Here is a 72,089-nt window from a genome sequence, read left to right on the forward strand (position 1 = left end):
TGAAGGACTTTTAGAATTTTTAAGTCTTTGGCCTCGGAATCGGAGTAAGAACCCAGCCGCTGTAGACTTCGGGTCTGGTCCCTGCCCTCTCCCCATTGTCTTACTCCGATGGATGCAGACACAAAAAAATAGACAACCCAATCACAGAGAAAATAAAGTGCAGGTGATGCTTATGTGCGTGGCTCCGGTTATGTGGGTGGCAAAATTGGGCTTCATTTAAGGAACCTGTCTAACATCTAGCTATCTAGTCTGTTCTAACCCTTCCCTAGGAACCTCAGAGATCCCAGTGCGTGGTAGGCACTCAGTAACTGAGATTCAGACACCCTCATGATGGAATGGCTTTAGATTCTTCCAACAGTTCTGAAATAAAAGTCGACCTAGCTGTGGGTATCTCCAGAAGAATTCTGGGGCACCCCTGCTCTAAATGTGACTCCTGGGCCCAGGGTTATTTTACCTCTGCCGCAGGTAATCCATAACTCCAGCCATCATGGTTCCCTGACAAGAGTTTGCAGACCACCCCCACCTTGAGTTCTGGTCCTTCCCTGGAGCTTTAGACAGACCTCCTGGGTAACGATTTGTAGAAACTACCAGTTTTAGAGTGGCTTTAATTTAACAACAACAAAAAAGAGAACTATAAATATTAAAATGTCTTATCAGGTTCGCCAATGAGGAAACTCCCTCCCTGCATTCCTTGGGCCCTTTTGCAACAAGCTAAATGTTTTTAATTCTCAGGTAGACACGGACATTGGAAGATCAAAAATTACAGCAGGGCCACGGGAGCTTGAGCTCACTGGGCTTGCAAGCCTACATTTTTATTCATGAGCTCAGTTTTTATGCTTGTTCTCTTATTTTGCTTCATTTTGAATTTAGGAAAAGATGGCTAATGTATTAGATCACTTTCACTGCTGGGTCTTGTTAGGCCTCAGAAGTCTTTAAGGACAGACTGCTGAAGGAGTAAAAGGGAAGAAAGCATATGGAGTTCCTATCATTTCACTCACAAATTTTGCCTTTTAAATGTAGTCCTTCTACCGACGGTTCAGTGAAAGATGGTTTCCTTATTGTCACTTATTAACCGTGACAGGCAGCAACATTTGCTCAGATACAGTCTCCCGTCACCACAATTATCCAGTGATGCCTGCAAGGCAAAAGGCTGCACAAAACTCCTTCCTTCTGGAAAGCTTCCCCCGAAGGCACCAGTTCAAAGCAAACCTCTATTAACTGGAACGTGAACATCTGCGGAATTCTCTGGATAGGACAATTCTACTATTCTTATAGCGATCCTAGAAACTAAGACATAATAACTTACACTCCAGTCACCAGGATCTGTTCATGGGCGACAGCATCTGCCCCTAAATAAACACCCACCGCCCGACCTCAATATCCGAACTTCTCTTTCATAGCAAGGACACTTCCTGTCAACCTGCCCTCGTAGAGATAAAAAGAAAAAAGTCAACTTTTTTTTTTACAAAAACTGAATGTAACAACCAGACAAAATATAAGATATATAAATTAGATACACTACTGGCTTATTAGCCCCTAGACACATTTATCAATGTGATGTGATGAAAATTACACACCCCATGTTAACAAGACTTACAATTCTTGTGACATGGGGCAATACAGAAATCTCTTACTTTCTACCTTTAAGTCTACTGATTCTTTCTTCCACACACCTTTATATATATAGACACACAGAGGGCAAGGGGTTTGGAGAAGAGAAGAGAGACTTAGAAAGAGGATAAGGTGAGAGGTCAGCAGAGGGCAGAACTTGGGATTGAGCTTTCTGGGAGGGCGGAGGCCTGGGCCCTACGAGATGGCCACACCTGGGACCAGAGGCAGGGTCCACAAGAGAGGGTAGGACCAGCGCCTGCCTTCGCATCTTACATAAATCTGGTCCATAAAGAAGCCCCAGCCATCAACCCTGGAGAACACACACAGCTTGGACATCTCAAATTGTTCTTTGAGCATTAAAACAGATGTAATGTGCTTCACAGATGATACAGAAAGGACAGGAGTGGAGAGTTAGGCATATAATTATAGTAACATAAAAATAAACATGCTTTGGAGGGTAGATTTTAATAAGATTTTAATAATATTGGTAAGGAGCCAAATTACAGAATACCCTAGAATGTGGAATACAAAACCTCAGAGACAAAATAAAAAATCGTGAAAATATAAGAGCACTTTAAAAAGGTAATAATCTTTAGGATAAAGAAAGCCTTTTCTTAACAAAGGTACTGAGCATGTTTAATAAAAATTAAATGAGATTAAAGAGAAGGAGCAGAGCCACAGGCTCCCTGCCCTGCCCCTCAGTGATTAGGAAGGTGATGTTTGTGTAGATGAAGGCATGGAGCCAGGGCACAGATGAGCTCTGAACACCAAGGGGGCTGTAAGAAACCATCTCCACATATGTGAAATTTCTCACAATCCACTTATGGGATAGGAATTAATTTTCTCTCCAGTTGCAGAGGGGCCTTGTAAATGAATCATGTTGGCATTCGGAGGAGGGGCAACACATCCATGTTGGGGACCCCTCCCATCCACAGCCCCAGCTGCCACCATGGCAGGGCATGGGCTTCAAGGAGACCCAGGCTGTCTCTTCCAGGAGCAACTCATTATGCAGCTAAACGAAATGGAAGAGCTCCATGTGACCAACACACCAAAACTGAGCCAAAACAACAGGGGTCCCCGCCCCCAGAGGGATAATGTGCCACCACCCTGTGTGCGGCGAGAGCAGGGACGGCGGAACTACTCCTGGTTCGGTTCCACTCCTCGTCTGTCAGGACAGATGTGCCACCCAAATCGGGTTCCGGGAGGGTGGGTGGCTGGGGGTTTCCCTCAACCCTGCAGCAAATACGTCAATGCTACTGACATTTGTGGCCTAATTTTTTTCCAAGGGTAGTATATGCCATGCTTCACTTGGCCAGATGTTCAGATCAGTGTGCTGCTCGTCCCCGATAAGAGCACAATTATTTATTTGGCCTTCCAGCACAGAGGCAGCACATGTGGCACTGAAGAGGGGCTGCCGGATCGTAGCAGATGACAAACAGCTGACTCTCCTCTGAAGAGCCACCAGCATCCCAGCCAGCCAGGATCCGGGAGCGGGAGCCACCCTCCCTCTAGCCCTGTGTACCAGGCCACCGCAGGCTCCCCTATTTTAAACCCTAAATCAATAGTTCAAACAGATGTAGATGCCATGTCACAGGAGAGACAGTAAGAAAGATTTGAGGCTTTATATTCTGTAGATGTCTACTTTTGCTGGACCGGCTGGTAAACAGTTATGTGAAACTTCAAGATGAAAGGCATTAACAGCTTCTTAGAAGAGGATAATCCTAATCTTCTGGAGATTTAATGAGATGTAATTCACTGAAGCTTTTGACTCGGTCTACTGTTAATTGAATCAAAGTCAATGACAATCTTGCTGCACTTTGGTGTGAATTTACTAAAAAAAAAAAAAAAAAAAAAATACATATATATATACATATATATATAGTTATTATCTAGTGAGTAGTTAAAGCAGTTTGTTTACTTTGGCTTAACTCATATTTTCTGTGCAGAGAAAAAAATGTCCTGGGATTCACTTGGTATTTTGTCTCTACAGGAGCCAATTATAGTGCACCATACCGAGAGAAAACGGACCAGAAAAGACTAAGACAAAAAAAGATGTATGGGTGGTGTGGTTTGTATATTCTTCAGCTATCTGAGTTCATGAATTACTGGAAAGTCAAAGGATTTCTAAGAAGTTAGCTGCACAACGTGATATCCGATTACTAGTTTTCCCATCAGATTCATCTTATTTTCTAGGAAATTTCTGCAGCCAACTTGGAGTTGCTCTAATGCAGAAAATAGCAAATTTTCTTTTGCTGTTTATACATGGCAAAAAATGACTACCTTTAGTGAGAAGTAATTTTTCAAATTACATTCTAAAAATACAAACATAAGCCAACTTTTTTTTTTCTCATTAACTTTTCACTCATTCCTCATTACAACTATTAAAAAGAAAATATTTGAGAACAAAACGTATTCTTTTAAGAATCACTGAGCAAGAGAGTAGATGAATCATTTGAATTTAAAGTCTCAGAAGGCCCACCACAGTTGTATTCGTGAGATATGCTGAGCCATACCACTAATGGCCAGCCCAAGGGGCCAGGCATGTCACCTACGACAACCATCCCACTGCTGCTGAACGCCAATACCACAAAGTGCTGGAAAGCTTTACAGTCCCAAAGGAATTTTCTACCATGAACTAAAGGTGGTTGAACTTACTTGCAAGTAAAACATACCTCATAACCAAAGATAATAATAAAAATTCGTAAGACTTCAAATCTCAATGCAAAACGTTGCTGTAAAAAGAATTCCCAGGTGGTGCACACCTGTAATCCCAGCACTTAGGGAGGCCGAGGCAGGCAAATCACAAGGTCAAGAGATAAAGATCATCCTTGCCAACATGGTGAAACCCTGTCTCTATTAACAATACAAAAAATTAGCCGGGCGTGGTGGTGTGCACCTGTAGTCCCAGCTACTCAGGAGGCTGAGGCAGGAGAATCGCTTGAACCTGGGGGGCGGAGGTTGCAGTGAGCCGGGATTGCACCACTGCACTCCAGTCTGGCAACATTGCAAGGCCCCGTTTCAAAAAGAAAAAAAAAAAAGAATCCCCAGTGTTTCAACCAGGCAGGCTACTTTCATCCAAAATTTTCAAGGGCAGAGTTGTTACATTTGCAAAATTTACCAAGGTTTGGTGTTCCTATTATAAAACTTGTGAATTTTTAAACTTCTCACTATTTGAATAATTAGTCTAACCCCTGGAAAGTTACTGAAATTAAAGTACAATCATTAACCAAATTGTCAGGCCGGCACGGTGGCTCATGCCTATAATCCCAGCACTTTGGGACACCGAGGCAGGCAGAACACAAGGTCAGGAAATCAAGATCACCCTGGCTAACATGGTGAAACTTCATCTCTACTAAAAACACAAAAAATTAGCAAGGTGTGGTAGCACGCGCCTACAGTCCCAGCTACTCAGGAGGCTGAGGCAGAACTGCTTGAACCTGCAAGGTGGAGGTTGCAGTGAGCTGAGATCTCACCAATGCACTCAAGCCTGGGAGAGAGTCAGGCTCTATTTTAAAAAAAAAAAAAAAAAAAAAAAAGTTGTCTTCAGATTTTCCTGCCACTGCTCTGAAATATCTACCCCTATGATATTTCAGTCTTTAAATTCTTATAATCTTGCATTTCTCCAGACACCTCCAAGTGTGGAAGTCAGGGATCACAAGGAAGAGACAAGGTCAAACACGTCTCTTCATCAGCCTTCACCCCACCCGTTCCCCCCGAGCACTCCCTGCTTACCGGAACGCCACCCCAGCCATATCGAACATGAGCCTCGCAGCAGTGGCCTCGTCACTATCGTGGTATTTATCAGACATGAAAATAACTTCTTTTATACCTGTAAGGTAACAATAGGAGCCCCCTTAGTATATGCACACACAGATGCTGCAAGAGACAGCTGGAGCGCTTTTAGCGTCTATGATTAATGACCTTTTCCAAGTGTGCCTGCAGACTGTGTCCAGTCACTGAAATACATATCTGCCACTTCCTAATACAGCAGAGGGTGGATTATATCTAATCTTCCCTCCAGTCTTTATGGATTTTTTTTTAAAACAAATGCAAAGGGAAAACATGTCAAGTAGTCAAGTCTTGATCTGACTGACAAATTTTTCTTACCACAGGTAATCAAATCATCTTTATTCACAAGGCAGCTTCTCTTAACTAATGGGAGGACCGATGGAAGGAGTGGGGACTGCTGGGAAATTCAGCGGTGTGCTTCCCAGCATGGCTTTGCAGGCCACTTCAAACCAGCTCTACGGAGCGCAGGTCTGTTTTCTTGTCCTGATCTCAGCAGGCAGCACTAACTCCGCGAGTCAGGAATCCCAACGGCCCTGCATTGAAGGCTGCTCCTCCACCGGCCTCTGAAGGGAGAGGAGGCTGCCATGTGGGGCCCACACTGCTCAGTCTACAGGCCTGCCACCGCCTCCACACCTCCAGCACGGAGGGGAGAGCTTCCCAGGAATGGCGACAGCAACAGCGAGGGGGCCCGAGCGACTCCTCAGCACCAGCAGACCGCTTCTGTTCTGAGATCCACAGGGCTGGTGACAAACAGCCCCTTTAAACCACACATCTGGCTAAACATGATAAGTCTTTAAATCTCCAGCCGAGAGTTTTATGGAGACAAAGTGTAGCTGAATCTTAGATGTGACAGTTTGAAAAAGGTGAAATATTCAGAATACAATGATGTAGATTTATGGTAACTGTAACATAAGAAAACCTGAAGGCAGAGTACCATTTGGGTCTTATGACATTTATATGCCAAGATATGTTTAGATCCTCAAATATCTACCATGTATTAGATACAAATTAAAATTTCATATACAGACTCCCAGCTGACCTTGTTTCTGACAGAAGTTCATTTCTCTCCCTCCCCTCTAATCTATGCACAATATGTCAGAGAATAGGAAATTGACAGTAATTATATGCAATGCCTGTGTTGTTTTTTGGCAGCTTGCAGTTTAAGAAGTTGCAAACTAAATTAAAAACACTCTAAGAATCACAGAGGATGCAATTAGTCTTAGAATACCTGGCACCATTCAGAAACAAAACACAGGAAATACCTTGCAAAGTTGATAGTGCAATTAATTTAGATCTAAACAATAGCAATTTAAGATCAAACACATCAGCAAGAGCTACTGACGAGCAGGCAGCAATGCAAATGTGACAAATGAGAAGACCCCGTTCCTACCTGCCTGGATGATGAGCTTTGCACATTCATTACAAGGGAACAAGGCGACATACATGCTACAGCCTTTCACATCGGTCGAATTTTTGTTCATGATGGCGTTCAGCTCGGCATGGCACACTGTGGGTTTGAAAGGGAAAGAAAGGAAAAGTTTGGTTGCAGCTCGTAAAGAATTTGCTAAGTGTTAACACATTCCATTCCCCCCTCTGAAATAACATATAACAGACTCAATTTAAAAAACTGATTAGAAATAGCAAGTACCAAGAATACCAAATGAGGCCCACGTGGCCTGGCTGGTTGTTTATGAGCAGTGAGGCCTGAAGGCACCAGAGTGGCCAGGACGGCTGAGGTCAGGTGCCTGCACCCATCCTCAGCGCAGCTCCACAAGACGCAGGGCATGAAAGTGCCCACCTAAGCTGGCTATTGGTGTGCTGACATGCATACACAGGGAGGTTCACTGTGGCCGTTAAGAGGGCAAGGCAATTTTAGAGCAAGAGAATCACGAAGTGAAGATGCTGAGCGTGTCCATCGTGAGGTATTTGCTTCACCGCATCATGCTCAGCCCACATATGCACAAGAAAACACACCAGCAGCCAGACAGGGTCTTGTTCTGTCACCCAGGCTGGAGTGAAATGGCACAATCTCGGCTCACTGCAACCTCCACCTCCCAGGTTCAAGCAATTCTTCTGCCTCAGCCTCCTGAGTAGCTGGGATTACAGGCGCATGTCACCATGCCTGGCTAGTTTTTGTATTTTTAATAAAGACAAGGTTTCACCATATTGGTCAGGCTGGTCTCAAACTCCTGACCTCATGGTCCGCCCATCTCAGCCTCCCAAAGTGCTGGGAGCACAGGCATGACCCACCGCACCCAGCCCGTTTGTCTTTTATAAGAAATGCATTCATCCACTGAAATGGCAACGACTAGTTGAGTTCTTGATATACTGGTCCATTCCACCTACCATCCCAGGTCATATCTGGACCTGCCTGAGTTCAGGGTCAAGGTGAGCCCCTTCCTCCTTCTCTTGAACCTGGCGAAGCTGACACGCCCCAGGTCCAGTTTGGCTAGATGCTCCCACTCCCTAATCCACAGGAACGTCCTCCTTGAGTGGGAGTGAGTGGTGCTCACAGCACAGACCTGGGTCTGACTCTCTCATCCTGTCCAGGAGGTTTCTGGATGGCTGTTTTGTACCATCACTGAATTTTCCTAGGTGTGTTATCTAAAACCATATTATAAGCTCCTGATGGCAGTGACTTGCAAACTTCTCTGATATCAGAGCACCCTTAGGAGCTTCCAAAATATGGAGATCTGTGTCCCATGCCTGCGCAGTGTGATGGCCTTGGCCATGGCTTGGGCTTGGGAATTTGTAAGCGAGTTCCCGGGGGATTCCAATGGGCAGACAAGTTGAGGAGGCACTGCCTGCTGGCTGCCCTGGTATCCCCAGTACATGCTAGGCAGCAAGTGCTAACATAAATATTTGTCAAACGAGTTAATGACTGACCTGGCCATGGCCCACATCACACAAGCCACTTAGTATAAAAATATGGGGATCTTCCAGATCTCCCCGACCCTCTCCAGCCCGCCTACCTTCTACACACACTTTCTTCCAGGAATTCTGAGGCCTTAAATGAAAAGTGGCCCCAACTTACGGCTCTCATACATGTCAGTCCCGACTCACTTTATGGATGATCATTTACTGAACACCTACTCTGTGTCGGAGAGACGAGGGCCTGGCCACCCTTCTCAGCCGGCTTCCCATGTTCGGGGGCAGCTACAACTACCTGTGCGCCTGGGTCCTCCAGCAGCTCTGCAATGTTGCAGGCATAAGGCTGACCAAAAGCTCGCTCAGGAAAAGTTAGGAAGTATTCGTTTTTATCCACAAATTCCATGTTTTAGGAGGTCTCAGTCCCGTGTCAAAATGAGCGGTCTCTCCTGGCATTGCAGGAAAATCTAAAGAGACAAACAAGCTGAATTTCATTGACCCCAGCCCATCAGAGAATAATCCTCACTGGCCAGAGTGACCAGAGTCATGCCCTGAGACTCACAGGTCTCACAAACCCTGAAGGCATGGGAGGACAAGGAAAGAAGACAGGAGAGTGCAAGGGCCCATGCTTGGGAAGCACAAGGTGTGGCCATGTGAGTGCTGGCCTTGGAGGGGCTCCCGTGGCCCCTCCTCCCCGGTGACCAGGATGCTCCAGAGCTTGGATTCATGCTGCTTGGTGTTAAAAACAATCACATGTAATTGTTTCCTTTATTTCCCCCTTGAGGGCGGAGCCCAGCCTAGGTTCTTTGTAACTCCCCCACAGTCTAATGTGATGCCATGAACGTAATGGGTGTTAAATATTTATCTAATGAATAAAGGAGGAAATGCAGATTCCAATTATTGATGGTGACGCTGGAAGTACTGAAAGTCCTCTTAAATTCAAATATCAAAAACATGCTCTCCCATCTAATAAATACTTTGTGATGGCGCTGGTATTAATATTCAGGACTACAGAGTTTACATCTGTTATGAAACACTATGATAGCGTCCTCTAAGACCTGTCATGCTGACTGCAACTAGCTTCCTCTACCTCATCCCAGGCAGTTTGGGGCAAAATTTAACAGTATAGGTCTGGATTCATTAGTGAAAATTACCATATGAAACAGATTCTCTTGGGCAGCATCTGACATCCCTGTGTATAGAAGGCAATTTATAAAAATAATGCACAGGATTCTAAACAGACATGCTTTCTTTTGACCAAAAAAAAATCACAAGACAAAGAATGTAAAGCTTCTTGTTAAAAAATATACATATGTATGTATGTATACACACACACACACACACACACACACACACACATATATATAAAGCTACTGGGCAATATGAACAATGGTGTGTCTGGCACACATGAGACTCTAAAAGGAACAATCCAAAATCCCACATACACAAAACCCGACACTGACAAACAGGAAACTTGAGTGTTCGGTGAAGGGTCTAAGGATCGACCGACCCTGATCTCTCTTGCTGGTACCTCCACCCATCCCCAGACCTCCCCTAGCCCTGGCTGATGACCACTGGCTTCTCCAGCCCCCACCTGCAGGGCTGAGAGGAGAAACTCCAACCCAAAGGAGCACTGAGGCACAACCCAGCCCCTCCCACCTCCTAACTCCCTGTTGTGGTCCTGAAATCCAGCGTCACCCTTGTGGCTGCCACTCGCCTCTCAGCTCCAGGATCTCCACAGTCCTGTAACTCTATAACCATCGCTGTCCCCTGGGCCGCCCTGCACCTCCTTTTGGGCCTGTTCCACATGGGAAGACAGGACTCAGCCAGGCCTCAGCCCCCAGACTGTCCTCAGAGAGGAGACTGGGAAGACTAACTGGATGACCCTCTCCAATTTGTTTAAAGCAGGTAGGTCAGAGTAGAGTTTGGGGACTCATTTACTTGTGTCCACCGGCCATCCACACTGATCAAATGACAGGCACCTGCCAAATTTGCTTCAGGCCACAAAGAGCACTCAATGACTGTCTGGCCCGTGACAAGCTTGCACCCGCCCTGGCAGGCCAGACCACCACAGGCCAGGCATCCTCCCCGCTGTACTCTCCCCCTCTGCCAGCGAGTATGGACAAAGAGCTTTGCAACAAGGAGCGGCACGAGGGCTCGAGGTCCAATTTGCCGCTTGGAAGCTGGATGACCTTCCACGGGGTGCCTGAGCCCTCTTGTAATTTGCAGGAGTGACGGTGGATCTGCGAAAGTGCATTTCCAGCTAACTAAATAAAAGCAATTTAAAACATACCAAGTTCATCCGATGTTTTTGCATTTTTCCTGAGGTTTCCAGTTTCATTCCTCAATCCTCCAAACAGCTGACTTTCTCCAAAACAAGCTTTCACTACCAAAACGTGGCCGCCTCTCCGGCGAAACGCAAGGCTGTGCTCCCAGCCCCTCCCTCCCTCCATCTCTGAAGGCACGCGCTTCTCTCGTTTTTCTTATGTGTAGGCATGCATACTTAGTCCTCAGTCTGGAGAGGTCTCAGCCTTTTAGGACTCTTTTTTCTTCCTTTCAAGATGAAAACATCTTATCTACAGCTGCTACTACAATTTATTTTTAAAATGATTGTCTTCTGACTTTGTAAAGCATACATAATTTCTAGTTTTCTCTAAAACAGTGTCTTTCAAACTGCAGGTCATGAAATCAGTTCAGTGAGTTACACCAGCTCTTTCTTCTTTTTTAATGAAACAGGTAAGAAGGGAAGGATAGAGATCAGAATGGATCCCACATACAAGGTTAAATACTATTCCTAAAAATTATGTTTCAGGTGGCAACTGTGTTTGCTGGGTTTCACCATGTTGGCCAGGCTGGCCTCAAACTCCTGACCTCAGGCAATCCACTCGCCTCAGCCTCCCAAAGTTCTGGGATTACAGGCCTGAGCTACCACGCTTGGCCAGTCATTAACTTTAAGAATCCATCTGTTCACAGATTCTCAGACATTAGATCCATCTATAAAACCTGAAATCCGATGTCGAGCCATAATTGCCCATCTTACCCCAGGCTTTTTCTTTTGGGTAGTCTGGGGCTTCCGTGTACCTTTCCTCTATGGGTTGAATAGCTGTTATCCAAAATGGAACAGTATTGTTTCAGATTTCAAACTTAAAAAAAAAAATTGCATTATACTTACCAGGTTAGCATCTCAAATCCAAACATTTGAAATCCATAGTGCTCCATGAGCATTTCCTTTGAGTGTCGTGCTGGTGTTCAAAAGGCTTCAGATTTGGGGCCAGGTGCAGTAACTCATGCCTGTAACCCTAACACTTTGGGAGGCCAAGTGGGGGAGATCATTTGAGCTGAAGAGTTCAAGACCAGCTTAGGCAACATAGTAATAGCTCATCTCTACTAAAAATCAAAAAACTTAGCCAGGTATGGTGGTGTGTGCCTGTAGTCCTAGCTACTTGGGAGGCTGAAGGGGGAGGATCACTTGAGCCCAGGAGGTCAAGGCTGCAATGAGCTGCGTTTGTGCCACTGTACTCCAGCCTAGGCAACAGAGCAAGACCCTGTCTCAAAAAAAAAGTTTCAGATTTCGGATTTTTTGATTTGGCACGCTCAATCTGTATAATAAACATTCCACAGATATTTCATAGCAGTAAACGAAGGAATAAATTTACCTTTCTCTAGCGTCAACATTTTTGTTGTGTTGCCTGGATGAACTGCAGCAAGAGCTACAAATACACCTGAGTGCAAAAACTAACCAAGAAGTCGTTGTAAGTTTTTATATTTGTAGTAGGAATAAGGACCAAGTATTTCAAAGATAAAGTGTCTAGAAGTATTCACAAGTTAGTCTAAATCATAAAAAAGATAAAATGTTCAACCTAGAATTACACATCTATAGCTAAGCAATAAGCAAAATAAATCTGCAAACACTACATATTATTTGATAAGCAAGCACAAAGAATGACACAAAACCCTCCAGTTATTCCCTACCTTGTTTAAAAGGAAAAGAATCAAATGCTGAAAATATCAGATTAATGCTTATAGGGTCCTTGTCTGCCGGAAGAGAATCTCTGTTTCAGATAATTATAAGACAATTCCTATGCTTTGGTTTTTTTCTTTTTTCTTTTCTATTACTAACTGTCAGAATTCAGAACCGCATTAACCTTGGGCCACTGAGACGAGACTGTATAATTAGAAAACTGTATTTTTCAAATTCTCTCTTACTAGGGCTTGATTAATCCTTACTGTCTCATGTAGGCGGTTCTCTAGAAGTTTGACAAATTAACAGGATATATTCCATCCTTGGTTAGATTTAAGAGTTCAACGTTTTATAGATTTGGCTTTCACCTCATTTGATATAAGACTAATACAATATCTATTTTAGACTGTAGTATTATGACGGTTACTCGGATAGGTTTGTTTAAAAAGCCTAAATAATGCTAAACAAATTCTAATTGCTACACAAACAATTTAGCAGTGATAGTGTTATTCTACCCTCAACTGAGACGTGACAGGAACTACTGGGGCCTGAGAACATTTGGAGTCAGGAAAATGAAGATTCCGGCCTAGTTAAAGAAACTCTGCAGGTTGCTTAAAAACCCTCATTTCTAGTGACACAGTATTTTCCTTAAAGAAAACGACGTCCTTAGACCTGAGGGCTGTTCTGCTAAGGCTGACCCGAACAGGTGGCAGCCTGGTGTGGCGACTCCTGCCAGGGTCGGGGTCAGAAGGCCAGGCATGGAGCACCTGCTGCCACGGGGAACAGACCTGCAACGCCTTCTGCCGCCACCCCAGGCTGAGGTGTTCAGAGCACCGACAGTTCTGTTCACTGACAAGACAAGGGTCAGGACTCGAGCCAAGACGCGTCTGCTCGTGGCCTTCTGGAATGAAAAGGTGGGAAGCATCACCCTCTATCATTTCTACTGGGTTCCCACCCTGCAATTAACAAGTGACATGAAATGGCATATCCAAGTTCAAGGTTGACCCGTGCATTTAAAAAAGTAACTCAACAGTAATTTACAGGATCTTCTACTTCCATTCTGATGACAAAGCTTTTTGTCATTACTTCCTGAAGTTAGGGCCTAAGTGTTCTTACTTCTGGGGTCCTACAGTTATCAGAGTTGCTAAACCTGTCACATTGTCTCTGGGAGCACAGGCAACCCCACCCCGCCCCCCCGCTGTCCACAGATGCCTGATAGAAACTTCCGCTGAGGGATGGGGTACATGCTGGCTCCTCTAACTGATCCATATATGGAACTGCTTCACAGCTTCTGGAACTAAAATGGAATTTCAACTACTTGTTTCTTAATTATTGAAAGATATCCTGACAGGACCTCATATGTCACTGCCAGCCTCCCGAGTACCTATCCTTCACGTCAATAATTTAACAACAGAATAGCCATGACAATTAAGCCCCCCACCCCACCCCCACCGAGTACATTTTCCCAAAAGCTTATAAAGTGTCCCCAATTATGGCTTCCCCAAAATCCAAAGCAAAGATTTCTATAGTTTGGTCCCAAATAATGTCTCCCCTCTATCTTACCTCTCCTGCATGAGGTTCCTACTAGTAAAGTAGCAACCTGGTTAATTATCAGGGTTTTCAAATGATTGGAAATAAAGATGGAACCGGGGAAGGGAATGCCATGTAGAAATCAACAGATATCACTTCTCTAAGGCAGTCCCACCAGATAGGCCCCTCTGCTCGCTGCCCTCTCCCCCGTCAGGCCCTATCTTCCCCCTGCCAGCCTGCAAGACTGCTCCGAAGCCTACACCCCTCTAAGCCTGCTCAGACAGAGCCCTGTCCCCCACCCAGCCCTTAGTAACAGGGCTGGAGCAAGAAGAGAAAACAGTTTAAAACTGTTGCAGTTTCCTATTCATGCTCTGGTAAGTTCTGGCTGCAGACTGCCCACACAGGGTGCAGAGCTCCACGGGGCTGGGTGTGGGCTGCCAGATGGAGGCAGGTCTGGTCCCTGCAGAGCTCACACCAACTGGGCTGCAGATGCCCAAGCATAGAGACCAGCAGCGGCCTGAGTGCACACTGAAGCAGTGCAGTAGGGCTGATGAAGGAGCGCTGAGAAAAAGCAGGAAATAGGGTTCCAGGCACTGCTCACAGGTACAAGGGGAACTGAATCTTCAGGTAACACTGTTTCTGCAGAAAAATGTACTTGGATTACAAATGTCTTTTCAGAACCATTGGATTTAATTCTAGGATTTGCCTACACAAAGGTAATACCCTGTTCAGGTTCCAGCCTCTCAGTCATGAATAGGAAAAATAATACCCGCCCCTTCCCATCTCATAGGGTCACACGAACAGCAAGTGAGGGACATGGTAGGAGAATGCTGTGTGAACTGCAAAGAACTCTGCAAATGAGGCCCTTGTCACTAGCACTCAGAACCGGACCTGTTTTCTGAGAAAGATGCTGGGTGGCAGGAACCGGATCTTCCTGAGTGGAGGCAGCAGGTGACGGCGCTTCTGGCTCCCTGACCACACCACCCCTAACAGCCTACCTGTCCTTGGAATCCAGACACCCCTGCCCCCAGCCCAGCCCCTCACACAGTGTGACCTTTCTACTCAGAAAGTAAAGTAACTGAACCCCCCACCACGGAGGGACATAATTCCACCACAGAGGCATGACAGTGTAAGTCTGTGTGGGAAATAAAGACAGGAAAAGGGTAATGAGGAAAACCCCCCGCAGGCCTGGAAAATGTCTGGGGTCTGCTCTGTTTCCCCCCGTGCCCAGGGAGGAGGTCTCTGCTAGAAGAAAATGACATCAAAAAGGAATTCTACCAAGGTCTGGGGAGAAAATAATGAGCCACTCACATAAAAGGCAGCCCCATCTTCCGAGTCTGAGGGAAGCCTCCCCCCAGGGCGCCCATCTGCCTGCCCATGGCCCAGGTCCCTGAAGGCTGAGGCATGAACTTCCATCTCCACTCCTGGGGTAATTCACTCCCAGGTCTTGGAGACCCCTGGTTCTGCCTATCTCCTCTGCTTCCTCCCTACCATGTCCTCACACACTGCCCCCAGCCTACAAGCCAGGAATCTTCTTCGGCCTCAGCCTCCAGACCTGAGAAACAGAAAAATCCCTCTCCAAGAACTGTTACAAAGACTAACCTGTTAAGAGCACAGCACAGACGAGCTACTTGCCACATGTGAGTGCTCCCCACCCCCTCCCACATGTGCCCACCTGAGACCAGGCTGTCCTGGCCTGCCCAATGCAGCCTGTCTGCAAGAATACCCATTTCTTGCTCCCTCTCTCCCGCTCTGCTGCCCATCCCTGCCCCCTTCCTCGCTGCCTCTCCCTAAAGCTGCAGGTGACAACTCCCTGCGCCCAGGGGAGCCACTTAGCCCCAATGGTAGTGCTCGGGGCTAAAGAGATTTCTGACTGTAGCAGGGCCATTACTGGTAATAAAGCCCCCGGAACTCTAATTACACTGCCTCCCTATGTGCTAAGGGCACACAATCAGGTCAGGAGGAGGAGGATGTGGAAATAGCTGTACTGCATCCACGGCAGGCCGTGCCAACTCCCTTCTCACTGTTCATGTGAAATGCACGCGTGATGCCTAATATGCACCGCAACAGCACCAGGAGAAACAGAGCATTAATCAGCGCTGATAGCACTGTGATGCAAATATGCTGTAAGGAGCTTAAAAGCCTCCTCTGTGGGTCAGTAGCACTTAAAGGTGAACCGGGCCTCAGCACTGGGCACTGGAGGAGGAGTAGGGGCACATGTGTTCTAATTAATTCCGGCTCTACCGGGCCCGCCTCAGGCAGCGTGCTGATCCTGTTTCGGCAGGTAGAAAATGGGGAGCAACCACCCAACTCACGGTTCTCAGGTAAGATGTGAGCTCCTGACACTGCCCTACATTCCTAGGACATTCCTCTCCCAACCCACACAATCATCTCTCTCCCTGCTCTCCCAGCTCTCCCACAATCCAAATTCCCAGCTCTCTCGGCCGATGGCCATGCTTCCTCCTTCACGGGAATGCCACAACGGATCACCACCCTGCCTTTCCCTTCAGGACCCCGTGTCTGCTGTCCTCCCACCGCCCCGCTCAGTCCTTCCTCCTATTACCAACCACGGTGTCTTGACAGGCCGATCCCCACAGCCTCAAACACTTTGCCTCTGCTCCAGAAATCTCTACCTCACTCTCTCTGTCTTGGACTAGAACCATCAGCAAATAAATATCTGCTGCAGAAAAGCAAAAACCAAAGCCAAAACCAGATTCTTCCATCCTACAAACTACGCAGTCCTTTCCCTTGGCCTCATCTGCATTCCAGCTGCCAGCCCACTACTCTGCTCCCTTCTCGCCACACATCCCACAGCCAGATGTGAGTAACACTATCCCCATTGCCTCACCCTGCTCTCCTGCAAGTGGCTCCAGTGCGGCCTCCAACCCTACTGCTCCGCTGAAACCATACTTGGGGGTATCACCCATGACCTCCATATTGCTGAACCCCGGAAATGTTTTCATCTTAGGACTCTCAGCAGCCAGCAGCCTCTGACACAGCTAAGACGCCCTCCTTCTTTTTTCTTTTTTTTTTTTTTTTTTGAGGCAGAGTCTCGCTCTGTCGCACAGGCTGGAGTGCAGTGGCATGATTCCGGCTCACTGCAACCTCTGCCTCGCAGGTTCAAGCGATTCTCCTGCCTAGCCTCCTGAGTAGCTGGGACTACAGGCATGTGCCACCACACCCAGCTAATTTTTATATTTTTAGTAGAGATGGGGTTCACCGTGTTGGCCAGGATGGTCTTGATCTCTTGACCTTGTGATCCACCCACCTTGTCCTCCCAAAGTGAGGCCCTCCTTAAAACACTGCTCTGTGTGCTCCTTCTCATGGGCCCTTCTTCCCCCAACTACTTTAAGCGCTGGAGCCCTCAGAGCTCAGCCACGGCTACTGCTCCTGCCTCTGCACATACTCCCTCGATCAGCCACCCAGGTTGCTGGCACTGATATACTTGTACTGACACGGCCAGCCTGGACTAATCCCCAACTCATACACCCGACCCTTTGCAGGGAGCTCTCATGGGCATCTCAGCCTTCAGGCGTCCAAATCTTCCTTGATCGTCCCAAAATCTTGCTTCTCTTCCTCAGTATGCCTTTACAGCTGCTGTACCCAGAACTGTTTGGGGGAAGTCAATCTGCCTCTCCCACCCTTTATCATGCTGTCTTCCTGATGTTGCCCCTAAAATATACCCTGTCTCCAGCCAAGCCTCTCCAGCCCCAGCACCCACCCCCTCCAAAGCCCTTGCACCATCCACTGCCTCACCTCCCGGCTGGCGAGTCCCTATTTCCACTCTTGCCCCAGGACAACACAGTTCATACACACAGCCTGTCCTAGTTTGTTTGGGTTGCTCTAACAAGTATCATAGACTTGTAGCTTCTAAACATCAGAAACGTATTTCTCACAGCTCTGGAGGCTGGGAAGTCCAAGATCAAGGGGCTGGCAGATTCAGTGGCTGACTCCTTCTCAGTAAAAAAGAAAAAATGTGACTTCCTCAGAAAGGAATCTTAAATAATATTATATCATTAATGTCTACCTCCTCCACAATTAGTCTGCAAACTCTCCAAAAACAGAGACCCTCCCATGGCATTCTGTTGACTATGCAGAGTACCTGGCATGTAAAACACATAATAAATGCCCTAGAAGTATCTGCTGAACAAATGAATGACTATATGTGACGGTGTTCTCAAAAAAGCCAATGCGTATAAAATACAGTTACAATTTTTAAAAGGAAAGCAAGATGACTCCAGGGAACATCCCCATCACCAGCAGACAACTGAAGCTGGTAAGAGAATGTTAGTACTTATTTAAATCCTAAACAACTACAAGTAGAAGAAAAAGCGACAGAAGAATTCTGCTTCCCTTTATTCACCTAAACTCAAACTTAATGGCATTTTGAACAAAGTCTTTTAATTGCAGAATTAAAAAATCCATGCTCAGTTATCATATTCAATATTTTAAATTTACTCTGGCATCTATCATTTGAAAGAAGCACAGAGATAAAACTTACACCTCCACTAATTGGTTGGCAGCAACCCTTCAGACAGCGTCAGCAGAGGAGTGTCCATTCTGCTGCATTCCAACTCTCTTGTTTTCACCAATATCCTGCATTTATCACAGGAATTTCCTAATGCCACGCAAGTATCTCTGTTTCAATAAATATTGTCATGCTGGCTGGTTCTCAAAAGAATTTCTAAAGTCCTTTTTTTCTAATGGTCTAAGAGGTTACTCTTATCTCCAAAGAGTGTTCAGTGTGTACCATGTATTCATATGTTCTCTCTCACTTAGACATAGGCTCTTTTTCTTAATTTTTTTGAGATGGGGTCTCTCACTCTGTCACTCAGTCTGGAGTTCAGTGGTGGAATCTTGGCTCACTGCTGCCTTGGCCTCATGGGCTCGAGCGATCCTCCTACCTCAGCCTCCCTGGAGTAGCTGGAACTACAGCTGCACACCACAACACCTGGCTAATTTTTGTATTTTCTGTAGAGACAAGATTTAGCCACGTTGACCAGGTTGGTCTTAAACTCTTGAGCTCAAACGATCCACCTGCCTTGGCTTCCCAATGTGCTGGGATTACAGGCGTGCACACCATACTCAGCTAGGATTTTTTTTTCTTTTCTTTTTTTGAGACAGAGTCTTGCTCTGTTGCCCAGGCTGGAGTGCAGTGGTGCAATCTCGGCTCACTGCAACTTCCACCTCCCAGTTCAAGCGATTCTCCTGCCTCAGACTCCCAAGTAGCTGGGACTACAGATGCGTGCCACCATGCCTGGCTTTTTTTTTTTTTTTTTTTTTTGTATCTTTAGTAGAGATGGGTTTCATTGTATTAGCCAGGATGGTCTCGATCTCCTGACCATGTGATCTGCCCGCCTCGGCCTCCCAAAGTGCTGGGGTTACAGGCGTTAGCCACTGAGCCCAGCCAGATTTTTTTCTTTATTGCTGTTATCCAACCTTTTCTCATCCAATGTCTTCTAACCTCCATGTCAGTGGAGTAACCTACAGTCTGACCCTCCCCTCCCTTTCATGCATCCTGTCTCCATCTAGTTTTTATTCATCTTAGAACTGCACCAGACTTTAATTGGTAGAGGGGAGAGAGGAAAAGGAGCTTGTTTCTATTAATTCATCCATATGTACACATGCACATTCTCCCTGTGTCACTGTCTCCAGAAGCTTTTTACAGCTCTGCTTTGGCCAAGAATACTTTCAGAACCCCGTAAGCTGAGAAACAGATACTAATCTACTGCAATCAAAGCTATAATACTTGTATTTTTCCTTGGAATAAGAGAACTGGAGGAGTCTTCAGTGATAATTTACTTCATAGAGATGCTGAGAAATAAATGTCAGGTGCTGCCTCTAACAACACAGTCACTGGGCATAAACATACCAAACCCGGAACCTGTGGCTCCTTATGGCAGCCTCGGGATTATTCTGTGTGAATATGGTAATTGTTGTTTTAAGCACTGTGGGGCTTTACTTAGCTAATGTGTGTACTACAGACATGTATATCCCTATTCAGATAAAATTAAAAAAAAGTCTTCGCAAAGTATAAGTAAAAAGCAATACAAACACTTGCAAAAATCTCTGAGAACTAGGTTTTATTGTGTCTTTCTGGGTGCAAACAATATATTCATATTCTACTTTTATATAGTTAGTATTAACAAAGCTTCTGAAGGGAGATTCTGGATGAAAAAAGCTCAAAATACAATAAAGCTTTAGTCATTCAGGCCAGTTTCAGAGAAGATCAGTCAAAATCAGCACAACTGACATAGAACAGATCACCAGAATCAAGACTATGAGAGTAATCATTGTCGGGTAACCACACTGGACAGCGACCCCGTGTTTCTAAGCAAAGACTTAAGCAAACTTAAAAAACTAAAGAAGTGGCTGGGTGTGGTGGCTCAAGCCTCTACTATTAGCACTTTGGAAGGCTGAGGTGGGTGGATCACCTGCGGTCAGGAGTTCGACACCAGCCTGGCCAACATGTTGAAACCCTGTTTCTACTAAAAATATAAAAATTAGCCGGGCATAGTGGCATGTGCCTGTAATCCCTGCTACTCCGGAGGCTAAGGCAGAAGAATCGCCTGAAACCTGGAGGTGGAGGCTGCAGTGAGCCGAGATCATGCCACTGCACTCCAGCCTGGGCGACAGAGCAAGACTCTGTCTCAAAAAGGAAGAAATAAGGAAGTTACACTTTTCATTAGAAATATCCATTTACATTCAGATCATTATTGTGCTCAAATACTTAACATAGTTGTTTTCTAAAATAGGTTGCATGTGCCCTGACATTTTATCAAGGCTACTAATTTTTCAACAAACCTTTCATCTTGAGAAATTACAGTACAAAAATAAGCTTCAGCCCACTTCCGAAAACCTTGGAACCACTATCTTAAATTAAGTTTTATTTCAAACTTCTATGAGGTACACTGACTCAAAAATCACTTTTTATAGAAAAGAGACATATGTGTGTATTTTCATGGGTAGGTCCAATCCCCATAGATGAGCATTTCAGCTTTTCCTACATGCGTTCATCAGAACGAGGAGTTATTTTGTTACTATATGTCTTTTGTAGATATTCATAATGAAATAATACTCTTTAGCACTTTAAAAATAATTAACTCTGTAACTATAAAAATACATAAACATCAAATAAATTATATCAAAATATCATTATTCTTTTCCGAAAACTGTTTATAAACAATTATATCTTAAAGTAAAACATGCTTATATGGAGCTGGTTGATTTTAGAGGGTAGGAGAAGACTTACATATACACTGGTGTTTTCCTCTGTTCATCTAAAACCCCACACAATCACACCTGAGTTTGCCCCTTGAGTCATAAAAAATCATCTACTTAATGTCTTTCCTATGCAATTGTTTGAAGGTTTTCCATTGATTATATAAGTTGTTTTGTACAAAAGTCCCTAATTAGACCTGCTGTCAGCCAACACTGCTAGATGGCCAGGCAGGGGAAGAGCAGCAGGAAGCTGTAAGTGAAATTAAATACTGCAGGAAAAGCAACAACAGCAAGTTATCAAATTCATGGGTTGACTAACAAAATCAGAGGACATTCAATCTCAGGACTGAAAGAACAAATTTGATCTTAATTACTAAGAAGCTTTTACAAGTTGTGAGGAAGTCACAGCTTAAGAAGTATCAGCCTCCTAACTTCTTGATAAATTAGTTTCTCAAGACTAACCTTTCGGATGCCAAAGAAATATATCACATGCCTGGCAGTCAGGAAAATGTCAGTGTTCAAGGGGGTAAAGTAAATGGCTAAGTAATCACAAAAATGATATCTATGCATGCTTAACAATATGCTAAATCTGAGAAATAAAGATGAAATTTAAATAGAGAATTTAAAGAAGCACTGAGAAGCACTGCCCCACACTGGCAAGAGTGTTTAAGGTGCTCTGCTGAACTCTTTCGGCTTAATGAATTCCAGGTTTTTCAGCATTTTCTTTCCCAGCATTATATCCTTTTTAGGGTATCCCTGTAGACATAAGAACTGACTCTGGTAAGGGCCCCTCATCTCTATTTCTGCCCAGTGCACTCAGAGTGAGGCCACTCCCCACCCTTGGGGACATGGAGACTCTACGGTCCCTTCCCTGGTACAGTGAGATGCAGCAGGCTGTGCAATCCTGGCTCCCCGGTCCATGAGGTGAGGGAGGAGGCCAAGCACAGAGGCACTTGCCAAAACCCAGAGCCCTTCGCCAGCAGAAATCAGCAAGGCTGCACGTGCTGAGCAGCTGGATACAAGTGGCGGGCATTGCTAAAACTTCCCTTAAGTTTAACAACGGGAGCAAGTTAATTCTCCAACTCTCTAATATGTAAACTATATCATCAAAATTGGTTATGAAAACCCAAGGAAACTGTGATATCTGAATCACCAAGAGCATTTTACCTCCATTTGATAAAATTGGTGTTTTGATTAAATGTGCTTCACTGTAATGAATTCCACAAAGAAAAAGGAATGAAAAATGTCAACTGAACACTTCATCATGGGTTTAGCAACCCACCTCCTCATAAAAATAAGAATCTTCCCAAGTTTTTTAATCTGGTAAATTAGATAAATCTGCTGCTTCCTGGTTTTTTAATTGTCAATCATCTGAAAAGATTCTTAGTATAATAACATTGCCTTCTTCCTGCCACTTAATGTTACTGACATCATATTGTCTTTTAGATTTTTCAGGAAAAGGAAGGAATAAAAAGCTTCTTTAGCAGAGGGAATTTTCATTTTCCACATTAATACTACATTATAATAAAATAGTTTTATGAAGTTTTGATCCCAAGGCTGAAAGAACAAAAATACCCCTTAAAAATACCTCTCTAGAGACGCATCCCAGGAAAAGCTCTGTCTTCCTATTATGTTACAAGTAGTGTGTGTTTCCCTTCTCCCTACAAGGTGTCAATCAGGACTAATGACTTCCGACTTACAGAATTAATAAAGCAGTATTAAGTTGTATGTTATTTGGTGAGCTCAAATTTACACAACTCTCAAGTTCCCTGTCGCAGTCCCTTGGGGTTACTATAACAAAGTCTCATGACAGGGTGGCTGAGAAACAGTGGACTTTTATTTCTCACAGTTTGGAGGCTGGAAGTCAGGACACCAGCATGGTCAGTTCTGGCAAGGTCCCCTTTCAGGGTTGCAGACAGCCATCTTCTTCTCCTATCCTCACACATGGAAAGAGTAACAGAGCTCTCTGGGGTCCCTTGTAGAAGGGCACTAATCCCATTCAGGAGAGCTCCACCCTCATGGCCTAATTATGTCCCCCCAAGCCCCACTTCCAAATATCAGCACATTGGAATTCAGGTTTCAGCATGTGAATGTGGGAACAGACACATTCAGTCCACTGCACTCCCCTGTGAAGAAATGTTACAGTGAGCCTTTCTGTATAATGCCAGGCACAGGCTTTCTGCATAATGCCAGGCTTTCTGCATAATGCCAGGCACATGCCACCCCTCCGGAGCTCCTGATCTCTGAGGAGTTATTTTATCAGAGCCTCAGTCTGATAAACTGCAAAAAAAATGAGAAGATGATTGGCATTTCAGTGCAGCTGAATTCCTTCCTGTGTCCCACAGGAGAGACACACGGAGGCAGCAGGAAGAGCACTGACCTTGGAATTAGGAGATGTCACCTGATGTGTGACATTATAGAAGTTACTTACAAGAATGGAGGAGGATTAGATCCTGTGGGCACAGAACCCTGAGACACGACTGAGGTATTGCAAGGGGGCCACGCATATACACAACTGGATAAATACCAGACCCAGTACATACATAAACTTTCCCCAAATATACATAAATGTTATGCGATTAAGAAAGTTCAGATTAACATAAACGGTTATTGATATGAATTGGTTTTTGTCATTGTGGAGTTTCTTACTCAAAAGATACTGAGAATTTAGCATTATGCAGGGGTCCTAGAAGGTTTTTGGCATTTAAAAGAGGGTCCCGTACATTCCAAAGAGTTAAAAATCATTGGTCTATAACTCAAGATCATCTCTAAAGCTCCTTTACAGGGATTAACACATAACCTATGAATCCACCCTTCCTGCTACAGCAGCTTAGTATCCATTAATATAGATGAGGAAAGAATGGGTTAAGCTACCCAACTCCAGGCAGTAACCCCTTATTTTATACTTTCATTTTGAAAATCTTGGCTGGGTGCATTGGCTCATGCCTGTATTCCCAGCACTTTGGGAGGCTAAGGCAGGTGGATCACCTGAGGTGGGGAGTTTGAGACTAGCCTGACCAGCATGGAGCCACCCCATCTCTACTAAAAATACAAAATTAGCAGGGCATGATGGTGCATGCCTGTAATCCCAGCTACTAAGGAGTTTGAGGCAGAAGAATCGCTTGAACCCAGGAGGTGGAGGTTGCAGTAAGCCGAGACTGCACCACTGCACTCCAGCCTGGGCAACAAGAGTAAAACTCTGTCTCAAAAAAAAAAAAGCTAATTTTGAAAAACTCAAAACAAAAGCAGAAAAAAAAAGATTTTGCATTTGAGTCAATTATCAGCAAACATTTCTGTTACGTCCCAGGCAATCCAAACATTTACCTCTGTGTCCTGAAAAGCCTTGGCAAGGCAACAACAAGTGTACATTTTATATAAAGTCATCGTCATTTAGACTTAAAGCCCATCTTTACCATATTATGGTGGTAGTAATACTAAATGCCTTTTAAAAACCATTCAATACCTTCTACAACTTTTATGGTACATCAAATTACAAGCCTGCTCTCGTGAAAGAAAATTGTCGGCATTCTAACATAGCTACGTATAAAATGAATAATTGATAAGTAAGAGCAAAGAGCTTTGAAAACCTAGAGGTATCATATGGATGATAAAAAATAATGCAGACAACCAGTGCCCAGAAACTCAGCAGCTATTCAATAAAAACAATCAGTGAAGTTGGACAAATACCTATGTAGGTTTTTAAACGAATTCCTTCTAGAAAGGGGCTCTGAAAGGTACTGTCCTCAATTTGGACAAAAGGCAGTGTCTCATAACAAACAAAATCACCTCCTCGGGAAGTCAGGGAGTGCTGTGAAGGCTGGGGTGTGGGGGAGGTGCTGGAATCTACTGTGTGGCCCTTGGCTTCTAGGTCACTGCTTACAGATCTGCCTGGGGCTCACAGTGACTGAAGAAGGCACAGGTCCCATTGGAAGGGCCGTTCGGTGCCCACCCAAGACCCCTGTGCAATGTCCAACCACAGGTATCTTTTGCACCAACTTGAGTATGACGGACTGACATCCCAGGATGCCTCCATATCGAAGTTCAGCACAAGAGCCAGTATTTCACTTTCTAGACTGGGTGAAATATTGACTGTGGCTGTCACACATTTCAGTGCAGATCTTTAATATATCGACCCTCCCCTTTCACCGTTTTTACATGGGACATTGAACCGCACCGTGAAAAATTATCTTTGCATGGACTTAGAAACAACTAATCACTTCCCTTCTTTCTTACCACCAAAAGCTTATAGAATCAAAATCAGGATGACAAAAAGTTTCTCTAAGTCAGCACATTTTTCTAATTAGTCACCCACCACCACCAGCTCTGAAGCTGAGGCTGAGAAGACAGTCTTACCCTCCCCCAACTCTGATCCTCTCTTCCCACTCCTCTGAGGGAGAGGTGAAGTTGAATGGAGGATCTGACAGTTCAGTCCCCTTCATCCGCAAAGTACTTTTCCCACCTTGGAAACCCTGAGCCTTTGCAGTCCTCAATTCCTCCTCTCCCTCCAGGTACCTTTCCTTTTTCTTTCAAACATGGAGGAGTTGCCCCTAAGCAATTTAGAAAGAAATGTATGGGGCTTATTTAACATGATTGAGGTCCAGGAACATTAGTAAAAGTATATAAATTAGACTAAATGTAGACTTGGAATTCTTCCTGAGAAAAACCCAGAGGAAAACCTACCAGGAGAGAGTCAACAGAGAAGAAAGGTGTTTATCACGCCTTAGCCTTGGTTTCCTGAAGGCACAATCTTTCCCATTTGGATGGCCTTACTCTACTTTCACTTCCAACAGCGCCAGTCTGTTCATTTTCAGACATAAAATACAGGACCTAGCCTTATAAAAAATCACCAACCTGCAGACGCAGCATGATTTGCCTCTTTTCGGGCATTAGTTGCATATTCTCCAAATAATACAAGGAAAAAGTAAAGCTATGGCTGGACCCTCAAAGGCAATCTCTGAAGCAATTTTCCCTGGGGCTCAGGCAGGCAACAAATTCTAAGAAGCACCCTTCCCTAATCGCAAGGTAAAAATCCAGAGACAGTCAAGCCAAAGGTTTATAGTTCCACACTTCTGGCTTTTTTTTTTTTTTTTTTTTTTTTGAGATACAGTCTCACTCTGCTGCCCAGGCAGGAGTACAGTGGTGCAATCTCAGCTCACTGCAACCCCTGCCTCCCGAGGCCAGGTGATTCTCCTGCTCAGCCTCCCGAGCAGCTGGGATTACAGGCACCCACCACCATGCCTGGCTAATTTTTATATTTTTAGTAGAGATGGGGTTTTACCATATTGACTAGGCTGATCTTGAACTCCCAACCTCAGGTGAACTGCCCGCCTCTACCTCCCAAAGTACTGGGATTACAGGTGTGAGCCATCGTGCCCAACCTTACTTCTTGCTTTTGGTCTGACCACAGCCCACCGTGAAATTGCAGCATCCCCTGGAACTGGAGGAAGTAACTGAATCCTCCATCTCCTGATGTCTAGCTCACAGTTTGATTCCCGCTTCCCAGAGATGAGCTTGAGCCAGATGTTCTCATCAGGCACACCAGCCGAATGGAGCTTGCTTCTCATCAGACCAAAGCCCGAGCCAGCCCCTGGGGAGCTGACCCTGCTTCCAAGTAGTAAAAAAAGAACCTGCAGAGCCATGATGCACATCCCTCAGCCATCTGTCCAAGGGGCTGTGACCCTCTACAGAGAAGCTGGCCAACAATGCTCTGCTGTTATGGAGGCCAGCAGGCTGCTGGTGAGGCCTGCCAGGCTCACTCAGCACAGGCAACAGAGCCCTGGATCTCAGGGATGGGCAGTGTGGCCACTCCATGCTTCCCTCCGTGGCTCTCTTTGGAACTTAAGAGACAAAGTCAGGAAATTGGGGTAGTTGGATAGGATATTTTTCTTTCCAGCTGTTGATGACAAAAGGGAGATGATGCCTTCTGACCAACTTTCTTAATTACCAACTTTCTTAATTAAGCACTCACCAGGCTATGTCACTAAGCAGAATGGGACATAAAACGTGCCCTACCGTACGGGTATTTGGTGTCCAGCTTATTCTCTGCTGTCCTTCTCCAAGGCAACAGGTCATCACTGCACCCATTTGGCATCCCATTGTACCCGATCCCGACAATCTTGTTTTCTGAATTCACGATGCAGGCGCCAACCTAGAAGGAAACATGCCCGAAGGCTTGGTGCCTGCAACTGGCTGGACTGTCACTGAAGAAGCAGGGAATGAAACCAGGGGGACTGCAGGACTCAAAACAGATGCAGAGCTGCTGCAGGTGCTGAGAGCTATTGGTCTCCTTGCCTGTTTTTTGTGGCAGCTCCCGCAAGCCAAGGAAAGTGCACCCCCAGTCCCAGAAGGGGCACAAGAGGCAGTTAACAATGGCATGGGACAATTTTCTGTCTCACAGGAAGAAGTAAGCTTGTAGAAATGGAGCACAAAAGGCAGACTGACACTGCACTTTTTTCTTTTTTGTTTGTTTTTTGAGATGGAGTATTACTCTGTCTCCCAGGCTGGAGTGCAGTGGCACAATCTCGGCTCACTGCAACCTCTGCCTCCTGGGTTCAAGCGATTCTCCTGCCTCAGCCTCCCAAACAACTGAGACTACAGGCACATGCCACCACGCCTGGCAAATTTTTTATATTTTTAGTAGAGACAGTGTTTCGCTGTGTTAGCCAGGAAGGTTTCGATCTCCTGACCTCATGATCTGCCCACCTCAGCCTCCCAAAGCACTGGGATTACAGGCGTGAGCCACCGCACCTGGCCGACACTACACTTCTAAGTTGACAGACGTCCACTGAGTCTCTCCTCTCTGCTCACGTGCAGGAAACTCTTTGCCTGTGGGTATCTAAGCTTTCTTTTATGAAATTCATTTACCTGGGAATTTGGATCTTTGCTTCTCTGTGCTGATAAGAAGGCCACAGCCATAAAGTACTCAGGCCATTCCAAATAGTCAACCCGTTTCTTGCAGGAAACTTCACTCATATTGGATCTACAAAGAAAACGTGACAAAACAGAAGTTGAGAAAAGCATTTTACTGTCTGTTTTCCAGTTCAACCCAACCACACTGAACCTTTAAATCTCTAAACACAGGCAACTTCAGCCACATTTACCAATCAGAAATCACAACACATGGACCCTAAACAGTCACTGGTCTTAAGTAAAAAATTAAGAAATTTCCTATTTCAGAAATCTGAATTTGGCACCTATAGCTTCATGTTCCCAAATATTTCATCTATTTCCTGCTTTCTCATAGGATTTTTTTTTTTTAAGTTACTACACATGCTGGCCTACAAATTGTTCTGTCCTTTACCTCTCTCCCTTAAAAAAACAGAGTCAGCACGAGGGAGGGTGGAAAAAAGAAATATTTATTGATCATCTATAGATTCCAGACATTGTTAAAGCTTATTACACAACATGTCACTCAAGCCTCACTCCTGGCTAAGGTAGACAATGCCATCCCATCTCACAGAGACTCAGAGAACCACAAAGGATTATTATCCATGCCAGACGGATTTAAAGAAAACATCTGAAGCCTTCCCAACTCTGATATTAACCAGATAATTTTCCCTTCCCTTTCCCTCGTTACCCCAGATGGGATAGAAATTGTAACGCTGAGTAATGAATTACATGAGAAGAAACTATGAAAAATGTCAAGTGCTACTCTTAAAGCCAGGTTTTTGGAATGTAGGCTTCACCAGGGCTAAGCACAGGCAGTGTCTACAACAGGGAGAGCCCACGAAGGGTCCTAGAACTTCAGGGGAGTGGTCCCTTTCAAAAGGAATGAAACAAGGGCAAGGAAGGAAGACAACACAAAAACGGGGTGGGTACCACTGAGAAATCTTGAGAAAGACGAGGAATGTGGTCTAAAGGAAGGCAAGCATTTCCCAAAGCTTCTGCTTCAGGCTCCACACTTGAGGCTTATGCTACCGTGCAGGGCGGCAGTGCCTAAGGCCAGGATGCGGTGGAGAGTCGGTGCTGGGAACCACGGTCACTCACTGAAAATGCTGCCTTAAATCTGAGAGGCCTGGCAACCCCCTTAACAAGAAAATACAAATGTTGGATCGGCCTGGTTTCCCACCTGGCTAAAGGGGACCATCCGTCATTGCTGCGGGGTGCTAGAGAAGGACCTACTAAATAGGAGACAGGGGGCAATCGAGGGGCAAGGGAAGGAGTCTGTCAGTCGTCTGGGCGCCTTCCCTGGCGTGGCCGAATGCCCACTGGAACCCTGTGAGGACTGAGGCCCAGCTGTAGAAAGAGAAAGAACCGAAACTCGGATACAACGATTCAGGGAGACACACCTGGTCACCGTCCCAGGCAGACCCCAAGCCGCTGGCCACCCCCTGAGCCCTGATCCAGGGCCTACACTCGCATTCCCACCCACACACGGGCGCAGGAAGGGGTGCGGTGTTCAGGCGCCCGGCACCACCTCCCGGGGCACTCCCGAGGGGGCCGGCCTCGCACAGGCCGCAGCGCCCGCCGAGAAATCGACCCCGGCGTGACTGCGGGGACCCCGAGCGCTCCCACTCCCCAGGACTCTCCGATCTGAAGGTTGGGCGCGGCCGAGACGCCGCAGGGTCCGCCGCCCCCGCCCCAGGCCCCCGTGGGCCCGCCGGCGTCCCGCGCCCCGCACTCGGGATGGCGCCACGCGGCGGTGGCGAGGGGCGCGCGGGCCGCGTACCCGCACTGCCGGCCCCGGCCCACCACACGGTGCGGGCTCCGCTCGAAGGCCGGTGCTCGTCCCCGTCGCCGCCGCGTGAAGGGAAGGAAGTCGGGGGAGGGGGCGGGGCCGGAAGAGGGCCGCGGCCCGGACGCCGGGTGCTCCCAGGACTGCAGGCGCGCGGGGCCCGGAGCGGGGCGGGCCGCACCCAGCAAAGGCGCTGCCGGGCGTCGCCGTAGCCTCCGGGTCCCCGTGAGGCAGCCCGCAGTCCGGCAGGCCGGCGGAGTTCAGGGCCCAAGCACAAACCACTCCCCGGGTGCCAGGCCGCCCCGAGGTCGCCCCGCTGCTCCCACGCGCGGCGCTGGGAGGCCGCGGGCTGGGCGCTCCCGGGCCTGACTAGTCGCACGACCGTCGGGGGCTGCTCGGTTTGGGTGGTGATGATGATGGTGAGGTTTTCCCCGCCAGCCGTGTTCCGTCAGCTCCTCAGGGCCACGGCCGTAGAGATTCTGTGTGATTAAAAGACGCCCCAAGAATCTAGTGGCGTGAAACTGGCGGGTCGGAGGTGGGGAGGGCCGGTTCGGGTCTCCAGTGAGCCCGCTGTGTCGCAGCGTCCCCATGGGTACCCCTGGCCGGTGGCTGGGTGACAGTTTCACACTGGGCCCGGCAGGGGCACTGCGCCTCGAGGCTGTGCCCAGAAGCTGGGTTTGCATCTGGCTGCGCCTGACCGGCTTGCAGCTTCTGCTCAAATTGTGCGGAAGGGCCTGAGGTGCTGGCTGAAGCCTGCCGCCCGCTGCTCGACCCCCATCACCGCACGTCACCCCAACTGCACGTTACCTCCTGATAACGCTTGCCCGCTGAAATCGTGCACATTTTGTTGCAGCTGTTTCAAAGATCAGAAAAACAGGGCACAGGGCGATAAGAAAGACCATCATTGGCATTTCTGGAGTCGTATGCCCCAAGCAACTAAATCTGGTTTTCGTGAACTTCGTTACCCTATGCAGGCGTCTAGCCACTCACAGTGGTTCTAGCACAGAGAATGAATGACAGAAGAACCCCTTTCTATTTCAGTCGGGACTTGAGGGTGCCGTCAGCACTCTGTAAATGATAGCTACTATCATAATCATCAGTTCTGATCTGCACATCCCAGATTTGAACTGCTATTCCAAACAAAAGCTTGTTAACTATATTAATTTAGCCTAACGGAGGAAGAATGATGAGAGTAAACACTTGGTTCTATCTAATTTCTCACTACAGCAGACACATCATTCTTCATCTCATGGTCCAGCTTGTAGATTCAATAATTAAATTATGTACTGCTCTTGGTGGATGCCGGGAAAGCAAAAGGGAGAAATACTTCATCGTTAACTATAGATTTTTTTTTCTTTGCCTTGATAAGACTCGGGCTTGAAAGAGCCACATAGATTAAGATGATGATTTTTAATGTCAAGTTGACTTTACGTGGCTGTCTTGTTGCCACTAAACTATGTTATATCTCCTGAGCCCCTGCTTTCCCTCCCCCTCCCAAATCCACTGCTTGGTCTTTGTCTCACTCCTCCACAGTCTTTGGGTCTTCGTAGATCCATTTCTCTTCTTACCAACCTACAGCCCATACATCACCAATTGCTGCTGGTCCTTCAACCACAACGTCATTAAGCTTTCTTCCTTCCTCTGCTCGGTAAGGACTGTCATACATAATTTAGTTACTTCTCATCATTCTCCATTTTGGTCAACTCACACACTCCCCTCTGCCATAAATTCAAGCTCCTGCTTGCTGAAAACACATTACCCTGAATGTTCCTGCATTTCACTGAAAGTCCCTCATCTTAAAGATGACATCATTCATAAGACAGGAAACCCTCCTAGTTCAGAGTTTCACAACTTGAGGTTTCAAATATTCTGCACCAATAGTGAAGCCACACAGCCAACAGGGGGAAAAATACATTCCTTGGTATGTCTTTCTCATTAACACCTTGTAACTCCAAGTGTAACTGTAGGTGTTAAATCTCTCTTGTTAATACCTTGTATTTTGGTTTAAAATTGAGGATCTTTCTCCACCTTCTACAGATACAGAGGTTAGGTGTGTGTCCAGCCCTCTCTAGATTGCCCTTCCTTGAGAACCTCACAGAGGTTGAATACAATCAGCACATTCCTAAGGACTACTGTCTTGGTCCTTTTGTTTATGGGGCTTCAGATCATCTATGTCTGGTCTAGAGCATAGCCTGGAATATATTAATATTTCAGTGTGCCTTAGGTGGGGGAATCCCACTTAAAAACAGAAGTCAAGGTAAGATTCTTCCTGGGCCACCTCAGAAGAGGGGTTGATGGCATTTGCAAATGTCTGCCCTACCAAGATACTGCCTGCCCCTTCTTTCACCTCTGCCTGCCAAGGTAAGGATGTGACTTGTAACTGGGGAAACAGAGGCAAGGAGTCAGGAAAGTGGCCAATCTGTCCATCAAGCTTATCATGAGAGAAAGACCACAGGCCTTGGAGTCAGAAAAGACTTTGAACCTTATTCCCACTCCTTACAACCCAAGTGACCTTAACAAGCTACTTCCATTCTTGGAGTCTCTGCAAAATCAAAAATATTCGTTTTTTAATTAATGCCCTACTAAGTGCTAAGTGCTGCAAATACCATGATGGATACTGTAAGCCAGTTCTTGCCCTCACATTCCCCTCTCCCCTAATAAATACAGAGAAAAACTGAACTTCATTGCTGGCCCAGTGAACATAGTAAATGTTGTTATAAACTGCCTGTTGTTCTTAATTTGATGGTTGTCAGGACCAAAAACTTGTTTTCATAACTTAACTGCACTTAGAGGCAAAGTGCCACTTTGACTGGTTTTCAAAGGAATAATTGTTTATGTTTCCATTTTAAGTTGCAAACTAGAAAGAACTCTTTAAATATTAAGTAAAAGTAAATCTGATAAACCACAAAAAAGTCAAAATGAATATTCTAGAAAAAAATAAATATGTGGTCTTATCAATACAGTACAGGTTGAGCATCCCTAACCTGAAAATTCAAAATCGAAATCCTCCAAGATCTGAAACTTTTTCAGTGCTGACACTCCCACAAGTGAGAAATCCATACCTGACCTCATGTGATAGGTGCACAAAATTGTTAAAAATATTCTATCAAGCTACTTTCAGGCTATGTATATAAGGTGTATATTAAACATAAAGATTTGGGTCCCATCCCCAATATACCTCATTATATATATGCAGATATTCCCAAATCTGAAAAAATCTGAAACCTGAAACACTTCTGGTCCTAAGCCTTTTGGAGAAGGGATATTCAACCTGTATATACATTTCGTATGTATGTTAGAGGATGAGATCAGTTGTTTTTGTTCAATGAATGGCATACAGACTGCAAATTGACGTGAGGGAGCATTCCTATCAGAAAAAAATCAGGATCTCTAAATAGGATTTTTGTTATGAGTTGAACTCACCAGTTACCTTTGTCATTACACATCTTCAAAATTTCAGTGAAGGGCTGGGTTCACTGTAATGAACTCACTCCTGTAATCCCAGCAAAGTGGGAGCCCAAGGTGAGAGGATGGCTTGAGCCCAGGAATTTGAGACCCTCTTGGGCTATGCGAGACCTAGACTCTACAGGAAAAAAAAAAAAAAAAGTTTTAAATTAGCCAGGCATAATGGTGCATTCCTGTAGTCCCAGCTGCTCAAGAGGCTGAGGAGGGAAGATTGCATGAGTCCAGAAGGTTGAGGCTGCAGTGATCTATGACTGCACCACTGCACTCCAGCTTGTGACAGAAGGAGACCCAATCTCAAAAAAAATACTTTTTTTTCACTGAAGATCAATAAGGAAATGTTAACATGGCATATGCACAGAGCTGGGTGTTTTGCTGTTTTATATCAATAAATATTTATTGATTAAATAAATGAATTAATAGAAAATCGTTGCTGTATGCCCAACTGTTTGGAGCATCTAACTCAAAGAGAGAAGTGTTTGTCTATGAAACTCTGGTTCTACTGTCCTGTCTGCCTCCTTTTTCTCTTTGCGATTCATGGACCTGGAGAGACATTTGATAAGTGAGACATTGGGACTGGTGGGTCAGGGAAGCAGAGTGAACAGAATGATTTTAAGGAGGCATGGATCTCAGTCCTACGATTTGGGGCTTGGCCTGAAAATGACCATCTCTAGTACAGCAGGGCCGAAGGCAGAGGGAAAAGCTGTCCCCTATTTCCTGGTGTGATGCTTCTCCCCATGACTTGCTTTGCCTCTACAGAGCTGAACTTGTAGCCTCTTTCATACGTAACTGGTTGAAGTGGATGGAAATTACATGTCTTATTGCTTCTTAAAAGAAAAAAAAAACATATAAAATGTAAATCTAAAAGAAATGGGCAATTTTCTCGTACCACTTTATATTTCTGTGTAAGTTACCAAGTGCCAATCATCCTTACTTTTTAAAATTCAAATTTGTCAAGCAGCATGTAAGCTTTCAATGTTGTACAAGAAAAGATAATGCTTCATGTGGAACAGTCACTTATGCTAGTTCTGTGAAAGTGCCTACCCAAAGAGAATGTATCAGATTGTTGGCTTTATGGAAATGTTAATGATCTCACTAAATTACACCCTCTACTCTGGGGTCACCAAGGAACCTCCTAAATGGTAATCAACAAGGTATTATGGTTCTGGATATAGAATTCTTTATTGACATCAGAGTCACCACTCATTTTGTGATGTGTATTTTAACTGGTGCAGCAAGGTGAATGCCTAAGAACCATTGTAAATGAAAGCCCCTGCAAAATTGTAGTTGGGGGTTAATGGGTATCATCACCACCTGATGTGTTGTACCTTCCCTCAGCTAACTGGAAAGCTCACTGGGTGTAAACCCCTAAAATGAGAAGGCGAGAATCAAATGAATATTTTAGTATGGCGGTGCACCGTGTGTGTATATTGAGGATAACACCTGTGATTCTACCATGACGACAACAATCTGTTGTTAATTCCGTGAGGGAAAAAGTCATCTTCTACAGTCAGGAGCAAACAAAATAAGGGAGGAAGCCGATCCTATGTGAATGTCTGTTGACACATTTGAAGAAATTCAAAGCTTTGATTCAGGAGCTGACGGAGAGCAACATGGCAGTACCGAGGCCAGAGTTCTCCAAAGGCCCCATTTCTGACAAACCTCTGTCTGTTGCAGTGTTTGATAGACAACTTGAAATGATACAAGGTAGGGAGCTCTCAGCAATGAAGCATATACTTTGATCCTAGTAATGCTATCTTCAAATTAGCCCTGGATTGAGTTAAATGTCAACCAAAGGGAGTGGAACAGCCCTTGTGAAATCATCCCTAAGAGAATGAGAGAGATTTAATAGTTTGGTGGTTACAGTAACCACTAACCTGCAAGAAAAATCGATACCTACATAGTGTTAGAATCACACCAAGGGCTCCTGGAGCTGAGCCATTTCAGTGAAGAATAAACCTGGATTCATTAGAGTAGAAAGTCCGAATGTGGTAGGAGGTCAAACATAAATACGCCCCGGGCCCTTTTGTCTGCAAACCCGAGAAGATGTTCTTCTTTCAGGATCCGAGCATTTTTTAAAAGCGTGGAATTCACAGAGCTGGAAAGTGACCTAAGCAGTCACTGAGTCCAGCCCCTTCTTTTTACAGATGAGGAAATAGTGGCCCAGGAAGATGACTTGGCTCACTCCCATTCACACGGCTGCTCTGATGAGATTTCCTCATGCCACGCTGCTCATGTCCAGTCTTGCAGTCCATGAATCAAAACACAACTGTTTGTTGAGCCTCTCTGTGGAAGGCACTCTGCTAAGCCTTCAAGGGGCATTAAAAAAAGCTGAGTCAGTCTTCACCCTATCTCTCTTTGCTGGAGAGAAGATAAAACTACGTAACAGGTTACCCGACATTCAGTGGTTAAGTGGCAATGTAAGACAACAATAAAATAGAGCTATCCTAAAGCAGAATATGGTGTGGGTGTGTGTGTGTGTGTGCGCGTGTGTGTGTGTGTGTCTGTGTGTGTGTGTGTACGCGCGCGTGTGTGTGTGTGTGTCTGTATGTGTGTGTGTGTTTCTACCTAAAAAAAGCCCTTTCTTCCCACCTAGGAGGTAGATTATAAAGGCAGGGTTATTCCTGTTCCTTTCATTATTACTTCCACTTAGCACAATATTCAGTTTACACCCCAGTTTCTGTTTTGGAAGAAGTACAAGATATACACGCTGCAAGAAATGGGATCCTGCACATGGAGTGAGAGCTCAGGCAGGATTACTAGCAACACAGCCTTGAGTAGGAGAGGCGGCCCTAACTGTAGCCTACACAAGCTAGGGAGAAGACTCCATCCATATTTGTTTCTGGACCAAAACCCAGACAAGGAAAAGTGAGTGCCATTTCTTTGGATCCACTAAATATTAAACATTCATATGTCCTTAACAAAATCGTAGCCCCCAAGAAGCATAGAATTTCAGGCAAAGAAACATGCATACATGCACATGTATATAATCTTGCTGCTTTGTACTATTTAATTCGACCGGTGTTGAAATTCCAGGGATAACATTACCTGTTGGATAAAGTTTGACTATCTTATTACCCACACAAAAAAAACGTCACACAAAATCAAGAAACAAGAGCATGTGGTACCCCCTCCAGGGCTGGAGAAGAAGGTGACTTGATCTGGGTTACAGACGGATAGCTAAAAACTAAGTCTGGCTGCTGAAAACTAATAATATCCACACAATAAAGCACATGCCCCCATGGAAACTCCTTGTCTTGCCTCCCACCCAGTTAAGTTTTCATATTCCTGGCTCCCTGTGAAACTTAGAGAAGTATATTTCTGGAAAGTCTTGGTTTATACTCTGTTCACTTTCTTGCTATCCTCACGGCAAAGTACAAACGACGTGTGTCGGCAAAAGGTGAGATAGTGAGTTCACATGTTAGAGTGTAATTTTCTTATGAAGCCATCCGTTTTGTTTGTAACAGTCTGACACTGTTCTAACCAGCTTCTAGGAGCCGAGCGCCAGAATGAAGGAAAAGAACTTTATTTTACAAAAATGGTGGCAAATTCGATTAGAGATTTCGGTGGCACATTAAGCAGGTTATTATTAGACAGAACTGACATTTCACATGCAGAGATATTCTTTACTTGAAAGTCAAGTGTCATTCAAAAGAGGGATAAATTATTTAGGATTTTTTAAAACATCAAAGAAATCCCCTGAAAACCTATTCTTATAAATGCCTCCATCCGTTGAGGAGTCAGGGCTAGAACTGATGCCTCTGATTTCTCCTTGATGCAAACAATGACACCAGAATGGAAGGGCTTTGGGGAGTGCTCATAAGTAGTGGTCAGGAAAGTGGATTCTCCTTTAAATCCACAGCTAGACCCCAGCGCTGATGGGCCTCGCTGAAGGGCAGTGTGATGCATTCACAGTGCCCACTGCAAAGAGCTCCCTCCTCGCTCCATCCAAACAGAATCACCCTTCTGCTGTATATACAGCTATTGCAGCAGTCACTGAGATGCTTGAAGAGTTTTTCACTGCGTATGCCTTTGGAGGTACATATTTGGCTCAGCAGAAGCTAAACATTTTTAAGAGCACAGTAAGAAATAGTCCAGAAAACATGAAAGCTTTATAGCTTTTTAGAAAACCTGATGGTCTTGCTGGTACAACTCCCTATGATATGGTTCAGTTGTAATAACAATGGAAAGTGTATCGGTGCAAACTGCTGATAAAACATCAGAAAATGTAGCCAAGGGTCTTTTAAACACATTTAAGAACTGTTCTTTTGAACTGTGCCTTTTAGCCTTGGAAAACCTCTTCAAGATTTTAAACAGGGCCCTGGATGAACTGTAGAGTGAGAACCTGAAATTATCTTGTGCACTGGAATCAATATCAAGCAATATTTTCTCTTTGAGAGAAATTCAATCTGACAGAAGGGAGTAGGAGCAATAAGGAAACTGGGACCCTGGCTGAAATGCCTGCCTGAGAAATACGCAGCAAAGCAGTACAAATTAGGTGATGTCACTAAAAGCAGAAAACCATAGTGACAGAATAAAATGTTATCTGAGCTTCAGAATACTTCATTATCACTACCACAGGTCACTAAGCTTCACAAAATACATCCATCAGCCTTGATAGCCATTTGGAGGCTGCCGCTGGTAGCTAGATGGCGCAGCAATGAAACACAGCCCCTCCACCTCTGGAAACCAGGGTTCAACAGAGGCCTGGGTGCACAGACCCAAGTTTGTTAGTCTCAAAGTGCTCTCTAGTGGCCATATGAACAGAAAATTTTCCGAAACCAGGGAGTCATCTGGGGAGAGGATTTAGAATTAAAGGCTGTCGCCGAGCCTGTAATCCCAGCTGTTCCAGAGGCCAAGGTGGGAGGATCACTTGAGCCCAGGAGTTCAAGACCAGCCTGAGCAACACAGCGAGACCCTATTTCTAAAAAATTTTTAAAAACTTTTGAAAAGATTCATCTTGGAAAGCAAGATAGAGTCGCTTTCCACTACAATCTACATCTCCTGGCTCTGGCGGGACAGTTTAGGAGCAATTTGCCTTTCCCAACTAGTGTGCTCTGCCCATAAAACACTTATAAATTATTAAACTCAGCTGTGTAATTTCTAGACTGGATATTAGAGGTTTATCAAATTCATGGGGAAGCATTTAAGTTTAAATTAATCCTTGTAGATTTCTAGGAGGTTCATTCATGAGAGGTATTTCTGAGTAGACCATGAGGTACATTTAGCCTGTCTGTCTGTGTGCAGAAGCTGTATGCTGTGCTCCAAAGCCATGTTGGATATAAACGTAACTGTTTAGGGAATGTGATAAGGGCCAGCTGCTAAACTTGGTGGCAGGGAATCATTTCTCAAGCACCCACATATTCCAGGTACAGTCTCTTATTTTATCACTAGTATTCATCTAATCCTCACAAAAAACTTCTGATGTAGGAATGATTATCCTTTTTTTTTTTTTTGCCCCCAGATAAGGCAGGTGTTTACAAACTTTACCTGTAAAGGACCAGAGAGTAACGATTACAGGCTTCGAGGGCCACAGAGTCTGTGTGTCTACTCAATTCTGCTGTTGTAAACAGCTGTCGATGACATAAACAAATGAGAGTGGCTATAGCCAATAAAACTTTACTAATGGACTCTGAAATGTGAATTTCATCTAACTTTCACATGCCTCAAAATATTGTTCCTTTTTCTGGTTTCATGTTAGCCATCTAACAATGTAAAAACCATCCTTAGCTCAAGGGCCATGCAAACGCGGGCAGGGAGGCCTTCAGACATGGTGGCCTGTGCCAGACACAGGCCATAGTTTGCTGAGTCCTGAGATGAGGAACCAGAATCCCAGTTGGCAGGTCAGTATGTGGTGGCCTCAGTAGTCCAACAGCTGACTGTGGCCCATGTTTTGAACTGGGAATCATCAGAGGCACCTCCGCTTCCAGTATACCAGCCCTCCTCCTGCCATGCACACCAGGGTAATGCTTTTTTTTTTTTTTTTTTTGTAAAAAGAAAATTCAAAGTGTACTTCTCTAGGAAGAGCCAAGGCAAAGACAAAGAAAGGAAACAGCACTGGGGGAAACCAATCTGGCACTAAGGAATATGTTCAGTGGTGCCAGGAAGACTACTATGTAGGACTTTATAAAGACTTCCGAATCAGACGAAAAGCACAGGTCCCAAACTCACAAGGCTTGCTATCGTATAGGAAATTCATGGAAACATAAATTTAAAAGCTCTCAGGCATATATCCAATCACATTCAGCAGTAGGGAAATGCATATAATAAGAATTGCTTCTAGGACGGGGTCCACAATCCCCAGCTAATTTTTTGTATTTTTTTTAATACAGACAGGGCTTCAGCATGTTGCCCAGGCTGGTCTTGAACTCCTGGGCTCCAGAGATCCACCTGCCTTGGCCTCCCAAAGCGCTGGGACCACAAGCGTGAGCCACGGCACCCTGCCTTATTTTTCTAGAATTTAGATCAGCTTCTACAATGAGTTCTTAGGCTTTTTGGCAAAAGAAACATAGACTTGTTCAGGGGGATGGAACACTCACGAATGGGATTCATTGCCCTTATAAAGGGCTTGATGGAGGGAGTTTGTCCCTTGGCTTTTCTCCCTGCTGCCCTGTGAGAACACAGCGTTCTTCACCTCTGAGATAGACAGCATCAAGGAACCATCTAGAAAGCACAGAGCAGCCTTCACCAGACACCAAACCTATTGTTGGACTTCCCAGTCTCTAGAAGTGTCAGAAAATAAATTACTCTTCTTTATAAATGAAAAAAAAAATGAAATTGTGGACACTGCAAGTTGGAGATCAGCCAGTTCAGCATTTCTCTCCCTCCTCCTTCTGCTAAGGAAGGAAATGCCCTTCTGGCTTAGGGTTGAAGGAACATTGCAGCCTCAGAGGGAAGGCGTCTCATCCTCGGTTGGAATCTGCCCACACAGATACAGGACCCGTCTCGTCTCCCGTTGTGGGCATCAATCCCCGCTGGCCTCCACTGAGTTGGAAGGTCCCCTTGGCCTCCAGGGGCTCTGTCTTCCTCATTCCAACCGAGATATCCCTTTGGGTCTGGCTGCCACTGGCACACACTGGCTGTGTGCTGGGCAGTGTCCCTCATTTCTCCACCACACCAGGGAGGAAGCACAGATCCCTTCTATGAACAGAATGGTGGAAGGGGTGGGAAACTTCCTCACCACACCCAGTTCACTCACTGACCGTCCAGCTCTCAACTTTTCCCTCAACATAAAGTTCCTGCACCACCCCTCCACCTTTTTTTTTTTTTTTTTTTTTGGTAAAGGATAATGTCAGTTTACTCTTGAGAAGTCTTCCATACCTATCACTGAGGCCAGGATCTTGATTCTTAAAATTTAAAAGCTACTTTTCTTTCTGTCTGTGTCCCCAGCAGCCTCTCTCCTCTAGTCTGGATTGTTCAGATCCACGTTTCACCAGGAAAAGGCAGTGTGACTTTTTTTCAAAGGTCCATGTTTGTGTGTGGGAAAGGGGGGTGCCACAGACTTCAGGAGAAAGATATAGATAGACGAATATTCCACAACATGATTCCCCTACACACTCTACAAATCCACGCTAAGCATCTCATACCCCCCGGCATACACTGATGAAGAAAAACAGACAGGGTCTCCAAAGGAGATTCGCGTGGGTGGGAGTGGGGAGAGACACAGTTGACAAGAAAACAAATTCACGCATTTTTATGGCTTGTGAGAAGAGCTGTGAAATAGGATGGAGAGTTCCCATCTATCCAGGGAAAACCTTGTAAAGACGCGAAGGCTGCAGAGAGCTTGATTGGTATCAGGAACAAAACAGTGGTACCCAGAATGGCAGAAACTGAGGGTGAGAAGGGGAGAAACACTGTGGCGTTGGAAGGGGCAGTGCTCAGACCATGGCGATGAGAGTGAGCTATTCTGAATGTGGTAGGTGCCCGCCACAAGAATTTAAACACCAAAGTGGTGATCGCATGCACATTTGTGAAAGGCAGCTTAACTGCTGGAGGGAGGGCAGAGTGGAAGGGGCCTGGCGAGGAGCAGTTACAGAGTCCAACAAGATAGATGCAATGGTTTGGACTAGGTGACAGTGGAGAGGGAGACCAATGGGCACATTTTAGTAGGCGAAATGAAAGAATCCAACACAGAAATTGAAGGGGTGAGAATTACAAGTGACTCCAAGAGTCCAGGCTTGAGCAGCTGGGTTGGAGGTGGCATTTTCCGAGACAGGGAAAACTGGCCGGGGTATGAAGGTGATGGTCAATAGGAAATCTAGAGTTTTGTTTGGGGAAGATGATGTTTGAGATGCTGCCATGACACCTGCTGGAGACCCCAGCTCAGCATGCTCCCCGCCCCATGCCTCCCACTGTTACTACCTTGTGCCTGTCATAGCAGGAGTGACAGAAGGCTCTGGGCACTAAACAAGAACAGACCCTTTAGAACACTTCAAAAGATGATGAATTAATGGGTGCCCACAAAGGGAGGGGCATACTGAGGGGAAAAGGGATGGTTCCACTGAAGCCCTAAGCATAGTTACCATTGCCTTGATGACTGCATCACAGAGATATGCTAATAAGCATAGCTACTTGGGAGGTTGAGGCAGGAGGATCCCTTGAGGCCTGAAGTTCAAGACCAGTCTGGGCAACATAGTGAGATGCCATCTCAACAAAGTACAATAAAGTAAGATAAAATGAAATAAAAACTAGCTGGTTGTGATGGTGCATGCCTGTAATCCCAGTTACCAAAGAGGCTAATGCAGAGGATCACTTGACCCCGGGAGTTCAAGGCTGTAGATAGCTATGATGGTGTCACTGCATTCCCACCTGGGTGATGACAGAACAAGACCCTGCCTCAAAAAACACAAAACACCATCAAAAAAACACAGCATTTTGAGAGACTGAGGTGGCGGCCTGCTTAAGCCCAAGAGTTCCAGTTCAGCCTGAACAACATGGCAAAACCCTGTCTTTACAAAAGAGAAAAATTAGCTAGGACTGGTGGTGTGTGCCTGTAATCCCAGCTATCAGAGAGGCTGAGGTGGGACGATCACCTGAGGCTGGAAGACTGAGGCTGCAGTGAGCCATGATCACACCACTCCACTCCAGTCTGGGTGACGGAGTGAGACCCTGTCTCAAAAAAATAAAAAATAAAAAAGAAGAGTTTATAAATTACAGGACAAGAAGCTGGCATAGAGAGTCTGTTGTTGGGTGAATTGCTATACAAAGGAGTTCTCCTAAGTCTGTGTCCTAGGTCTTTCACTCATGAGCACAATTATTTGGGGACAATGAATTCTGTCACTTCCCTCACGAGCCTTGGTTTCCTCCCCTTTCAAAACAAGTGGCTGACAGAGATTCTTAACCTAGGGTCATGGTCCCTCTAGCTGAGACCATGGCTTTTGGGAAGCTTCAGGAGATAGGGACTCCCCTCCCCGCAAATTATTTGCGAAAAATGTTTCCTGTATTTGCACGTATACATGATTTTTCTCCATGGATCAAGGTATTTTCTAAAGACCTCCACAACTCTGATATTCTTTAAGAGTATCATTCCATATTTGAATACCTAATTAAGAAACTCTAATGCTAAAAACTTTTCAAAATGAAATTGTTAAAATTATCAACTTAATGATTATGTATGTAAAAATATCAACATAATTTATGGATAAATCATTAGCATTAATGAGTTTAGCAATGTTGCCAGCAATCCATAAAAATCATTTGAATTTTCTAGATGCCTGTAATAAATAGTAAAAAAAAAAAAAAAAAAGTCTATAAAATAAACAAGAAATATATCAATTGCTTAGGAAAATAAATCTAAGACAAGTTGTACAAGACCTCTATACTGAAAACTAAAAGCATTACTGAGAAAATTAAAGAAGGCCTAAGTTAACTGTGGGAATTTGTGGCATGTTTATGGGCTGGGAGGAAGATTCAATGATGTAAAGATGCCAGTTCTTCCCCAGTTGAATGTCAAAGTCAATGCAATCCCAAGCTAAATCCCAATAGGGTTTTTATGGACTTGAAGAAACTGGTTGCTCTTCGTTTTCTTTCTCTTCCTGTTTCTCTTCCCGTTTCCTTCTTTGATTTCTGCATAATTTAGTCCAAAAGCTATGGAGGGTGGCACGAGCAGGGTTGCGTGGACGCGACCCTGGCGCTCGAGCAGGGTGAGGCGGCATCTACAGGGCGGGAGGGTCAGTGCAGGGGCGGGGGCCCAGAGTCAGCAGGGGTGGGGAGGGGGAGAGCCCAGGCGGGGGCAGGAGGGCCCCTGCCTCTGACAACGCGGTCCCAGCGCTGGTGCGGGGGCCTGAGAGGGAGCAGGTGGGCGTGCACATCGCGCAGGAGACAGAGCGCACGGGAGGAAGAGGGCACCCTCCTGGGGAAGCATCCAAAACGAGGAGAGGAGCCCTCAGCCCTGGGGAGCTTAGCACAGGAGGGATGAGGGGTGAGGCCACGCAGCAGGAAGCCTGGTGCAGGGTATTGGATCCGCCGCAGGGCAGAAGGGCGTCCTGGGGTTTCCTGTCTCCAGTGCCGGCCAGGACAACCTCGGCTCCTGGAGGCGCGAGCCTGGCATTGCTGTCAGCCTGAGGGGTGAGGAGGACATTCGGGTGGCATGGGGGGTGCCCAGCCCTGTGCCCAGTGAAGTAAGTAATACAAGCTGGAGGAGGAGGAGGGTGACTGCCAGTGACAGCAGGAGACTTATTATTTACTGCAAGATTAATCTAACCTAATTAATTAATTAAGAATAACGGAGATGGGTTTCTCACTGTCAGCCATGGGAGTTACAAACATGTAAAGGGGAATCTGGAACAAGCCCCTGGTATTGAATTGACATGAAAAATATGGATGTGAACTCACTGTTTTCCGTATACAACCACAGACATGCAGACACAGACGTAGAAATTGGGACGAGAGCCCGGAATTTAGTGCTTGCTGCCATTGGAGTGTCCCCACTTCCAAAAGCTCCCAGGTGACAGAGCTTGACAATACGTGCACACGCAGACCTACAGCACCCACAGTTACATCCATATTTCCTTCCATATTCAACCAAATCTGGGACAATTTGCGCATCAAAATAAATAACATAGTAACAAATTACAGCCCATTGAGTAAAATGGGAAGTGGTCAGTCCTAAAACTGATAACATACATTAATTAATGAACATTATGTATTGTACACATGTATTTAAATATCCTTTTTTTCTTTTTTGAGATGGAGTTTCACTCTTGTCCCCAGGCTGGAGTGCAATGGCATGATCTCAACTCACTACAACTTCTACCTCCTGGGTTCAAGCAAGCCTCCCGCCTCCCAACTAGCTGGGACTACAGGAGCACGCCACCGCACCTGGCTAATTTTTGTGTTTTTAGTAGAGACGGGGTTTCACCATGTTGGCCAGGCTGGTCTTGAACTCCTGACCTCAGGTGATAGACCCACCTTCACCTCCTAAAGTGCTGGGATTACAGGCATGAGCAGTGGTGGTTGTCCTGAGGGAACTTCCGCTCTCCAAAGGATGCTTCTACCGAGGAGAGTTGGGCAGTCACCTGCCTGTGAGACTGGTCCTGGGGCCCTGGACCTCTGAAGCTCCATCTCTGTGACCAACAACTGCTCTCCTCACAGTTACACTCGTTCCTGTTTTCCTCTCCTCCCACCAGGAAACAAATTCTTATTGAAGTCAAGGTAATTGATCTCAATTTGGCTATTATAGGGCCATCTTGTAATCTATCATTACAAATGACATTTTCATTACTCTAGATTATTATACACCATGGTCTACAGGATGTGAAAAATCTAATCCAATTCCTCACTTCATGTAGACACAGCAGAAATCCTTTCCACCGATGTTCCATCAAAAGACTCATCGAAGGAAGGGCGAGAATGGAACACAGCCTACCCACCTTCCCATTTAGCAAGCAGCAGTTTAAATGTCGTTGTTGCAATGCTCTTGGCCAAGTTCCACCTTCCAATATTTTTTATACTCCCAGGTCTTTAATATTAATATAAAGCTTTTGTTTAAAAAAAGTGAGAATGATTTTCCTTTTATGTGGGGAAGTATTATATTACTGTAACCCAGTGTTCATTGTTTCACACACACAGCAGGAGATGAAGCGAACAGATTTCACACAGCTTCAAAAGAATTTTAGTATTTGTTTTTGTTTTGTGAGACAGAGTCTCACTCTGTTGCCCAGGCTAAAATGCAGTGGTGTGATCTCAGATCACTGCAACCTTCACCTCCTGGGTTCAAGTGATTCTCCTGCCTCAGCGTCTCAAGTAGCTGGGACTGCAGGCACCCAACACCATGCCTGGCTATTTTTTGTATTTTAGTAGAGATGGGGTTTCGCCACGTTGGCCACGCTGATCTCGAACTCCTGACTTCAGGTGATCCACCTGCCTCGGCCTCCCAAAGGGCAGCTTCAAAAGAATTTTTGAATTCCATTTTTTAATTCAGACCTGTATCATCAGCTGAGATAATAACCAAAAGGTACCAGGAATTTTCACTGACAATAACAGACATTGTATTGAATTCATTAGTACTTGAGTCACAAAATAGAAGATTATATCTGGGGAAAATAATGAGTTTAGTGATCACATGAAAACCAGTTGACATATGTGCTAGGTCATATTACTAGTATGAAAGCTTGGAACCAAAGAGAATATTCGTAGATGTCTATGTACTTTTATTCAACATCAGCTGACATAAATGACATAATCAGGATCGCCAAAGCCCTCTATTTCTACCAGAGAGGAAACATTCTAGGTGTGACTCTAAAATTATAAAGCTGGCTGCTGTGGAGTCTGTCTCATTACTTTATAATCAAATTCCATGTCCTCATGAAGCTATTTGCCTTGTTCTTGATTCAATAATTTTACCAAAAAAAAAAAAAAAAGAAAGAAAGAAAGAAGTATTAGTTGTTATTACACAAGTTTCATTTTATTTGCACCTTTTAGAATCTTGAAATAGATTTTGTCTACTGGCCAACCAGAGCCGTTCTTTTTCTGGTAAACTTTACACTTTAGTTACCCTCACTTTCCAGGAATTATAAAAACCAGCGATGCAAACTGGCATGTGTCAGAAACGAAACGCTGTAAATATTTGCAAACATTATCATCGTCATCGTCACTAAGATTTGCTGAGCACTTCACATGTGTTATATTAGGTAATTTTCATAAAAACTCAGTAGGGATACAATTATCTCCATTTCACAGATCAGAACACTGAAATTACAGAAGTTAAGTAACTCAGCAAGGTCACATGGATAAGTAGTGGACTCAGGAGTCAAACTCAGGCATTTTCATTCTGGAGGCTGCCTCCACTTCTATATTATGCTGTAATAAAAAAGGGATAGACACAGTGTACATCAATACCCAGCCTCTGGCATCCATCATCACCTTTCTTGACATCTTCAGTATCTACTTGGATGATGCACCCAACACCCTGCCAATCAGTTCCTGGGCTTCCTATGGCCAGTGAATACCTTTTCCTCCGTTCCACCACTGCCACAATCTGCATGGTTCACACTCAAACCTGCATCACCTCCAGAGCACTCCATACAGCAGCCACGACCTCTCATCTTCTATGTCACTTGATCAAGTACTTCTACCATATTTCACCTTCAATTATGACATAACATTCTTGATTTCTTGATCTGCATTGGCCCTTTCCTTCCTTCCCATTTTTCCTCCGGATTAGACTCCAGGGCCTGCCATTATAGCCACCTGGCCCCTCTCCCTGCATTATGCTTACCTAAAGAGACCCAAATGCCCCGTCCTCCTCAGCTGCACCCAGCAGGTGAACTTTGGCCAGATTCATACAACTAAGCACATTGGCGTCACTCTAAAATTCATCCTCCTGCACCCCAAATGGGCTTTCATTGTAACCCAGCAACCCAGCGCATTTTTGCTGGTAAGATTACGATCCCTGTCTCTAAGAAGATCATTTTTTCTCTCTTCACAAACTCTGTCCCCTTCCTAGTGGCCTCCTCACATCCCCCATCCACTTTACCTTATACTTGGCTGAGAAAATAGGGGCCATCAGATCCACCCTCACCTTCCCACCGCCAGATTGACAAACTCATCCGCACCTGACATTGTTGACTTTTTTCTTTCCTTTAGCAAAGGAAAAAACAACTTCCTTTTCTATCAAAGACAGTCTGTCCATGTGTTCTCTGCAACCCATCCCTTCTCAAGATACCTGCTCCTAAGTTATCCCTTTTTAAAAATCTGTAATGCCAATTTCCCCTCAGTTCATTTCCCACGCCTTCATAACACAGAAGCTTCCAACTTTCAACATTTCAGCATATTCTAGGCAAGGCTAAGAGTTAGGATAAATGACGGAACCATGTTTCTTTGGAATCAGCCAGTGTCAGAGTAACTTCCTTAGGCCCATACCAGATTCACCCGCATCCGTCACAGCCCCACCATGTGAAAGGATCCCTTTTGCTCTGGGAGTGCTGTGCTTGTAGGTCATCCAAGAAAACAGGAGTGGCACATGCATCAACCTCTTCTAGAAACCAGGTGTCCTGGCTGGATAGGATGTTTTCTTGCTGAGGTAGGCTGCGCTTGCACAGGAAAAAACATGGTAGCCTGGTGACCTCTTATGCTCATTCTAAACCAGCTGGAATAGTTCCAGGGGAATTCAGCCTCACAAAGCTGACCTTATTAGGTGCCAATTGCTCCATATACTTTCTCGAGATAGATGAGAGGCAGGGCAAGGATTATTGTGCAGGTAGTGATGGGAAATTGAGTAGTGTCCATCCCGCTTGGCTTTAACTATACACTGTTACTAAGCCAGCCTAAACATTATTGCCTTGCGACCTTCTGTTTATTATTGAACAATAAACTAAACATACTATGTGATAATCACTTCCCTGGGAAAGGTTTATTCCAGTAAATTATGTAGCTCTTGGCTCCTTGCTTCTTCAGGAGTTCCAGGTGATTCCATTCACAGAATTTCTGCCCATCACTCTGCTCTCCCACTTACCATGACAGATGGTGGAGAAGTTCTTGGACCCAGAAAGCTGTGACTGCAGCTTCCTCTCACACATTGCCAGTCTGACTGCCCATGGACAGACTGCTGTGAAGGAGGAGACGAAGGAGAGGTTGCAGTAAGAGAGAGTGATCAAGAGTCAAATATGGCAGAGGCTGTCATAGAGCAAGAGAGAATTCCATGTTCTAGCCGCTCCACTCAGAGGAACTGAGACACTTGAGCTTGCTCTTCTAGAGCACTGCAGGTCTCCCCAAGACCTCTCAGGAATAACCATCTTCTCCATGGCCTTGACCATGAAGGAAAGTTCAGTGGGATGAATCCCAACAGGAAGGCAGAGGAACAGAAAAAGGAGAGAGAAAGTCTGGGAGAAGTTCTTCCAGACACACAACTCAGTGGACTCTGAGTGAGATTATAAAAACCAGTGAGAAAGAAAGGAATCCCTGGCACCAGCCTTTGGGCCAGTTGTCTTTAAAGCATGGTCCATAGACCAGGGTCTGTCTTTGAACTGCATGTTCAGCGGGTGTGTAAAGTACAGAAATGGAAAGCCACCGTTTAGAAACTATTAAATCAATCTGACAGAGTAATTCTCTGTCTATTGAATCTAATAATAAAAACTTGGGACCTGTATTTTGTATGCCTTCATTTTTTTTCCTATAAATTTGCTTTATCTTATTTGATTAAAAAATGTAGATTTGGTACAGATAGTGGGGAAATCCCAGGCCCTTCCTCTCAGACGATTTGAGAAGCACTGTTTAAGACTAATGTTTGTAGTGAAGTTAGAGTGACAGCACATTCTTTCTGGTACCAACACACCCACCTCCGGCCCTCCTGTCCTGCAGGCTGACCTGAGAGCCAGCTGCATATCTCAAGCCAGAAAGGAACCTGGTCTTTGGAGAGGGAGAGAATGAAGATAATACAAAGAAAAGAAAAGAACGTTACTTAAGATCTACTTATTATCTAAATCCTGTCCCCTCTTCTTAAAGACTGGACAGAAAAATTGGATATGCTTAGGAGTAAACTACCTACCAGGCAGGGAGAGATTTAGAGCCAGGAGGTAAAGTATCTCTCTCAAAATTCAAAGAGTGTGACCAAACGGCAGACACAGAGACAGATGAGAAAAAGAACAGAGCACGAAAGAGCTCAAAGCAGCCCTGTGTTAGTTTGCTAGATACTAACAGACACACGGCTTCAGCAACAGACGTATTTTCTCACAGTTCCGGAGGCTGGAAGTCCAAGATCAAGGTGTCGGCATGGTTGGTTTCTCCTGGGGTCCCTTTGCTTGCCTTGCAGACACATGGCTGCCTTCCGTCCGTGTCCTGACGAGGTCTGTGCTGTTTGTCTTAAATTTCTTCTTTTAAGGGAACCAGTCCTATTAGATTAAGGCCTAACCATAAGACCTTCTTCTACCTTAATTGTCTTTTTAGAGGCCCTATCTCCAAATGCAGTTCCATTAGAGGTTAGGGCTTCAACATGTGCATTTTGGCAGGAAGGGACAGAATTCCGTACATGGCAGGACCCAGACTTCATGGACACCCAGGGTTGTGCTCAGCGTGGCCTCCAGGGGGCAGCAGAAATATGTGGCCGGCCTGGGCAAAGGGCAAGGCCGAGGCCACACCCCAGGCCTGCGGTCAGCACTGTGCCCTCCTCCCCAGCGTTCCTTCTCAGATTTTCAGGCATTTCATTTCACGTCCTCGTTCCCGCCTATGTAATTGACAACGCAGAATCCGTAGGAGGTGAGGAGCAGGCCCCTCATTAACTCCAGCTCCTAAAATCACAAAAATATGGAACCAAAATGAATTGCAATTGACAAAACAGTATATTATACAGAGAAAACTCCTGAAAGCATGGCTATAGATAAAGTAACTGAGGTCTGTAACTTGCTCTTTAAATAAAGTGTTTTTAACATTTTAAAATTAATTTTATTTATTTATTTATATTTATTTTTGTGAAACAGAGCCTTGCTCTGTTGCCCAGGCTGCAGTGCAGTGGCACAATCTTGGCTGACTGCAACCTCTGCCTTCCAGGTTCAAGAGATTCTCCCACCTCAGCCTCCAGAGTAGCTGGGATTACAGGCGCCTGCTACCACGCCTGGCTAATTTTTTGTATTTTTAGTAGAGACAGGGTTTCATTGTGTTTTTCTTTGTTATTTTGTTTGTTTCTTTCTTTTTGACAAGGAGTCTTGCTCTGTCAACCAGGCCGGAGTGCAGTGGCACGATCTGGGCTCACTGCAACTCCTGCCTCCTGGGTTCAAGTGACTCTCCTGCCTCAGCCTCCTGAGTAGCTGGGATTACAGACCCACACCACCATACCTGGGTAATTTTTGTATTTTTAGTAAAGACGGGGTTTCAATATGTTGGTCAGGCTAGTCTCTAACTCCTGACCTCGTGATCTGCCCGCCTCGGCCTCCCAAAGTGCTGGGATTACAGGTGTGAGCCGCCACACCCAGCCCAGGGTTTCGTTTTTAATTGACAGATAATATGTACATTTATGGGGTACAATATGATGTTTTGATACACGTATACAATGTGAAATGATGAAAGCAAGCTAAGTAACATATTCGTCACCTGACTTATTTGTTTTTGGTGGTGAGACATTAGAAATTTACTCTCTTAGCAATTTGGTTCCTCAAAAAACAAAAAACAGAACAAACACATGATCCAGCAATTTCACCTGTGGGTACATATCCATAGAAATGGAAATTGATATGCTGAGAGATACCTGCATCCCCGTGTTTACTGCCAAACTGTTCACAACAGCCAGGATTTGGAAGCAACCTAAGAGTTCGTCAGCAGGTGAAAAGCTGGGAAAATGTGGGGCATAGACTCAATGGAGTACGACTCAGTCACAAATGAAGATTACGAGGTCACCTTAGCAGAGGCTGCCAGTGGCCTGGCCATGCCCCTCAGCCCTGACATTGTGAAGCACACAAGCCCAAAGCTCCCAGGGCTTCCCCTGGTCAAGAGCCAGCTGTCTGCTGGCAGGGGAGGGTAGAAGTTCCACTCCAGTGGCCCACAGCCAGAGCCAGGCTACACAGTCTACCCTGTTCCCGCAGGGCTGAGCTGCAGCACCCTGTGACAGTCAGCTTGACGCCCCAGTCCGCAATGGTTGTGCTGCGTCCCTTTCTCCCTTTCTCACCTCCTACCAGTGTGTCTGGGTCAACTTCCACATAGTGACTTCAGCTCAGTTGTGTTCCCACGCTCGTAGATTATTAATAACTGGTGAAATCTGGCAGACACCACCTTAGCTATGTGAACAAATTTAGCATCACCAATAATGGGACAAATTAAGGTAATGGGAAGTACACAGCGCCACCTACAAAATATTCTTCATGAAAATCTTCAAGTTCGATCAACCATGAGGGGCCATCCATGGTGGCTCATGCCTGTACTCCCAGCACTTTGGGAGGCTGAAACGAGTGGATCACCTGAGGTCAGGAGTTCGAGACCAGCCTGGCCAACATGGTGAACCTCATCTCTTCTAAAAATACAAAAATTCGCCAGATGTGGTGGCAGGCACCTGTCATCACAGCTGCTTGGGAGGCTGAGACATGAGAATCGCTTGAACTTGGGAGGCAGAGGTTGCAGTGAGCCAAGATCATGACGCTGCATTCCAGCCTGGGTGACAAAGACTCCGTCTCAAAAAAAAAAAAAAAAAAAAATTAACCACAAAGAAACACACTGTTCTTCAGTAAACTATTCTGCCCCAAATCTCTCTGTGCTGAAGTCCTAACCTGCAGCATCTCAGAATGTGACCCTGTATGGAAACAGGGTCTTTGCAGATGTAGTTGAGATCAGGTTACACTAGAATAGGGTGGGCCTTACAAATGGTGTTCTTGTAAGAAAGTGGTGTGGAGACCGAGGCAGAGAAGAGTTAAGCTGTCCACAGTCAAGGAGTACCAGGAGCCACTGGGGGCTGGAGGAAGCAAGGAAATGATTGTCTTACAGCATTTGGACGGCACGTGGCCCTGCCAACACCTTGGTATTGGTCTTTAGCCTCCAGAGCTGTGAGGCGATACCTTACTGTTGTTTTAAACCAGGCAGTCTGCGCTACATTGTACAGCAGCCTAGGGAAGTAATAACACACACATTCAGACAGTGGGATGCTCTGCAAGACAATAGGTCTGATTCTTTAAAATATCAATGTCATAAATAGCAAAAAAAAAAAAACCCACAAAAAATGGGTCGGAGATTGTTCTAGATGCAGAGACTAAAAAGACATGGTAGCTAAATGCACGATGCGGCCCTTGTCGTAGATCCTGGATATTCAGGGGACAATTGGGAAAACTGAATATGAGTAGACCAGTTTTAAATTTATTAGGTTTGCTAATGGTGCTGTGGTATGGAGGCGTTGTTCTTCTTGGGAGCACAGAGTACTTAGGAGAGACGTATCCTGCTCTCCGCAGTTTATTTTCAGATGGTTTAAAGAAGACAGTACAGACACACATGTAACCACATATACATTGAAAAAGCAAATATGGCCAAATATTACTAGTGATTCCAGATGAAAGGTATATGCATTATTCTTTCAACTTTTCTGTGCTTTTGGAATTTTTCAAAATAATACGTTTTGAGAATATGATGTTTCTTGTGGGTGTTGATTTATGACAAACAATGCCTTTCCACAGATAGGAAGCCTATATTTATTTTCCGACAGAAACAAATTGGCTGATTTTTGTTCCATTCACATCTTGTTTGAGTGTACAGATATAAGAGATATACGACTATCTCTCCTTTAGAAACCAGAAGGGAACTGAATAGGCGGTCCATCTAAAATTTAAATCTCTTTCTTTGGGCACTCTATACTCGAGATATGTCATTGGGCAGACGTCCCCTAAAGCCAGCAGGCACACACACACACACACACACACACACACACACACACACACACACAGACGACCAGGCACACACTTGCATGCACGCCACACCAAACAAGTACATTTCTGAGTTTCAACTAACTTGTCTTTTAGTGCTAAAAGACCAGTATCCCACAGTGAGATTCAGCATTCTTTTTGAGGTTATTATAAAATGCTGGGTGATGGTTTATGTTAGGTTTCAACTTGACTGGATTGAGGGATGCCCAGAGAGCCAGTAAAGCATGAGTTCTGGGTCTATCTGTGACGATGTTTCCGGAGGAGACTAGCACGTGAGTCTGAGCGGACCAAGTGGGGAAGACCCACCCTCGGTGTGAGCAGGCACCATCCAAGCCGTTGGGGTCCACAGAAAACAAAAACAGGGAAAAGACACATAGGTTGATGCATCTGCTGGAGCTGGGATACTCTTCCCCTATCTTTGGACAACAACTCCAGGCTCTTCCAGCCTTTGGACTACAGGACTTATACCAGCAACCTCCCCTACCAACCCCTGCTCTCAGGCCTTCAAACTCAGACCGAAAGTTACACCATCAGCTTCCTGGTGCAGAGCCACGCTACTGACATCCCAGGGTCTCCAGCTTGTAGACAGCCTGTCGTGGCGCTTCCCAGCCTCCATAATCACGTGAGCCAATTCCCCTAATAAATGTCCCCTTGGCTATCTATCTATCTATCTATCTATCCTATTGGTTCTGTCTCTCTGGAGAATCCTGAGTAATACATGCTGTGACCTTAATTCACAGAACAAACCTTTTTAAATGTTTTTTTTTTTCTCATTCGGTTATTTAAATTCAACATTTACATGACAGTGCTGAGAACTCTGAATAAGTTTCTATCATGTTCAAAGTATTGCTACTCTCTGGACACCTTGGAGTAATTTCTGACATTATGACAAATATAAAAACCTGAACGGCTGAACTTGTGAGTACAAAGGAGTTTTATTATAGCATTATGAAGTATCTCTCAAAAGGACCCACTCGGTCATATATTAGAATTCATTTCTATAGAACAAAATTTCATTTTCATACTGGGGAATTGCAGGAATAGCTTCTTTATGTGGTTCCAGGCTTTGCTTCAAGCACAACTGGAAAGAATGCCTCTGGCACTACCATAAGAATACAAGAAGAGAGGCGTACCTTGATAAGGCCATAATTGTTAGCTGTAATATCTACACAATATGGCTACATTTTATGTCATGTATTTAAAAGCATATTTTTGAAGTGAATAAGTAACAGAAACAGTATATAAATGAAATTTAAATTGGTCAAAAAACAACAATAGGAGTGACTAAGGTACAAACCTCCTCAGTCTTCCTACTTACTGTTGATTTGATTTCCTTCTTGAAACTCTTCCTCTGCTGACTTCCACGATACACCTGCTCCCCAGTTTTCTTCTGGCCTCTGTGGGTGGCTACTCCATTTTATTATCCTTGATGGTTCCTTTTCCTCCCATCACTGCTGAAATATTTTTCCTGGCCCTGTCCTCTTTCTCCACAGTCTCTCTGGGGACCCCATCACCGCTTCAGCTGCTGCTGATGGCTTCAACATCTCCACTGCAAGCCAAGATTGCTCCTGAGAACTTCAAAATCCAGTATGTATTTTCCCCCTGGACATCTCTACTCATGCCCCATAGGGACTTCACGCACAACATGGCCAACACTCACACTTTGTCCCCCAAATGTTCCTCGTTCTGTATTCCCTTGATCAGCAAGTGATACCCTTTTCCCAGCCAAAACTTTGGGATTACCTGAGACTTGCCTCTATCCCTTGCCCTAAAGTTAATTGCTCAAGCCGTACTGATTCTATAACCTAATTGTGTTTCAAAAAAAAAATTGAGACAAGATCTTGCTTATTGCCCAGGCTGGGGCACCGTGGCACATTCATAGCTCACTGCTGCCTCAAACTCCTGGGCTCAAGCAAAAATTCTCCAGCATCAGCCTCCTGAGTAGCTGGGATGATAGTTGTGAGGCACCATGCCCAGCTAATATTAAAAATTTGTTTTCTGTAGGGGCAGGGTCTCACCATGTTGCCCAGGCTGGTCTTGAATTTCTGTCCTCAAGTGATCCTCCTGCCTCAGCCTCCCAAAGTGCTGAGATTACAGGCATGAGTCACTGCATACAGCCTTTGAATTTTTTTCCTTTCCCCATCTTCACTTCCAATGACTTGATTGATGACTCAATATTTTTAGTAATATTCCAAAATTATTTCCGTCTTTTGGAGGCTGTGAATCTACTCCTTACATTATTTTCAGAATGATTTTTTAAATATGCAAATCCTATCATGTCACTACTCAGAATCTGTCAATACCGCCCCTTTAATGAATGGCATTTAATCTCCAGTTCTTGCTCTGCTGCCTCACACCTGTCTGGCTCTGCACACACTGCTTTCTTTCTCCGGAATGTCTTTCTTCCACTGGCTTGTCTAGCTGGTGCCTACTGTCCTTGAAAGAGTCAGCTCAACCATCATCTCATCTGGGAAGACTGTTCGTATTCTGGTAGCATTAGGATATGCTGATTAGCTATCTCTGTATGTGCTGACGTACTATTCTGCTTATACATCTACAGACAATCTAACAATGATATTAACTTATCTTCTTGCCTGTGTCCTTCACTGGATTATGAAGTTCTTAAGTGTAGAAACTGCCTTTATCTCTGCATTCACATAGCCTGGCACATAATATACACTAAAAAAATATTTACTAAATGGAAATAGATAATAAAAGTGTATATTGAAGAAGATTTTCAGTAAAATGGGTTATTCAAGTACGATTATTAGTATCTGGCTGTAATCCTAGCACTTTGGGAGGCTGAGGCGGGCAGATCACGTGAGGTCAGGAGTTTGAAACCAGTCTGGCCAACATGGTGAAACCCCCTCTCCACTAAAAATACTTTTATAATTAGCTGGGCATGGTGGTGGGCGCCTGTAATCCCAGCTACTCTGGAGGCTGAGGCAAGAGAATCTTTTGAACCCAGGAGGCAGAGGTTGCAGTGAGCCAAGTTTGCACCACTGCACTCCAATCTAGACAACAAGAACAAAACTCCGTCTCAAAAGGAAAAAAAAAAAAAAAGAAGTATAATCATTAACACCAAAGTTTAGCATTGATGGTGAGACCCATAATCAAACATTCGTCTCAGATGAGCAGAGGGATGACTTTGAGTTCTGCCCTTTGTCCCACACCTATGAAAATAAGCTATTAATCTATATTGCCAGGGTGAAATTCAACAGAATTGTTTTAGGGTAAAGATCTTGAGGTGCACAAGAAATTTTCTGGTGGGCAAATTGTGAGGGAGGTAGGTAGCTTTTTCATCTTTGTAGCTATCTTACTTGGGAATGGAAGGGGAAGCAGGTTTACCTGATACAGTTCCCAGCATGACTTTTCCCTTTAGCTTAGTGATTTGGGGGTCCCAAGATTTATTTTGCTTTCACAATATGTTAAGTAGCTTGATTTAGCCATTACACAATACATACGTGTATCAAAACGTCCCACTGTACACTATAAATACATATAATTTTTACTTGCCAATTAAAAGATAAAAATTAAAGTGAGAAGTTAAAAGTAAAAAAAAATGTTTTAATTGTCTACACAAAGATGCTATACTGGTTATAAATTCTCTGGTGGCATTATGTTAGAAACACCAATGACAGATATTATTCTGTTTTTCTTTATTATTTTGTTTTTTTAAATGCTCAATATATTTTTACCTAGATATACTTAGAAACCTATTTTTCAACTCTGCAGGTATCACTTAAGCTTTCTAATTTGCATTCAGTTGAACTGTAGCTAGCTGGAGACTTAAAAAGGAAATGCTCTTTTATCATTTATATAACAAGTGCTGCAGGTTCTATAATCTTTATGGGATTCATATGAAGCACTGATTTGTGACAACATCAGTTGACATTTTATAGACCATCAGAATCATCCTCAAGGCAGAAATTTACAGTCTTGTATCTAATAGCCAACAGTCACAGAAGTATTCATGTACCTGCTAACATTTATAGTCCTCAACATCACTGTACAACTTCATTGCACTCTACAGTCTTTGACAGCTATTCCTTCTTCTGTTTTCAATCACTCTTGGTTGTGAAGCTATAAAGTTTTGAAAACATGAGGATTAGAGTCTTCTTTTAACATTTTTTTTTTGGTCTGTGTTTTCTCAACAGCAAAATTGGATTATTCAGCTAATATAAAGGCTTATTTAAACGCTTCATTTCTTTTCATTATTAGTCTGCTTCTCTCCATGGGAAAGATACTTTATTCCTTCAGCATGGAGGGTAGAGAATCTTTACTCCTCTGGTATCCCATCTTGGAAAACAGAATCCCCTAGAGATTACTGTCTATATATTTCCTTTTGTTTAATGAGTGAGGGGAAAAAGTTAGATAGGAGTCTCCAGTGTCCAAAGGTCGGGAGTCACAATGATGAGGTAGTGTATGGTGATTGTTCAGCACCACGAGCAGTGGAACAGCACTCCACTGACCCAAATCTGTTATTTAAAAAAACAGTATTCTGCAGCCATAAAAAGGAATGAGTTCATGTCCTTTGCAGGGATATGGAGGAAGCGGGAAGCCATCATTCTCAGAAAATGAACACAGGAACAGAAAACCAAACACCGCATGTTCTCAGTCATAAGTGCGAGTTGAACAATGGGAACACATGGACACGGGGAGGGCAACATCACACACCAGCGCCTGTCGGGGGTTGGGGATACAGTGAGGGAGAGATTAGGACAAATATCTAATGCATGTGGGGCTTAAAACCTAGATGACGGGTTGATGGGTGCAGCAAACTACCATGGCACATGTATACCTATATAACAAACTTGCACATTCTGCACTTGTATTCCATAACTTAAAGTAAAATTTAATAAACTAATAATTTTTAAAAATATTCTGCCTATACACCATTAGCCAAAATGAATTGCACTAAGTGATCTTTTGGAATGAAGAAGAAAAATATTATAACTCTTACTTATAATTAGTTTTAAAGTAAAGCTTAACTAATATTAAATATGTGGATGGATGGGTGTATATATGTGTACTTTATTTTTTAAAACATATATATTAGGGTACATGCTCAAAATATTTTTATTGATATATACACAATCAAATAAGTTTTGAGATTGCTACTAGAGATCATTGCACATCACTGACAATTTTGGCCAGGGTAATCAAATTATGAAAGGGGAATTTTAGAAAAAACAATCTGAGAGCAATATAGAGGTTAACTTAGAAAGAGTAGATATTCAAGTTAGAAATGCAGTAGGAGGCTTTTGCAAGAATCTAAATATCTATTAGGCTGATGGCAGTGGGAAATAGCCATAGTTACAAGAGATGATGTAAAAGAAGAACCTAAAATATTAAAAGTAAAAAAAAAAGAGTTGAAAAATATGTGAAAATTTTGAGCTAAGTTGGTTGGGGAAAAAAAAACAGGGATATCCATTATGGAACTCAAACTCCAATATCATCTCCACTGCCATATATGCCCACATATATAATGTAGAAGCTACAGTATTATCTGTTTCAACATGAGGCTTAAGATCCTGAAAATTCCCATAATAGGAGATACATAGTTGATAACTTAAAATTTTACAGGAGAAAACAGAATTGTGAAGGACTGCACCCAAACTTGTAAAAGTCATTAGACATCTTACATTTCTTATACATAAATCATATGTGGTTTATGTTAAAACAACAAATAGGAAAGTCCCTCTAGTTTTGTATCCACTAAATAAGTAATGGGCCGAGCATGGTGGCTCACGCCTGTAATCCCAGCACTTTGGGAGGCCGAGGTGGGTGGATCACCTGAGGTCAGGAGTTTGAGAGCAGCCTGGCCAACATGGCAAAACTCCATCTCTACTAAAAAACAAAAAAATTAGCTAGGTGTGGTGGTGGGCACCTGTAATCCCAGCTACTCAGGAGGCTGAGGCAGGAAGAATCACTTGAACCTGAGAGGCAGAGATTGCAGTGAGCCAAGGTCATACCACTGTACTCCAGCCTGGGCAACACAGCAAGACTCTATCTCAAAAAAACGTATAAAATAAAAATAAAATAAGTAATGTATATCAGATAAGAAATAGCAGTCAGACTTCCAGCTTCCATTCTGGCATGTAAAAAGCTTGGAAGTGCCATTTCATCCTTCCAAGTAAAAAACTGAACAAAATGAAAAATCAGCAACTCTTCTTAGATCTGTAAGAAAAGTGAGGTCACAAGGGAAACCACTGCCTCCAGAACTGGGGAGGCAAACAAGCAAGTACAGAGTCATAACTCACCTGAGCAGAAACCTCCACAAGAATCAGCACTGGGGTAGGAAAACCTGAGCTACAATTGACAAATCGTTGGAGACTCAGAGCTGTCCAGTAAATGATAGGACTGCAAAGAGAAACAGATAAATCCACTAATATAGTGGGAGACTTCAACACTCCTCTATCAGACATGAACAGCCACAAAAGGCAGAAATCAGTAAAGACATAAGTGAACTCAACATCATCAATCAACTTGATATAATTGATATCTATAGACTACTTCATTCAACAACAGAATATACATTCTTCTGAAGCTCACATAGATAATTCAACTAGATAGACTATATTCTGGGCCATTAAACACACTTTAACAAACTTAAAATAATAAAAATCATGTGTCTGCTCTCGGATCACAATGGAATTAAATTAGAAATCAATAGCTGCTGGGCGTGGTGGCTCACACCTGTAACCCCAGCACTTTGGGAGGCTGAAGCAGGCAGATAACCTGAGGTCAGGAGTTCAAGACCAGCATGGCCAACATGGCAAAACCCTGTCTCTACTAAAAATACAAAAATTAGCCAGGTGTGATGGTATGTACCTGTAGTCTCAGCTACACAGGAGGCTTAGGTAGGAGAATCACTTGAACTCTGGAGACAGAGGTTGCAGTGAGCCGAAATCATGCCAGTGCACTCCAGCCAGGGGCAACAGAGGGAGACTCCATCTCAAAAAAAAAGAAAGAAAGAAGTCAATAGCAGAAACACAGCTGGAGGCCAGATGTGGTGGCTCACGTGTGTAATCCCAGCACTGGTGGCTCACGTGTGTAATCCCAGCACTGGTGGCTCATGTGTGTAATCCCAGCACTTTGGGAGGCTGAGGCGGGTGAATCATCTGAGGTCAGGAGTCCAAGACCAGCCTGACCAATATGGTGAAACCCTGTCTTAAAAACATATATATGAAAACACAAAATCAATATAGAAAATCAAAACCAAACTTGTTCTTTGAAAAGATTAATAAAATTGATAAACTTCTAAACAGGCTAAGAAAAAAACGAGAGAGGCTGCAAATTACTAAATTAAAAATAAAAGAGGAGACATCACTAAGTCTATGGTCACTAAAAGGATAGTAAAGAAATACTATGAACAAGTCTATGCTCACAAAGTTGGTAACTTAGATTAAATGGACCATTTCCTTGAAAGATACTGAAATGGGAGAGTTCCTTGACCTCACTCGCAGGACATGTGAAAGGGTTGTGGCTTGTCTGTTTGGCCACCATGTGCTCTCAAACCCCTTATGGGAGGGGGAGCATGCAGACGGACAGGTGCAGGAGCTGGGGCAAGCACTTTTGGACTGTGGTCCCACAGTAGTGTCTAGGGGTGGGTGTCTTCAAGTCTCAAAGCCCCAGTGGGTATGCTATAGTGCTCTTTTAGCTCTATCATTTATAGACAGCTTAAGTGTTAACCAGCTCAGTGCCCTCTTGTCCAGCATCCAGGAATAGTCAGGCCACACATGGACTCGAAGGATGGTGAATGTGGTGATTTTATTGGGTGATGGAGGTGGCTCTCAGCAGGGTGGATGGGGAGCTGGAAAGGAGATGGAGTAGGAAGATGATTTTTCCCTGGAATTCAGCGGTCCCACAGCCAATCTCTCCAAACATTCCCAGCTGACTTCCTCTCAACGTTCAGACACTCCTTTTCTTCTCTCCTCTGCTGTGCCACTTTTGCGTTCCTCTGCTCTTCTGTTTGCTCCTCTGCTCATCTACTCATGGAGCCTGGGTTTGGGGTTTATATGGATACAGGATGAGAAGCATGGTGGACCAAAAGGCAAATTTAGGGTGCAAAAAAAAGGAATCCCTGTTCCCATTTAGGGTCATGGGTTTCCAGGCTTGTCGGTGGGGCCTTTGCTGGGGAACTGCCCTTTTCTACCAAGTATTTCCCTGTCTCCTGTTTGTATCAACACTATCTGCCAAAACTTACGAAAGAAGAAATAGACATATAATATGAATAAGGCTACAGCATAGTTTGGATATTTCTCCCCACCCAAATCTCATGTTGAATTGGAATCCCGAATGCTGGAAGTGAGGCCTGATGGGAGACATTTGGATCATGGGGGAAGATCCTTCATGGTGCTGTCTTGATGAGAGTGAGCTCTCATGAGATGTGGTCATTTAAAAGTGTGTGGCACCTCCCCTGCCACTCTGTCCCTCTATTGCTCCTGCTTTCACCATGTGATATGCCTGCTCCTTCTGCACCCTCTGCCGTGACTGTAAGCTTCCCGAGGCTTCCCTAGAGGTCAAGCAGATGCCAGCACCATGCTTCCTGTAAAGCCTGCAGAGCTATAAGCCAGTTAAACCTCTTTTCTTTATAAATTACCTAGTCTCATGTAGTTCTTTATAGCAGTGTGAGAATGGACTAACACAACTAGGCAGAGCACAGAGGATTTTGAGGCCAGTGTATGACACGATTGCCCTTACCCACAGAGGCCTAAGTATAGGGCTAAGGCACAACGGCATTCCTAGAAGCCAGGTGCTTGTGCAACCAATAGGGTGTTGCTTGACATGTGCATTGAAAGGCATCAAGAATCGATGATGAAAGCTGTAATCCTAGCACTTTGGGAGGCCAAGGCGGGTGGATTACCTGACGTCATGAGTTCAAGATCAGCCTGACCAACATGGTGAAACTCTGTCTTTACCAAAAATACAAAAAAATTATCTGGGTATGGTGGTAGGCACCTGTAATCCCAGGTACTCGGGAGGCTGAGGCAGAAGAATCCCTTGAAGCCAGGAGGCGGAGATTGTGGTGAGCCAAGACTGCGCCACTGCACTCCAGCCTAGGCAACAGAGTAAGACTCCACCTCAAAAAAAAAAAAAAAAGAATGCATGATGAAAAAGTAGAGGTCGGCTGAGCAAACAATGCCAATGTTATCATGCCCCCTCACTAATAGGACCATATGTAGATGGAGTGAAAAAATGGAGCTCTAGCGTAGGCCCATGTCACAGTGGGGCTCCCCCACACTCATTTGGTAGTCATCATCCTGGTTCCAGAATCCGTGACTTGGGTGGGCACACTGAGCCACTGGCAATATCCCCACTTGATTCTGTGACTTGTGAAGTAAGAGGAGTAGTATACTGTTTATAGCAGACGGTGGCCAATCAGAAACAATAGCACCAAGTCTCAAGTGAAATGGCAGAGGCTAAGACAATCTTCAGAGACTTTAAAGGATACAAGGGTAGTGGTCTTCATTACATCCCCATGTTTTTGAGACAGAGTCTCGCTCTGTCACCCAGGCTAGAGTGCAGTGGCACAATCTTGGCTCACTGCAGCCCTGACCTCCCAGGCTTAAGCAATCCTCCCACCTCAGCCTCCTGAGTAGCTGAGAACACAGGTGTACACCACCATGTCTGGCTAATTTTTGTAGGCTTTTTTTTGGTAGAGACAGGGTTTTGCCATGGTGCCCAGGCTGGTCTTGAACTCCTGGGCTCAAGTGATCCACCTACCTTGGCCTCCCAAAGTGCTGGGATTACAGGCATGAGCCACAGCATCCGTCCTACATCCCCATTTTATTACAAGTCTAGCCCCTGTAAAAACCAGATGGCTCATGACAGATGACAGCAGGCTTCTACAAACAATTAGGTGGTAGCCTCCATGGAAGCTGTTAATCTAGAACACATTTGCAAAGACCCCAAAAATGGGCGTGGGGAAAGAACACATTTGCAAAAACTGTGATGGTCTGTTCTAGATGATCTTCTCTAGAACAGATCATCACAGTTTTTGCAAATGTGTTCTTTCCCCACACCCATCAGGAAGTAGGATCAGATGGACAACACTGCACATTTACAGCCTTGTCTCAGGGCAAAGTTAGTTCTGAAAATACGGCCAGAAGAGTTCTGATGTTACATAGAACAGTCCACTGGCCTATTTTATTGATGTCATTGTGTTCGTCAGATCTGATAAGCTGGAAGCGATAAATACCCTAGACGCCCTGGTAGGACATATGCACTCCAGGGGGTGACAGAGAGACCAGAAAGATTCAGGTGCCTCACACAATGCTGCAGTTGTTAGGAGTCTAGTCTTCTGCAGCATGTTGGAATATGCCCTCTGAGGTAAAGGACAAGTTATCACCTTACATCTAGGCCCACGCAGAAAAAAGTGTAATACTTAGTAAGCCTCTTTGGTTTGGGAAGCAGCAGATTCCATGCTTGGGATCATCTCTATGACCAATTTATTGGCTGGCTGAGGGCTGCTGGTTTGGGCTGGGGTCCAGAGCAACAGAGAGCTCTGAGGCGAATTCAGCCTGGGGGGTGGCAAACAGGCCTGCTGCTTGGGCCTCATGTCCTGGAAGATCCCTTGGCTCTGGAAGTATCCAAAGTAGACGAAGATGTTACATCAAGTCTCTGGAAATTCCCTGTACAAGCAACATAGGACAGAACCCTAGAGTCCTGGAGCAAGGCCATGTCATCTGCCAGACGAAGGTATATACCATTTGAAAAGCAGCACCTTTCATACTAGGGGACTCTGGTGAAAACTGAGTGTCTCACGTGGGACATCAAGTGATACTGACGCCAGAACTGCCTCTTAGGAGCTGGCAAACCACCAGATATGTGGTTGGTGATCCTAGCAGGATTGCATTGTATGATGGGAGTCGTGTGTTTGAGATCAGGCTTCAGCCAGTACAGAGGCCACAGTGAGCCGTCACCCGGCCACCCAGGGCCAATGCTACCTAACCCTCCTGTGCTATACTGAACAGTGTCCCCCCAAATTCATGTCTGCCCCAACCTCCGACTGTGACTTTATTTGGAAATAGGGTGTTTGCAGATATAATCAGTTAAGATTGGGTCATACTAGATTAGGGTGGCGCCAAATCCAATGAATGGTGTCCTTAGAAGAAGGCCACGTGGGGACCAGGCACAGTGGCTCAAATCTGTAATCCCAGCACTTTGGGAGGCTGACGTAGGCGGATCATTTGAGGCCAAAAGTTAGAGACCAGCCTGGCCAACATGGCAAAACCCCATCTCTACTAAAAGTACAAACATTAGCCAGGTGTCGTGGTGCAGGCCTGTAATCTCAGCTACTCGAGAGGCTGAGGCACGAGAATTGCTTGAACCCGGAACGTGGAGGTTGCAGTAAGCTGAGACTGTGCCACTACCCTCTGGCCTGGGTGACAGAGTGAGACCCTGTCTCAAAAAACAAAAAAAAAAAGAAGAAGAAGAAGAAGAGGAGGAAGGGCACATAGAGATGGAGGCAGAAGTGGGAGTAACATTGCCACAAGACACCAGAAGTCACCAGAAACTAAAGGAAGCACAGCATTCTCTTCTAGAGCTTCTGGAGGGACTTTGGCCCTGCTGACACCTTAATTTCAGACCTTCAGCATCTAGAACTGTGGGATACTAAATTTCTATTGTTTTAAGCCACCCAGTTTGTGGCACTTTGTTATGAGAGCCCTAAGGAAATAATATGTGCGCCATCATCCCTCACTTACCTCACACTGATGGCGAGAGAACAGAGAGAAAAAATGGCCTGGCTCCAAGATGACTCATGGAGTATGTTGATCCCAGCTAATAATTGGCTACTGCTGCTTGACAGATCTACCCGAGGTGGCCTTGAAAGACAGTCATGAGGAAAAGCTCCTCCCACTGGACCCAGCGCTGGACACGGCCCCTAGCAATACCTTTGTATGGCGAGGAACATGGTCTAAGGTTAAGCGTATGCATGGACTCTTAGGCACAAGCTTTTGGGTTGTGGACTCTCAGAATGGTTTTTGCTGGTTTATTAAGGACATGGAAGGAATAAGTTTGAAAAATGGGAACCAGAAAGTCTAGGGAAGAGACACACACACAGGCAGACCTGGGAAAGAGGACACAAAACATGAAGATCTTTGCATTTCATGGCAGAGTAGTATGCCTTCTAACATACTATCTGTTAATTTCTGTGTATTGCTCATTGGCTGATTCCCATCATTAAAATGTAAGCACCAGGGAGCAGGCATCTTAGCGTTGCTGATGCAAAAAACAAATTTTATCGAAATATTTAAAGAAGTTTACTCTGAGCCATTAGGAATGATCATGGTCCGGGCCTACACGATCCCGAGTTTCTGAAAATGTGTGCCCAATGTGGTCAGGTTACAGTTTGGTTTTATACATTTCTGGGAGGCAGGAATTGCAGGCAAAATCATAAATCAATACACGTAAGGTATACATTGGTTCAGTCCAAAAAGGCGCAACATCTTGAAGTGGGGGCTTACAAGCCGTGGGTGGGTTTCAGGGATTCTTTTGTTGACAACTGGTTGAGAGATTTAAGCTTTGTCTAAAGACTTGAAGTCAGTAGAAAGGAATGCCTGAGTTAAGATAAGGAGGTCTGCTCCTGTCACATGATGCTATTACCAGAATTAGGTTGGAAAGTAAGCCCCATTACGCCAGGTTAATTTTTAAAAATCCATTTAGCTGGGACTACAGGCATGTGCCACCACACCTGGCTGGTTTTTGTCTTTTTAGTAGAGATGGAGTTTGGCCATGTTGGCCAGGTTGGTCTCAGACTCCTGGTCTCAAGTGATCCACTCACCTTGGCCTTCCAAAATGCTGAGATTACAGTTGTGAGCCACCACACCTGTCCAAGCCTGGAGTTTTCAGTACATCAGTTGGGTGCTGGGTTTTAGGATAATTTGGAACCTAAGCAACCTCATTCTGAAAGATGAATTTCTATATTTAATAGTAAACATGAATTTGAAATACAGATTTTTCCATAGAGAAAAAAATTTTTAAAGAAAAGTCTTTTTAATGATATTTTATGGTTTATATGGCTTAACTCCCCAGGCCCCATGGATAGGAATTTGGGCAGAAGAGAAAAGGTCAGACTTCAGTGCTGAGGGTTATTCATGGATTCTCTGTTCCTAGCAGAGTGTATGCACATACTGGTTGCCCAATAAATATGAGTGGATGAGGAGAAAGAAGAGAAGAAAGAAAAGGGGAAAATGGGGGAAGGAAGAGAGAAAGAAAAGGAAGAAAGCAAGAGCGGATGGAATGATGAGGCTCAGGACCCACTACCCCAGAAATGACTAGAAAAGATGAGACTATGCCACCCCAATATACACTTCTTTGGCACATTGATTATTTTGAACTGCTTATTTTGAGAAACTGTAGACATAAGTTTAGCTCTGAGAAGTTGCCATTCTGTAAAAGTAATTTACATCTATAAGGACTTCTTTCCACTTGTAAGGATGCTCCCTCTGTGCACCAGGAAGGAAAGGATGGTTAAATCTCCAAAGACTACTGAGCGGTGGAGAAGGCATCACCTGAAATCTGCATAACAAGCCTTGCCTTTGTTTAAAGTGCTTTTCTTGGCCATCTCTTTGTTTCAGACAAAGGACAGCATTTAAGTCTGAAGTTTAGACTCCTCATTGGAGAGCTAGTCTAGGGATTCACTTATTTCTATGGGTTTTTCCCCCCTGTGTACATGAAGTACCCATGTTATAAACTCTGTTCATTTTTATCTTGTTCATCTGTCTTTTGTTACAGGAACTATGAACTAAGGACTATGTTTCAGAACTATAAAGGGTAGAGAGAAAATTCTTTTTCCTCCCTTCTGGAGGACACAATTAAGAACCATAGCCCTCAGTAATGCCAGCCAGAGCTGATAGGACTGAAAGAGAGATGTGTCTATTGGCCCTAGCCAGTCAGAACAATAGGCCACAAGTTCATGAGCCACGAGGGTCACCAGTGAGTGCCATCTGTGCACAGCGAGCAGGTGACAAGGGACATCAACAATGAGGCCAGTGACCAACCATAAGGTGGTGCAGGGAGCTAAACAACATGGGAACCGGAGGCGCCCTCTCCTCAGCACCCTAAGATGGCCCTCACTAAGCCTCTGTATCCAAACGCCATCTTAGGCAAGAGAAGGGAAAGGGGAAAACCTTGGAACACCTTGAACATTTACCTGGACCAGAGTATTTAAACCAGAAGAGATAGCTTTACCTGGCAAGCCACTTCTCCTCCTCCCACAAGCATCCTACACACATGGACTGGAAGTTTGAGAATAAGATTACATCACTAATAGAAAACAAATCATGTGTTCGGGTATCTGAGTCATAGCATATTGCCTTTTAAGGACTAAGTAAAACAAAGGATAGTGTTAAAGAAAAATTATCCAGTGATGCCTCTTAATATTCAGGGCCATTGTGATAGCTTGGGGCTGCTGCAATGGAGTCTTGCTATGGTGAAGAGAAATTGGCCTCTACTCTGAACACAGCATGGGCAAGTGAACTTATAGCTAAAGAATAGGGTAAGCGTGAGGGACAGCAGATAGAAAATTACTAAAAGGAAACTTCAGGGTAAGGGGGATTCTGGCTAACCCGACCTAACAGGATTCTTGCAGAAGGCAGACCATGGCAATCAGGAATCATCTAGGGGCTGATGGAGGATGAGAAACCCAATCAGATATTAAGGATGATCAGATACAGAGGGTGGGAGGTTCTGGCTAACTTTACTCAGAAGAGTTCTTTTGCTAAAACTGGATTTTACAAGGAAGTGCACAGATGGGCCTAGGAAAAGGCTCTTGAACAAAACTTGGCCCAGCCCAGAATTTTTGTGAACAGAGGAACACAGAATAACCTGTGTTTTCTGTGTTTTCGGTTTTTTCCCAAAATGTCTGAGAGCATCCATCAAAAGGAGGTGTGCCATCAGTATTTTGGGCCATTTTATAACATGTCTTTTTGTATTTTTACTTGCATGTGGCTTACTTTTGACCAATGACAGCATCTACAAAATAAAAGATACCTGGCGAATTTTATTGTGCATGTGTTTACAAAATCTTGCTTCAAATGAGTTCTGTCATTTGTAGCCCTTTGTCGTGCAATCTTAGGGCAGGCAGCTTCTGCTATATTAAAACTTAGATTAAATTAATCGGATTTTTAAAACATTTTGTTAAACCAAGTAATGAAGTAAATAAGCATCCCTAATACATTTTTAATTTGCATTCACATTTATGCTCCAGGCCCTGCTTCAGGAATACACATTGTGTAGACACAGACACACACACTCTCCCTCACTCTGTATCTCTCACAAACACACACACTCACATGGCCTTAGCCTTAGATGTGAAAAAGCATCTTATCTGGCAAAGGAACACACCTATCTGAAACTTAAAGAGGGTGGAAATAATGAATTTTTTTTCTGGACTAAATAAAAACCCACTTTGCCTTGTTCCCTTCAGAATGTAGCGGAAAGCCCTTCCATTTAGGCAAGGGCTAATTGTTCAATAGAAAATGCCAGTGAAGCTCATTGTAACAGGATTCTATCCATCTGTAATTTCCATTCCCAGAACCAAATTCTTTCATCTGTTCCCATGTCTTCCAAAACATTAGTACCCTTGGTGGTAAAGGGAAACAGCTACAGATTGTCATTTCATTCTGGAGAGCCATTCAGAAAGAAAGGGGGGTACTATAAGCTTGGGACTAAGAACAGATTGAATTCATTAAAAAGACACAAGCCAAACTGTTCCTCTCTGGTACATGAAAAATTATCACTGTTGTTGTTAAAACCATATGTTCTAGGTAAGAGGACAGGTTTTGTATTCGCTCTAACATTTGTTCTGAGGAATGTTGATGTACTTAATGCTAATATGTGCTTAGCAGTAATTTGCAAATACGAAAAGTAACCAAGAGCTCAAGAAATGAGTAAGAAGGGTCAGAAGCCTGATCTGAAATAGTTCCCAGTTATCACTGTGTCCGAATGTTAGTGCATACATAAGGATTTATGTCATCATTTGTCATCATTTCATAGCTCTCAGCATGCAGGGTCAGACTTCAAAAGAGTTTTCCTCCTTAAAAAAAAAAAAAAAAAAGTCTTTAAGTTTTTAAAGTTTCTATACAGTGAAATTGGTACAGGCTTTGATCACTTGACCTGAGATGATACTGATTTGTGTCTTTCAGCTGAAACTCTGCTCAGTTCCTCAGTCCCAGGTTTAAAAAACCCCAACACCCCACTTAATTGATGTATATAGCATATGAAGTATAGCAATGTACACTAAAAAGAAAATCATAAAGTGTTCAGCCTGATGAATTATAACAGGCGAACACACTCATAATTTATGTATCCATTCTCTATTTGATAGGCTTTGGTTGTTTCTAGTTTTGGCTGATTAATGCTGTAAGAACATTATTGTTAGTGTCTTTTGATACACATGGATATGCATTGCTGTTGGTTCTATAGCTAGGAGTGAAATTGTTTGGTTACAGAATACGTACATATATTCAATTTTAATAGAAAATGCCAGTCTTACAAAGAGGTTGTGCCAATTTACATTACCACCAGACACTTTTGGGAATTATAATTGCTCACATATCTTCCTATTCCTTGGTAGCATCAGCCTTTTTAAGTTTGGTCATTTCAGTGGGTTGTATCCCATTGTGGTTTTAATTTGCATTTCCCTGAAAACAAACAAGGTTGAATATCTTTCCCTGTATTTTTTGGTCCCTTAAGTATCTTCTTTTGTGAAGAGCCTAATAGAAAATTGTGTCCACTTTTCTAGTGTGTTGTTTATCTTTTTCTTTTTGATTTGCAGGAATTCTGTGTAAATTCTGGAAACAATTTCTTGGTTAGTAATATGCATTCACATATTCTTCCTTTCTGTAGCTTTAAAAACTCCCTCACTAAGGTATTTTGATGAACAGAAATTCTTGTTATCAGGTTGCCCAATTTGTCAATCTTTTGACTTAATGTTACTGCCTTTTCTGTCCAAAAAAAATTTCCTTACCCACAGGTCATGAAGAAATGCTCCTATGTGGTTTCCTAAAAGCTTTATTATTTTGCCTTTCACACTGCACAGTCCACGTACAATTGATTTCTGTGTATAGTATAAAGTAAGAGTGAGGTTTTATTTTATTCTTAAAGTAGATAACCAATAAATTTAGCACCCATTATTGAAATGACTGTTTTTCCACCAGGTCTCTGCATTTATAAAATTCGAGTGTCCATATATGTGTTGCTCTGTTTCCAGACTCTCTATGATGTTTCACTGGTCTATTTATCCATTTGTACCAATCCCGCACTTAGTGCAATTACTGTAATTTTAAAAATTACTGTATCGTTATAGGTCTTTCTATAGGGTGGAATAATTTCCTCTCATTCTTGGGTTCGGCTATTTTTGGTCTTTTGCATGTCCACGTACATTTTGGAGTCAGCCTGTAAATTGCAATGAAAATTGTTGGGCTTTTAACTCAAATTGTTTAGAATCTATAGGTCAGATGGGGAGAATTAACATTTTACAATATTGAGTCTTACAATCTATAAACAAAGTACATCAATAAACAGTAAATCTATAGATCTAGTATTTCCTTCAATTTATTTAGTTTTTCCTTTAATTGTGTTTAATAATTAATAATTTAATTTAGTGACATAATATTTGTAATAGATTTTTACATATGTCTTGGACATTTTAGATGTATTTCCAAACATTTCCTTTTTGATGATACTATAAATTCCAACCCCAATGTGATGGTATTAGGAGTTGGGGCCTTTGGGCTCTAATTTAGGTAATGAGGGTGGAACCCTCATGAATGGGATTAGTGCCCTTGTAAAAGACAATTCAGAGAACTAGTATGCTCTTTTCCTACCACTTGAGGAAAACGAGAAGTTAGCTGTCTGCAGTCTGGAAAGGCCCTATCCAGAGTCTGACCTGCTGGACCCCTGATCTCTGTTTCCAACCTCCATAACTGTAAAAAATAAATTTCTGTTGTTTATAAGTCATCCAGCCTATAATACTTTGTTATAGCAGCCTGAACTAAGACAGGAAGAAATTGACAATTGAATAATACTATTTGGAGTCTTCAATGCCCCACTTCCAATAATGGACAGAACTAGGCAGAAGGTAGACTGGGCATGGTGGCTCATGCCTATAATCCCAGCACTTTGGGAGGCCAAGCCGGTGAATAACGTGAGGTCAGGAGTTCAAGACCAGCCTGGCTAACATGGTGAAACCCCATTTCTACTAATAATACAAAACTTATCTGGGCATGGTGGCACATGCCTGTAATCTCAGCTACTCAGGAAGCTGAGGCAGGAGAATCACTTGAACCCAGGAGGCAGAGGTTGCAGTGAACAGAGATCATGCCATTGTACTCCACCCTGAGTAACACTCCATCTCAAAAAGAAAAGAAAAGAAAAGAAAAAGAACTAGGCAGAAGATAAACAAGGAAATTGAATACTTGGACAACAATATAAACCAAATAGATCAACACTCATCTATAGACTACACCCAACAACTGCAGAATACACATTCTTCTCATTCTCCAGAATAGACTATAAGCTAGGTTATAAAACATACCTCAGTAGATTTAAAACAAATAGAATTATTAAAAGAGTATGTTGTCAGAATACAATGCAATCAAGTCAGAAAACAATGACAGAGAGAAATTTGGGAAACTCACAAATACATGGACTTAAACAACATTCTACTTTAAAAATAAAATAAAACTTCACTTAAACAATACATGGATTAAAACCATCAGATTTTGTGAGACTTATTCACCATCACAAGAACAGCACAGGAAAGACCTCCCGCATGATTCAGTTACCTCTCACCGGGTCCCTCCCACAACACATGGGAATTCAAGATGGGATTTGGGTGAGGACACAGCCAAACCATATCACTTGCCTAAGAGAAAATCTCTAATCATGGACTTGTCGTTACATCATTCCTCTCAGCCTGAGTTGCTGAGTGACATGTGGAGGAGAGTGACCTGCAGAGGCCAGAAAACATGCTCTGAACTGAGACTCAAAAGCAAATTAGACTACCGTCTTGTTGGCCTCGCCACATTTTTGTGTCCTGCACCACAGCAGGTAGTGCAATCCTAACAGAGTCGTCTTTAGACTCACAAAGCAAGACAGCTGCTCTTCTGTGTTCTCCACGCGTTCCCTCCTC

The 72,089-nt window shown here is 44.2% G+C and overlaps 1 protein-coding gene across 5 annotated transcripts; it reads right to left on the minus strand.

Annotated features, from left to right (window-relative positions):
* Nucleotides 1-2,057: 2,057 nt before the first annotated feature.
* DCTD (dCMP deaminase) lies at nt 2,058-29,816 on the minus strand. 5 transcript variants are annotated; one of them, XM_032298714.1, is made up of 7 exons: nt 29,649-29,744; nt 29,049-29,215; nt 27,845-27,959; nt 26,993-27,128; nt 6,791-6,907; nt 5,344-5,440; nt 2,058-3,442 (listed from the first exon to the last, which is right to left on the minus strand). In XM_032298714.1, exons 3-7 carry the CDS (start codon nt 27,950-27,952, stop codon nt 3,364-3,366), a joined length of 537 nt encoding a protein of 178 aa, XP_032154605.1. In that variant the 5' UTR covers nt 27,953-27,959; nt 29,049-29,215; nt 29,649-29,744; the 3' UTR covers nt 2,058-3,363. The 5 variants fall into 5 exon arrangements, with proteins under 5 accessions (XP_032154605.1, XP_032154603.1, XP_032154606.1 ...); XM_032298712.1 differs by lacking the exon at nt 29,049-29,215 and having other exon boundaries at nt 29,649-29,816; XM_032298715.1 differs by lacking the exon at nt 29,049-29,215 and having other exon boundaries at nt 29,677-29,739.
* Nucleotides 29,817-72,089: the final 42,273 nt, after the last annotated feature.

This window comes from Sapajus apella, unplaced genomic scaffold, assembly GCF_009761245.1.
Source record: "Sapajus apella isolate SASKATOON/1434 unplaced genomic scaffold, GSC_monkey_1.0 scaffold39, whole genome shotgun sequence".
NCBI classification, from domain to species: Eukaryota; Metazoa; Chordata; class Mammalia; order Primates; family Cebidae; genus Sapajus; species Sapajus apella.

Bases quoted from the DNA above. Each gene is read 5' to 3' on its own strand.
- DCTD (XM_032298712.1), bottom strand. From the start codon at position 27,952: ATGAGTGAAGTTTCCTGCAAGAAACGGGTTGACTATTTGGAATGGCCT. The intron at 5,441-6,790 runs GTAGGAACGGGG...GTTACCTTACAG, and splicing joins AAAGCTCATCATCCAGGCAG to GTATAAAAGAAGTTATTTTC. The intron at 3,443-5,343 runs GTAAGCAGGGAG...TTTTTTTTTTAG, and splicing joins ATGGCTGGGGTGGCGTTCCG to TAAATTCACACCAAAGTGCA.